Source organism: Megalobrama amblycephala, linkage group LG14 (genome assembly GCF_018812025.1).
Source record: "Megalobrama amblycephala isolate DHTTF-2021 linkage group LG14, ASM1881202v1, whole genome shotgun sequence".
Lineage (NCBI taxonomy): Eukaryota > Metazoa > Chordata > Actinopteri > Cypriniformes > Xenocyprididae > Megalobrama > Megalobrama amblycephala.
The window spans coordinates 35,263,485-35,335,573 of NC_063057.1; the positions used below are offsets into that span (position 1 = coordinate 35,263,485).

General features: G+C 37.8%; 2 protein-coding genes across 6 annotated transcripts; both read right to left on the reverse strand.

Moving 5' to 3' along the window:
• Positions 1-3,000: 3,000 nt before the first annotated feature.
• On the reverse strand, positions 3,001-22,007 carry LOC125245000. 5 transcript variants are annotated; one of them, XM_048155417.1, is made up of 9 exons: positions 21,839-22,007; positions 19,635-21,731; positions 19,379-19,534; positions 16,399-16,598; positions 13,323-14,317; positions 12,839-12,908; positions 11,814-11,991; positions 8,610-8,775; positions 3,001-3,575 (listed from the first exon to the last, which is right to left on the reverse strand). In XM_048155417.1, exons 5-8 carry the CDS (start codon positions 14,094-14,096, stop codon positions 8,616-8,618), a joined length of 1,182 nt encoding a protein of 393 aa, XP_048011374.1. In that variant the 5' UTR covers positions 14,097-14,317; positions 16,399-16,598; positions 19,379-19,534; positions 19,635-21,731; positions 21,839-22,007; the 3' UTR covers positions 3,001-3,575; positions 8,610-8,615. The 5 variants fall into 5 exon arrangements, with proteins under 5 accessions (XP_048011374.1, XP_048011373.1, XP_048011375.1 ...); XM_048155416.1 differs by having other exon boundaries at positions 19,635-22,007; XM_048155420.1 differs by lacking the exon at positions 3,001-3,575 and adding an exon at positions 13,208-13,241 and having other exon boundaries at positions 8,750-8,775; positions 19,635-22,007.
• A 17,943-nt stretch (positions 22,008-39,950) lies between these two features.
• Positions 39,951-45,314, reverse strand: LOC125245028 (biogenesis of lysosome-related organelles complex 1 subunit 5-like). The gene is given in 6 exon segments (XM_048155457.1): positions 39,951-40,171; positions 40,173-40,268; positions 42,283-42,341; positions 43,715-43,844; positions 43,993-44,075; positions 45,082-45,314. Coding segments are annotated over 6 exon segments (465 nt in total). The 5' UTR covers positions 45,101-45,314; the 3' UTR covers positions 39,951-40,093.
• Positions 45,315-72,089: the final 26,775 nt, after the last annotated feature.

Sequence of the window (72,089 nt, forward strand, 5' to 3'; positions counted from 1 at the left end):
CAACATTAATATTTCAGCTACACTTCAATGGTACATCAACAAATATCTGACCATTTCAAAATTTTGGGAAAACCTTTTAAAACATAAATGACACCTTTCCACTTTGTGTTAAACTGTCAAATAAAAGAAACTGTCAATCAATGACAAAGAGATAGAAAATTTTATTATTTAAGAGTGGGGCAAAAAGGACAAAAGCATTACAACATTTAAAAATAACATTACTTTCAGAAGTCTTGTGTCATAAATACAAGTAGTCCAATGGCTCAAGTTTTCAAACTCTAGCTTGCATCAGACTACTGCCTCTTGGGTTCTCTGAAATCTGAAAAAGAAAGCATGATGTTACTTAAGAGCAAGTCAATTCAGTTGTCAAACATACAGTCACATTCAAGAATGTTAATATGCTAAACACAATATAATTCACATTTTATAAATTGATAAACACAGAATATTCTAACTATATTTATGATACTGTTAAATTATGTATATTTAATCTATTTATCAACACTTCAATAACACTATGGAAAGGTATCCAATTTTTCCACCCAAGTTTATCTCTAGCCCTAATTAAACACACCTGAAGCAGCTAATCAAGGTCATTAGGATCAATGAAAACTTCCAGGCAGGGGTGCGTTTCCCAAAGCCAACCATCATCGCAAGTTCTGTCATTACCAATAGAATTCAATGGAACTTGCGACCAGAGTTGGCTAATGATGCTTTTGGGAAACGCACCCCAGGTGTGTTGGATCTAAACTCCTCATGAAGAGGAATAAACACCTCTGAACTATGGCCATTACATAAATCTCAGTTCATGAAAAACTACAAACCATTCAAGTTTATCTTGTAGAATAAAAGAGCTTAGGCATTTTTTTATGGAAATTTCTTTAAAGCTGCAGATTCACCTTATGTAGACCTCGTTCTGTTTAACCCTTTCGAGCGTGAGTTTAAAAAATTCTAACTGTCCCCCAGAGTGAGTTTTTTTAAGGTGACCGTTATTTTAGAACGTTTGCCTTTAATGTTTCCATGGCGACGCGTCTTGCGTGTCACGAGCGCTGAACGCAGCAACAATAAAGGCCCTTTCACACAGGACGCGGCATGCGCTGCGCCGCTGGGTTCAGCGCAGCCCTTCAGATACAAAGCGATTTGCGCTGCGCTGGCCAGAGCACAGTAGGCGGAATTTTCCAAACATGTAGCGGGAGTTTTATCTTTTGATCCATCTTCTATTTATTAGGCATATTAAAACAAATACACAAAATGCAAAACAGTGGATCTTTTCTTTTTATTTTGATAATTTTTGCACAAGTACTCAAAGTTTATATAAAACACTTAAGTGTCTACTTGCCATTAAAGTGTTAGTTCACCCCAAAATAAAACATTCTGTCATTATTTACACTCTCATTTTGTTCTGCAACCGTAAGACTTTCATTCATCTTCGGGACACAAAGATCTTTCTGATGAAATACGGGAGCTTTCTGTTCCTCTGTTGACAGCTATGCAACTACCACTCTGATGCTTAAAAAGTTCATAAAGAGATTGTAAAACTAATCCATATAAATCGAGCACTTTAGTCCAAAATTTTCTGAGGAGACATGAGTGCTTTATTTGATGAATGGATTGAATTTAGGATTTTATTCACATATAAGCATTAATAAACTGACTCAGTTGTGGTAAAGGGAAGCTCAACCATGTTCACTGACGTGCGAGAACCAATAAGATTCATTCTCGTGTTACGCAGTACGCTTGTTCATCAGCAATTCGAGACAATTTGGATTAAACCACTCAACTGATATTGGTGAACTCTTTATGAACTTTGTAGTTGAAGTTCATAGAAGTGTAGAAGAGTTAGCTGTGTAGCTGTCAACACAGAGACAGAAATCTTTCAGATTTCATCAAAAAGATCTTCATTTGAGTTCCAAAGATGAAAGAAAGTCTTACGAGTTTGGAACAAAATGAGATGAGTAATTAATGTCAGAATTTTCATTTTTGGGTGAACTAATCCTTTAAAGGATTAGTTCACTTTCAATGAAAATTACCCCAAGCTTTACTCACCCTCAAGCCATTCTAGGTGTATATGACTTTCTGATGAACACAATCGGAGATATATTAAAGTATTAGACTTGAGGGTGAGTAAAGCTTGGGGTAATTTTCATTTGAAAGTGAACTATCATTTAACTCTCTAGTTACATCATATTCACTAAGCTTAAAGGGATCATTCACCCAAAAATGAAAATTTGCTGTTAATTTACTATCAGTAAAGAAGATTTTTAGCTGAAAATGTGGTCCTTGGTGATTTGTACACTGTAAAAAATTTACCGTAAAATTTACAGTAACTTACTGGCAACAATTAGCCAGTAAGTTACTGTGAATATGTTTTACAGTAAGGGTACTGTACTTCCATTTACAGTATTTTATGTATACACTGTGAAATCAAAAACAATTAAATACTGTGATTTTAGTTGTATTTACAGTAACTTACTGGCTAATTGTTGCCAGTAAGTTACTGTGAATATGTTTTACAGTAAGTGTACTGTACTTCCATTTACAGTATTTTATGTATACACTGTGAAATCAAAAACAATTAAATACTGTGATTTTAGTTGTATTTACAGTAACTTACTGGCTAATTGTTGCCAGTAAGTTACTGTGAATATGTTTTACAGTAAGTGTACTGTACTTCCATTTACAGTATTTTATGTATACACTGTGAAATCAAAAACAATTAAATACTGTGATTTTAGTTGTATTTACAGTATTGATTGTTTTACTGTAGAAGAAAAAAAATACTGTGATTTCAATTGCATTTACATACAAAAAACAGTTAAGCACTGTTTTTTATGCATTGTATGCAATACAGTACTATAAACAGTAGATAACAGTTAATCACTGTAAATTCAGTTTCTCGCTGTACAATTTAAATACTGTATCACTGTGATTTAATATTAGCCATCATTAAAAGAATCACCCATATTCTAAAACATTGCAATCAACTGCAGACAATAAGAAAATTGTTAACAGTTATTTATTTAAAAACATTTGGTCAACAGGAAAGACAAAACAGGTACAACATAAAGGGATAATGGACATTGGACAACATGCCATTATACCATCCAAAGTTAACGAACATTCTGTGTTTGTAATTTTTAATGGCGTGAAATCTATTATCCGCGTATTCTACTGTTGCTAAATTTAATTACAGACTGAAGAAAATTTTACAAAACGAGGCTATTTCATTACAAGTTTTATAATGTTACAGAGCAAACTGTTACTAGTTCATTCACTAGTTCCGCATGACTGGTTGCTATGGCAGAACAATAATGCAAATTGATACAACACGGTCAAAAAATGTAACTACTTTGAAGCTGTGCAAATAACTGATTATTACCACATTCTAAAGAGTAATAAGTAACACCATGGCAATACTGAAATAAAATAAACCATTGAACATAAAAAAATAAAATATTTAACATTTGCATGAACATTTAAAACAGAAAGGAAAATAAACTTCCCCTGTCACTTGACAAAGGTCTATGGCCTCTTGCATGCCCTGACCTTGGAGACCTAGAATCCTAGTTGGAGCCCTGAAATTAAAGAAGAAAACACATTAGATCGGCTGAATGGTTTCGAAAATGGTAAAACTCAACAGTTTAACTCTGGGGGAGTTGTAAAACGAGCCTATTTCCAAAAAAAGTGGACTGTTCTTTTAACAAATACAACTTTTTATTTTAATAATGTAGGCTACTAGTAAATAATGATATTAACATTTAGAAAGATTAATAAATGCTGTAGAAGTGTAACTAATGTAGTTAACCAGAGTTTAATAAATGGAACCATATAGTGAAGTGTTACCAATTTGGGTAGTCATTTATAAGTCATTTATAAATGATTGATAAGTGATATACTAGTATTTTATGAATGTTTTATTAATTCAGTTATGAGACACTTATAAGTTATTAGTTAATGATGAACAAGTCATTCACAAAACATGAAAATATACGTTCATAAATGATTGACAAGTGTTATGCTAACAATTTACAGATGTGTTCTAAGTTATCTTAATCAAATAAATCAAACAGATCATTAGTAGATGGGTTATAAGTTATTAGTTGACAAATTATTATAAATGATAAATGATGTATGCATTTATGACAACATTGTTTTAGTATCATTATCTTAATAAACAATTGTTATTCATGAACAAATGATGAACAAACCATTAGTAAATGATCAGTATATGATTTATTGATGAAGTTGTAAGCTGGTCTGTGTTCAAAAGCACAAACAGGCAGGTATGCTAAAGCACTATTTTTAAGAGGAGTAATTTATTTGTTTTGAAGTGGATAAACATTTATAAATGCCTTACAGTCAGGTGATTCCAGTGGATTATATTAAATCATTTCACTCATCAGCACAGATTTGTGTTCTATGTGGAGTGTGTGGGATCTAGTGATAAAGTGAACCTCTGAACCGGTTTTACCTTCCACTGAAGCTCACATCAGGTGCACAGAGTTAAACACTCCATGTGTCAGAGAAGACAGCCGTCTATACCCTCACCAGTCAGCACTCACACTGCAGTACACACTACAAAGTGTTCAACACCTGTTATAGATGATGTGTAAACGCATGAATAAATAATTTACAAAGCTTTCTGCATCCCCTATTCTAAAGTGTAAACTATTCTTCACTTGTAAATGTGTTACGTATCATTTGTAGATCTTTCTTTCCTGTTACAAATTATTTGTATATGTATACAAGTCATTTATAACATTTTCTGCATCCCTTATTCTAAAGTGTAAACTATTCATCACTTATAAATGTGTTACTCATCATTTGCAGACACATGGAGTGTTTAACTGTGCACCTGATGTGAGTTTCAGTGGAAAGTAAAACCGGTTCAGAGGTTCACTTCATCACTAGATCCCACACACTCCACACAGAACACAAGTCTGTGCTGATCAGTGATGCGCGGGTTGATCCAAAATGAGCGGGTGCCTGCGGTCACCCGCGGTTACGAGTCATCCAAAAATATTTTTAATGATATTCGGGCCGCGGTCGGTCGGGTCGTTTGAAATAAAGATGCCAATTAAACCTTTGTAATTTTCAGTTTTACTTTCATGGGTATTTGTGAACATTTATTTATGGATATTGTAGCCTCGGTCTTTGGCTTAGCCTACCTGTTTTTGTTAGTCTAAAATGCGTTAATAAATACTTTATTAACATATTCTATCCCTGCATTTTGTGCTTGTGAGAGCTTCAATTGGGCATTCACGTGGCGAAATAGCCTAAGCCTACTAATACAAGCGGGAAATCCTTATTTACCTTTTGAATGTTGAGCATTATTAACTTTTGAATAAATGCAGACGAAGGCCCGATTTCCCAACACGTACCATTTTAATAGGCTACTTTTAAACGCATATAGGTCAGTAATGTCAGTTTTATGCATTTTCTGAGAGGGGGCGGGATTTTTGTTGGGAAAGTCGGGGGAGAGATGTACACTTCGACTAGACTGGATAAACACATGCAGCATCTTAATTGTTAAGAAAATGAAACGAAATAAATGAATAAATCAAGCCTTTATTACATAACACTAGGCTATATAATACAACATTCAGAAAAAGAACAGTTTGCGCTCCTAAGAGCATTTACTACTTTTAAAAAATGCGGGTCAGGAAGTGGGTCGGGTACAATATTTTCCTTTTTTTTTTTTTTTTTGCGGTCCGAGTTGCCGGCGGGTTAGTTAAAAACGTCGGTCGGTTGCGGGTTGTTTATACACTGACCCCGCACATCACTGCTGCTGATGAGTGAAAGGATTTAATATAACCCACTGGAATCACTTGACTGCAAGGCATTTATAAATGTTTATCCACTTCAAAACAAATTACTCTTCTTAAAAATAGTGCTTTAGCATACCTGAATGTTTGGGCTTTTGAACACAGACCACAACTTCATCAATAAATCATATTAACATTAAATAATAAATTATAAATGACTTATAGCCAAATTAATAAAACATTCATAAAATGTTAGTATATCACTTATTAATCATTTATGAACATATAATCATGTTTTGTAAATGATTAGTTCATCATTAACTAATAATTTACAAGTGACTTATAACTGAACGTTATTATAAAGTGTTACCGAAATGTTTCATCACTGGATAGTTGTTTGTTTGTTTATTGAAAGTGTTTTTATTTCAGCTGATGCGGAACAATTTTCAGAGTACATAAGGCAACTTTTTTTTTTTTAGCACAATTCACACCAAGCGGTAATTCAGTGGAAACAAAATCTCTGAATGCTCGACATGAACTTCGATCTTCCGATCTTTTACCATCATGTCAATTCTCAATTGATTTTGATTAATATTTACATTTATGCATTTAGCAGACGCTTTTATTCAAAGCTTTATTTTTTTATTATTCGACCTGAATGCACTATTCAGGCTAACATTTATTACCTAACATGTGAACACACAACCTTTTGCGCTGCTAACGCAATGCTCTACCACTGAGCCACAGGACTGCACGCGACTTGTGGAAGAACATTGTAGCCGGAGCTACTTTTCTCTGAGTATGTCTATGGCGAGTCACGCAGTTACTGTGATACTCTGCGGCGCGTCCTACCAGTTCGGTCTGAAATAGTCCGAATATAAACACGTATTATAAGTGTACCATAATGAATCAGGGTAAGACAAAAACACGGTTTGGAAAATGGATTCATGTTGTATATTCTCATTATATAATTTTTGTAAATTTTGAACACAAAAAAAAGTTGCGGACTGCAGCTTTAAAATCAACAAAAAAAAAAATATATAACAGAAATTCAGGCCCTGATATTTATTTATCACCCAAAAGCCAGTATTAGTTTTCCTACACTGTTCATAGGCTTGCAGCCTCCGTGTTACAGCTAATGCTGTGAGATTTTATGTATGTTTAATCTTAAACATAAAATAACCTGATCATGTTTGATGTTAAGTTAAGCGACTGTTCTGACTTGCATAAAAATCCTGTCTATTCATTTGAAATATAGAGTTGGGTTCTGTTTTAATGTACCCAAGTGTACCGAAAATAAAAAGAGTTTAATATACAGGTTTGTGGCTCTTAATTTATTTTAAGAGCTGTGAGTGATTTCCTCTTTGCCTTTTTTTTTGTCGTTTAGACGCGCACATGAAACCGAAAGTATAATTTGCTCATCTCGTTGCATGCGCCTCCTTGGGAACAGCACCTCATGAGCATATTTTTGTGTTATTAATAGTTATTTTTATTATTAAACACGTCCTGCAATTTAGCAACAGTAGCTAGACTGCATTTTACAACAATCACTGAATGCTGAATCTGATTCTGTTGTTACGTTTAAGTTTTAGGGAAAAATGAGAGCGTAGCCTACTGCTGCAAAGGGAATTAAGTTGCACTATACAGAATGCAGCTATAGTTTTTAATGGTTTTACCTCAAATATATTATCATTATAATCTTTGGAAGCCAAAATCTAAAATAAAATCAGAGTAATCACAAATATGAAGTGTAACCAGGCTATGTTTGAATGTTTAGTTCTGTCCTCCGTCGTCACACATTAGGGCTGTCATGTTGTGCACGCTGTGGAGATCTCTCTCTCTCTGGGACTGCGAATAGCAAAAATGCATCACAGACAAATGGTTTAATATTATGGTATATAGAAATGGCTGGCGAAATAAAACGTCTTTATAGCAATAATAACATTACGTGTATTTTTCCAAGTACCGACAGCAGAACCGATAACGTCCGAGCTTATCGATACAGCGGTCTTTCAAAATTCAGCCCCGGGGCCCATTTAATACCGGCTTTCGGTACCCACCCCTACCCAGCCCTATATGTTAATGGAATATTTTTATGAATGAATGGCGTGTATCACTGATATTAGTAATATAGCTACTGATGTCTCAATGAAAATGTTTAAGAATCAATATCAGTTTTGCAAAAATGAGAATCGATTAAAATAAAATAAAAAATCTATATTTTTTTACCCAGCCCTAATAAATAAGGTAACAGTTTATGTTTTACTTACATATATGATTTAGTCAATCAAGAACAATCAAAAAGTCTCTCTCTCTCTCTCTCTCGTCAGTTAACGTTGATAAGCTACATTGTCTTGTTTGACTTTCTTTGCCATTTACATCTGACTGAACTACAAACTTTCCAATGACGTCTGGTTAAACGGATGCGCTCGACTAGCTCACGCGTCTGTCCCGCTGCACACTCAAGCCACAGCACGTTTTTCTCTTATCAGCTCTCGCACCAAAGCAATGTTGTGTTACTATATTTCGTTTAATATTCCACTAGTAAGATAGATTTACTTCATAGACTGCCTTTTTTATCCCCATTATACCCTCTGTTGTTGTCAGTGTTTCTTTTTCTAAACACAAACACTGTTTACAGGCCTGGTATCATTTGTTGGTATCGGAGTAAAAAAAGTTTTACGAGTACACTGAGCTCAGTATCGGCCCAATATCGATACCGGTATTGGTGCATCCCTAATAATTATTATTATTATCAAATTATGATTAATTATAATATACCCACATATGCCTATATTATTAATTATATTATAATTATTATTAAAGCTATTATCAGAACCTCACCTGTATCTAGTCAGCTAGCAAATAGAACTCCGTGAAGTCCCTGATGAAGGAGATTACATGGGGGTTCATGTATGAAGTCTTCCGCTTCACCACTCTCCCAGTCGTCTTGCTCATCTGCTCCTTGGCAGTGCACTTGTTGGAGTCAGGATTAATCCTAACTAAAAACCTATGAACATGAGTATAGGAGTTAGGGGATGGGACAATATGTACACATTAATGAATAACTGTAAGTGCAGTGAGCAATGTAGAGTCATACATAAGGCCAGCTGACAGAGGCATTTCAAATCTCAACAGGAGTTAGTCAAGGCTGTCTACTTTCTCAATTACCATTCCTCTTTGAAGGTCGACTAGATCATGCGGCAAGCCACTGACAACAGGCGCAATGGGATCCAATGGACCCCATTTACTCAACTGGACGACCTAGACTTTGCAGATTATATCACATTACTGTCCCAAAAACACCAACAAATGCAAGAGAAATTGAGAGAGGTAGAACAGAAGTCAGCTGAGACAGGTCTCCACATTAGCACAACGACCAAAGTGCAAACACAAAGACACTGGCCAGCTTGATGGTTAACCACAAGAATAGGCAAGGCAAGAGCTGCATTTGGCATGATGGGGCCCAAATGAAGAGTACGTAACATCACATTCAAGACCAAACTACGGCTATTCAACTCAAGCATTAACACCATACTCCTTTAAAGATCTGAGATGTGGAAAACAACAAAGAACCTCCTGAACAAGCTACAATTCTTCAACCACTGCCTAAGATATATTCTTAACATCAGATGCCCTGAAAAAAATGAAGAATTAAGAGCTTAATTACTCCCAAAAGGTTTTATGTACGGAATATAGTGTGTACATGCCCAACAGTCCTCCTAAAGCATTCAAGTTGTTAGGAGGCTTCAACCTACACTATTAAGATACTCAATATACTTTACATAATAGGGCTGGGCGATAAAACATTAACAATATATATCGCGATAGACATGTAATCAATATCAATAAAAAATGCGTTCGATATTTAATTTTTTTTCTTTGTCGGAAGAAACCAGAGGTTGCAAAGCAAGTTTGGTTACATGAACAAAGGCACTCACTCTCTGGTAACCTAGCAACGTAGGGAGTAACACGTTACCAGCCAATCATGTAACAGTTTAGTTGCACCATATCGTTGTCTTGTGATGGATTCTTCAGTAACAGAACCGGCGTGGAGTGATAAGTGGAAAGCCTTATTTGATCGGTGAGTGATGTAGAGTAGATGACTGACTGCTGCGCCAATTCTGACAGGTGCCCGCACATGTTACTGAGAGAACGAGCAGAGAGAGAGAGAGCGCCTCCTCCGGCCTCGCGCTCACACTCTCACAGTCTTCAAACTGTCTTGCTCTCCCTCCCTTCTTCGCGCATATTAATTAAAATTGATATTACCATCAAAATCAATTGAGAATTGACATGATGATAGGTCGAAGACTGAAGTTTCACGTGAAGCATTCGGAGATTTTTTTCCCTGAATTACCGCTGGGTGTGAATTGTACTAAAATAACGTTGCCTTATCTTCTCTGAAAAGCGTTCCGCACATTTAGCTGACATAAACCACACTTTAAATAAACGAACAAACACTATCCAGTGATGAAATGTTTTCTGTGTTGACACAAATCTTGTGCGATGTCCTAACTACCGGGATAATCACACGTGCTGTGGCCACGTCATGATAGGTGCGCATTATATTTTCCTGCTTTTTTATCTTTTGCCAATCACACCTATGAATCAGAGGAAGGTTAAAGGATTAGTTCACCCCAAAATGAAAATTTTCTAATCATTTACTCACCCCAAATGCCATCCAAAATATCCAAGTCTTTCTTTCTTCAGTGGAAAATAAGTTTGAGGAAAACATTTCAGGATTTTTTCTTCATATAATGGACTTCAATGGCAACTAACTCAGTTGGTTGCTATTGTTTCCTCAAAAAACTTAATTTCTTTTCCACTGAAGAAAGAAAGACATGGATATCTTGGATGGCATTGGGGTGAGTAAATTATTAGGACATTTTCATTTTGAGGTGAACTAATCCTTTAAGTTTAAAATAAAAATGTTTAAATGTAATATATTTTTCTCCTGGTCATTATTTTAAATAGGTCATAAAAATATCAATAATTATCGATATGGACCAATATGAAACACTTATATCGTGATACAGTTTTCAGCCATATCGCCCAGCCCAATTACATAACATTTTAAATAGGGGTGTCAAAATTTATCGTTTCTACGATGCAGATGAGGACGATACGGTATCGGTTCAGTAATAGACCATAACCGATTATAATGTACTGACACTTTTCTGACGTCATTTGTCGCATATGTGCTTTGTCGCGGTAGCATACAATGGCAGAGGGAGGCGAGACGCAAGTGCGAGTAATTAAAGATGCTCCAACTACTTTTAAAGCCTACATCTGGGCACATTTTGGCTTTTATGAACAACCTGGTAAGCACGGCCTGCAGAAGACCCACTGTGTGCGCTCACGTCACGCACAAATAGAATATGCAGGAGGTAATACCACTAACTTGATAAACCATGTTAGCCGTTTTCACCCTGAGCTGTTAACACCTGGCAGAGCCTGACTGCTTTTAGAGATGCACGGATGAGCTCCAACACCGAATCCACAGCCACAAATAAATCATCCACCCGCCCCAATAATTTTCTCTGACTTAAGTATCCGCACCCGATGGTCAAATTACTATTATTCTGTGTTGTTATGCGTGATTATAAATGGATGATCGCAACCTTCAACAGTGGATCTGCTGATTCGACGGTTGATGCGTGCATCTTTAATGGTAACATAATACACTGATTAATAAACGCTGCTTTTAAATGAACATTTCTTTAAAACAATTTATATGACAGATTTTCCTTTTCTAAATGGCATAAACAAGCTTTACTCCCAACTGGAATGTCACTGTTTGAACAGGCACACACATGCGCACACACATCACTTTTGAAGAAAAATGTAAAATTGAGAATGCGGTGCATCGCGATGCATCGTGATATCGAATTGAACTAAATCGATGACATGATAATCATAATCAAACCGAACCGTGAGACCAGTGTCAGTTCACACCCCTAATTTTAAAGGGAGAAGATGATTTTGAACAGCTTTTCAATTGTCAATTTGCTTTTACACTGCAATCAAACTATTTAAGATAAAAAATACCTCTGAACAAACTCCAGTGTTGTGCTGGCTTCCACCTGATACTCTAGGTTGAATACATAGTAACAGGCGAAGAGAGCGGCCAAGGCAGTGGTGAAGTCCGCCATGTGAGCACCAGGTGGGATTACGACCCTCCCCTCGATCGACAGCATCCATTTTTTTGCAGTCAGGATTGTCTCTCCTTAGTAAAGACAAGAGTCATCACAAAAATTATATTTCATAGCAATACATTCTATAAAAGCATATTCTATTTTCTCCACATAAACTATTGTAAAAACAGCGCAGGGAGCATACATATCTTCGAAGCAGTGCATTAAAGGATTAGTTCACCTCAAAATGAATTACATCGAAAGGTCGCGCTCCATGTCGCCAGCCATCTTTGGGTATTTCCCGGCGATATCGAGCGCAACCTTTCGACGTGATGATGTAGTTCCCAGCTCAATCCTAACATTGTAGTTAAAAAGTATATAAATTATATTTTTTTTTAGAAAATGACCAATCATTTTACTAGAAAAGACCCTAATCCTCAGCTGGGATCCTGCACAGCCTGTTGAAGCACTTCAAAGATCTTTGAAACTGCATTGATTTGGACTTCAAAATGTTGGTTACAATTGAAGTCCATTGTTTGAAGAAAAATCCAGAAATGTTTTCCTCAGACTTAATTTCTCTTCCACTGAGGAAAGAAAGACATGGATATCTTGGATGGCATTGGGGTGAGTAAATTATTAGGACATTTTCATTTTGAGGTGAACTAATCCTTTAAGCAGCAATAACTGGTTTGGTGATAGAAAAACAATGAGTGATACAGGCATAGCAAGCAATCTGAAATAGCAATCACGGCATTATAGGTGGCTACTAAAGATGAGAGATTACTACACATAACTTTGTTTTGGAGTGACTGTGCTGTTACTGACTGGTGCAGAGGCAGAGAATGACACAACACACATTCACTAGTATTTTCCAGAAACTTTGCTTTGCTTGTGCGCTATACATTCAAAGGATTCGTTAACATTGAATGTGAAACTTACCAAGCATGATGATCCTTGGAGTGATTGGGAGAGACAGCTGGGCCTCTGCGTCTGCAAGAGTGGTAGTCTCCTATGCCAGCAAAGATAAGAGTTACTTGAAACAAGGTAGACTGTATATTATCTCTAGGATAGAAAAAGCTTTTTGAAATTTGTTAGGTTTACACAAAAAATTAACTAAGTACCACAATAACTTTATCAATTACAACACTACATCAATTTTCTCTTAATTAAAATATTGTCCTCAAGTGACTTTACCCAGTATTTACCCAAGAATTGAGATAGAAGCTTGCACCATGTGGGTTATATTGTGAGGTGAGGTCTATCAAGGAAAAAGTGCACAACCACCAATAACATAAACCTGACACAAACCTGTATTTACTTGAAAAATTGGAGGTTCATCAACCTGCTTTAACAAAATGTGCAATAAATGTGACAATTAATTGTTGAAAACTCCAAAAAAGATTTAAATTATTAAGGTACTTACATCAGCAATGAGAAAAAGTGACTCCTCTTGCTCTTTGAAGTGTGCCAACATCACAAGCATCGCTGCTAGGCCATCAGATCCTTCTCGGTCCTTCTTTATGGCTTCCTTCAGAACAGCTCTTACTTCTTTCCTCCACTTTGTAATCTGACTACTGAAGAAATCCAGGAGTCTTTTACCCTTTTTGTCCAGATCTTCATTCAGTCTTGTGTATAGTTCAACATTGGTGAGAGTGGTGAAGTGTGACAATAAAAACTTTTGTGAAAAGAGAAATGGCCACTCTTTACCCACATCCAGAATGCTTGGGGAAGGCTTTGCATTGATGTATTCCCGCTGTTTGGCATAAGTGATTGCCATTAGGTCTTCTACCCTTCCTCTCTCAGTGCCCTTTAGTCCCTCTCGGCTGAATATATCCATCATCTCAAGCTTCTTTTCCACTAATGATGCTGATGTTTCCCCATCTGGATAGTCCTCTGGCTGCCAACGAACACACCCATAACTGTCGATTCTTGCACATGTAGCTACTGCTGGCTGGTCATCATCACCATCCTCATCATCTCTCTGGGTGCGTTTGTGCTTCCTCAGACGGGAAAGAGAGTTGCCTCGATTCAAATATTCTACTCTGGTTTTGAGCTGATTTATAACGCTGAAATACCCACATCCAATTAGCTCCCCCTCTTCATTTTTGTCTAAAAAGCTATTTGGATATTTTTGAGTTATAGCTTTAGCTACTACCACACACTCTCTGCGAGTAGGGTTCAAGGAATGCTCTCTCATCGCATCAACAGTGACTTTTATCAAGTGTCTGCGGTCATCCGGAGCTGGCCTCTCACCAGCATCTACTGCTCTTCTAAGAGTCAGCCTCACTTTGTTCCATGGCACCTCAAAACTGTTCACCCATGCAGAGATGGGACTGATAGATGATATGGGGCATGTGCTGGAAGAGGCAGCTGACAGTGGCTCAGACGATGAAGGGCTCAGCTGGGGATTGGAAGGACCTGCATTACACACGTATGAGTGAAAGCACAGAATAGTCAGGTGAAAATAAGGTTTGACCCTTAAAAAAAAAATCTAACAAAAGGTTTCTTAGTGGTTTACAATAGTATCAGATGTACTTAAAGGTCCCCTAGAACATGTTTTTAAAAGATGTAATATAAGTCTAAGGTGTCTCCTGAATGTGTCTGTGAAGTTTCAGCTCAAAATACCCCATAGTTTTTTTTTTAATAAATTTTTGTAACTGCCTATTTTGGGGCATCGTTAACTATGCACTGATTTTTTTCAGCGTACTGCCCCCTTAAATCGCGTCTTCCCTGCCACACGAGCTCTCGACTATATTACAGCGCATTTACAAAGTTCACACAACTAATATAACCCTCAAATGGATCTTTACAAGATGTTCATCATGCATGCTGTATGCATGCTTCAAATTATGCGAGTAAATTATGTATTTGGATGTTAACGTTTGATTCTGCATGAGTTTGAGGCTGTGCTCCGTGGCTAACGGCTAATGCTACACTGTTGGAGAGATTTATAAAGAATGAAGTTGTTTATGAATTATACAGACTGCAAGTGTTTAAAAATGAAAATAACGACGGCTCTTGTCTCCGTGAATACAGTAAGAAACGATGGTAACTTTAACCTCATTTAACAGTACATTAGCAACATGCTAACGAAACATTTAGAAAGACTATTTACAAATATCACTAAAAATATCATGATATCATGGATCATGTCAGTTATTATTGCTCCATCTGCCATTTTTCGCTATTGTCCTCGCTTGCTTACCTAGTCTGTTGATTCTGTTGTGCACATCCAAACGTTCTGCCCTTTCTAATGGCTTGAATATGAGCTGGCAATGGCATATGCAAATATTGGGGGCGGAGCCCCCGACTGTTACGTAACAGTCGGTGTTATGTTGAGATTCGCCTGTACTTCTGAGGTCTTTTAAACAAATGAGATTTATATAAGAAGGGGGAAACAATGGAGTTTGAGACTCACTGCATGTCATTTCCATGTACTGAACTCTTGTTATTTAACTATGCCGAGATAAATTACATTTTTCATTCAAGGGCACCTTTAAACTAAAACTTTAAAAAAAAAAAAAATTCAAAATGGTGGCCATCAAGTCCTTATAGGTGGGTCAATATAGGGTTAAACCAACAAAATGTATATAAAATGTTTTTGTTTTTGTTTTTTTTAATGGATTCTGGTACAGTTAAAATATACTAACTATAAAAAATACTAAATAACAGACTAAAATCTATTTAAATCTGACCTTGGGAAAAAGGTCATTTCAAAAATGGTTGCCATGGCTTTATCTCAATTACTAATCAGCCCAGATGGATGATTTGAGGTCAACTGATGGTCAGAACAAACAAGAAAATTATTTTACATGTTAACATTGAAATAGTTTTGATGTGCTTTTTTCAGCCGCATTGCAAGTGTATATTAAAATCAATGCGTTTAAAAAAAGAGCAAATGCAATGCATGACTATGTGATCTGCATGGATGGGGGAATATGGGCAATATCTTAAATGCTGTTTTCAATTGCAATGCGACCACTATCCTTCTACACTGTATTGCAGTTACATGTATGTACTTATTCTTACATACTTGGGCCTATAATCAAGTGATTGGGCTCTTTGGAAAGCTGTGGGTCTGTAGTTTTGCGTGGAATAACTATCTATTGCAGAGACAGCATAGCAGAGGCATGAATATTTTTTTTTATTTTTCCCGGATATACCATCTTTTTTTTTTCTTCTTTTTTTTTTAAAGCAAATTTGGCTTTATATGCTGCCATTAGCAAACAGCAAACTGCACACCCAGAAGGGCATTTATTGCCACGGGGGATTTCAGTAATTCCAACCTCAATCTGTACTCCTCAAGTTCTATCAACATGTCACCTGCCAGACCAAAGGGGACAGAATCTTGGACAAGGTATATACTAACATCCACATATAACCACTTTTTTTTTTTTTTTTTTTTTTTTACAAAATTATGATTGAATGATTGTTGATTTATTTAGTTTTTAATTGTAGCGGATCAACTAATATATGTTAATTAAAACAACTAATCTCACCTTTCAAGAATGAATAATTTTTCTGCACTGAATGGATGTGAGCAGATGTTTGATGTCATCTTCTTGAATAAACTGCAGATCATCTGGTCCTTCAACACCTACTTTCACCAACTCATTGACTAAAGTTTCAAGCTTTGCTTCATCTAGCTGTGGTAACACGGCCTGTATTGCCTTCTCAATGGAGTCCATTACTCATTCTTCTGAAACACAGAATGATGCAGAGCAACAAGATTAAGACCAAACTGATTATATACAGAAAGAGGGTAATAATCTGCAAGCTTCTCTACAGTCAAACACTGATACTGTGCTTCTGAGTTGCTTTGTAAGCAATAAACACCAAGATCCACAACAGGCACAGACTGATACTGCTGGACAACAAAATGCACGTTTGCCTCGTTTACCAGTATCAACAGTATTTTCCCCAGTAGATACCCTGTGTCATTTCGGTCCACTACAACAGTCATGCCTCTTTTGTACAGAGTGCCTTTAAAAGTGACAGAGGGTGTTTCAGTAGTGTCTTCTGGGCGGAGACCCTTGAGACTGATAGCTCTCTGAATGCCGATCTGGTACAGTTGGTCATCGAATTTACTTGGTTGGTCCATTTGCAGAGTTGGAGGAAATAAGTTACCAGCATGTAAATATGCTTGTAGCAACTGGTGTCTTTCTGCTAAGGTACTGCAGAGATTTTTAAAGTTATGCAGTTTCCTTGCACACTGCTTAAAATATGAGTGTTTGCTTTCAAAGCGCAATGTCCACAACCTAATGAGGGGACCAAACTGAAGAATGAGCTCCGGGTAATGGACAAGATAGTGGTGTTTGGGTTTAAGTGTCTTTTCTGGGAATGTGGAAGTTCTTAGCTGGATGTATTCCTCAATGAGAATCTTAAGGTATGCAACTTGGTTGGTATGGATCTTGGGTGCACATATCAAATCCACAATTTCTCTGAGCTTTAAGCACAACTGCCACACCTCATCATCAAGTGGATTTTTGATTCGGTCTCCAACCAGAAGAGGAAAGAGACGCAAGAGGCACCAGTTTTGAGCAGCATGCCCTCCCAGCTTCTCCGCATTAGTTTTAACCTCACATGGCTTGTTATTTGCATCACTGCCTAGGTATGTGAACTGTGATATAGTCCGATTCAGTTGACCATAGGTGAAGTGTTTGCCCACTGTCACTAAGTGCTTAATGTACATAGCAAGATCAAATGAAACAACCCCTTCAAACAGGTCATGACCCAGGCATGGAGGGAGCCCTGGCTGGCAAACATGAAAATATTTCAACTGATTAAAAATCGAGTCAAATTTTACTCCACTGTTCATTTCCTGGTCTACCAGGTCTGCCACACTGTTTTTGTAACTCTCTATGGTTCTTTTAGGACCAGATTTGCAGGGATCTGTTTGAAAAGACACTCTGTCGATGACACAGTACCGGCAAAAATGTGTGCTTTTACTGAAGTTTTCAGTAAACCCGCCAATACTGTGTGACCCCAGATTATCTCCAGTAATGGCAATCACAGAGCCTTTTATTTTCTCCTCAGCACCATATTCAATTCCATTTTCCTCCATTTCTTTTAAGTCACTGACTAAAGTGGAGAACACTTTTTCTTGACCAAAAAATTGGAAATCCTCCTCTCTGCACAACATAACAAGTTGCATTGGATCAATGGAAGACCTGTTGTGTGGTGCAATCTCTGCAAGTGTCATGTACATGGCCAGTATTTTGTGTTTTTTTCTGCCTGAGCCCAGTGGGTTCGCAACTTCGAAAGAATCCTGATACAAGATGAGAGACAATGAAGATGGTGACTCTCGTAAAAGTATATTCTCTTTAAAGTTTCTACCATCTCTCACATCTTCCAGAACATCAGGATTTGTTTCTGTGTCAGCTTTAGCTTGGGCATACTGCTCTTTAACAGAGTTCTGAGAGAGGAGTGATTTTATTGTGTCCTTGATGGGCACGTACTGGTAGAACCTCTCTTTGCCTTTAGCATCAATGCCCAAATAAGTCTTGACTGGCTCAACATAGCTAAATCTGCTCTTAAAGAAGGTTTTACGGGTTTGATCTGTTCTAAACACTCCTTCATTGCACATTTTCAGAAGGTTATCTTTTGAGAGATTATCAAGGAGCCTCTTAATATCACTTTCAGGCACATTCAGATTTGTTAACTCTTCATGCATCCTAGACAATAGATGAGTCAAACCAGTGTTGTGTACCTCTTGTATTTCCTCTATTAAGGTCTGAATTGTACTGGCTGGTAACAGCATTTTAGCCTGCATTCGGAGATAAAACATGGCCAGATTGTTCATAAAATCATCTGTGTCCACTTCATCATTTGTGTTGTCATTTTCATCGTCAAAAGTGGTCTCAAAAGTGTGATCTAGTTCACTGTCTGATGACATGGAGGCACAGGTGATGTTAGTACTAGCAGCACTGGTAGAACTTTGGCTAATACGTGGAGAACTAGATATACTCTTGTGTTTTCGATTCAAGTGCGAGGCAAAGGTTGAACGGACACGGAAATGTTTTAAACAATTAATATAAGGGCATGACACTTTTGTGCCACCTTTAATATGCCAGTGAAGATGTTCATGTAAGCTTGGAAAATTTGCTGACACATAGTTACAACCTTCAACAGAGCAAGCCAAATCAACTCCATCAATTTTCCTTTTAAGTACTGGTTTAGCTGTCTTCTTGTGAAAGCGGTACATGTGGCTCTGAACGGCACCACGCGTCACAAAAGAGGCAAAGCATTTTGCTACGCCACATGGAAATCTAAAGTTAGCTAGATTTCTGTGTATGCTCAAATGACGAACAAATGCAGTAATTGAAGCTGTGGTGAAATTACAGTGCTTGCACGAGTAATTCATTTTGATGGAAAGCTAACTGTATACATGTGGCTTTCCACAGTCTGACAAGGGTGTGGCACTGAACTGTTTTTTGTTTTGTTTTTTTTGCTCCTAGTAGTGATTGTAAAGTTACTTACTGATTTTCTGGAAGTCCCGATAAGCAGTGGGTGAAGGATCCGCGATTCCAAGATGGAAACTCCAGCAGAGGCCACGGGTGGGAAAAATACATAAACGTTAAGGCTGTGAAAACGTCTCCGTCGGAGCGCTCACGGAAACGTTTTCGCTGAATTCCTCTAAGGGCAAAAAGTGAAAGATATAACGTTAAACACAAAGACGAAAACAAAATAAATACAACCAAAAGACAAAGCCGTGTATAAAGAAACGGAGCTTAACCTTAAAGCCTGTGAAGACGTCTCTGTCGGAGCTCTCACGTAAACGTTTTCGCTGAATTCCTCTCAGGCAAAAAATTAAAGAAATCAACACAAAGACGAAAACAAAATAAAACCAACCACAAGACAAAGCCGTGTGTAAAGAAACTTAAATTTGAGAATTAACGGAGCTTGTCAGTCACTGACGACGACGACGACTCAGAAATTCAAGTGCTGCTTCTTTCGCGCTTTTTTCCCACAGATTCTAGATCTTTCTAGACTGGGTACGTTAAACCCCGCCCACTCTGCCGACGCTTTGGTTTCGCCCTGCAGCTCAGAAACAGCAGTGGGAACTTGCACGTTTTTATAAAATACGTATTTTATAAAAATATATAGCACTGATGTTTGTAAAATAAAAATCCCGTTGTACGTATTTATGAGTTAACCAGACAACCCCAATTTTGACAAGTAATGCACATGACATAGCCTACCCAAAATAAAAAGGCTGCTGCTCATAAGTCATTCTGAATTGACACATAACCAACATATATTACAAAGCTTGAGAGTTTTGACTCAAGTTCAAAACTCAAAATTAATCAGATGTTATTAATATTAAGATATATAAGCTCAAAAATAAAAACAAATATTAAGAATATATTTATTAAATGTATAAAAATATTAATATTTAAATATTAATATTCACATAATTATGTGAATATACTATTGCAACTTATAACCAATGGTAATGCTTCAGTTCAAATCTGAGGATGATATCTCAAAAAATTATGCATTTATGAAGCCTATATTGTTAGACCATGTCAGGGGAGACTTTGGAGAAGTTTAAGATAAGTTTAAGAAGTTTAAGATAAGGCTTATCAAATATTGTATTGCCCTGTTAACACCCAAACACCCATTTACAGTCATAAAACAAACAAACAAAAAATATTCTTGGAATCTTATGTGAATTCTTTAAAAAAATCTATATTCCATGGAATAGAAAGCTCCTGTAGCAGGTGCATCAGAGTACAAGTTACATGACACATTTTATTAATATTTATTAATATTACACTTTTACTTAAAGCTCGATCACCATCGAGTATTTACATCATATTCCGTTAATGAATTCTGAACAACAATAATCTGGAGCCGTCCATGTGAAAGGGGTACAAAGAAAGATATGATAAAAAAAGGAAAATTACAGTAGTTTACTTTACTATTTACAGTACTATAGTGGCTAAATTGTGATTTTTTTACAGTAATGCTTTGACTACTGTGATTTCAACTGTAATGTTTGGACTACTGTGATTTTTACAGTCTTTCTGTAAACTTTACAATATTCTACTGTAAAAATCTTATACAGTAATGTTACTGTGAAATCGACAGTAAATAACTGTAGATTTCACAGCCATTTTTTACAGTGTATAATATAGAAGTATAATATAAAAGTCAATGGCTACAGTCAGTTTGAGAGTCAAAAAAAAAAAAATATATATATACAGGCAAAACAAAATGAATACCTGTGGCTCCGGATGATTGATTGTGGTCTTATGAAGCAAAAAGATTGGTCTGTTTCGCTTTATAAGACCTCAATGTAACGTCAGCATCAGTCACAGATATTAACTTTGTTTTGCCTGTAATATGTTTTAATGACTCTCAAAGTGACGGTAGCCATTGACTTGCATTATACGAATCACCAAGGACCACGCTACAAATCTTTACTGTTCAACTGAAGAATAAAATGTCACCTACATCATGGATGGCTCGAGGGTGAGTAAATTAACAGCAAATTCTCATTTTCCGGTGAACTATATCCTTTAAAAAATTGATACACAAACACTTAAACAATCTCACAACTTTTCTTAATGTATAATTAAAGAAGAAAAAAAATAGAAGAAATGGGGGAAAAAAGCATACAAAAAATAATTTCATATAATTAACCATAAACAGTGTGGGCGGCAGAAGGAGAGAGAGAAAAACTAAAAGAAACTCAAACAGGCACTTCTGGCACAAGACAGTGTGGGCCATAATTAACCATAAACACATCAAGAACCACTCGGGACAGGTAGGAAAACCATGGTACTACAAACCACTTCATATGTGCCGTTTAATTCCCATGAGGCATCTGCAGGAAAAAAAGAAGAAGAAAGCTGTTAGATATTCATGTAATTGTCCCACTAAATCAAGAATCTGATGGTTGTGAGGCTTGTCTATATGAGCCACTACTATTACACTGTTCTCTCGCTGCTCCTGCCTGGTTTTTTTCCCGTTCCCCGGATCTGGTTTGCCTCGCTCCAGTCTCTTGTTCTTCGCCCACCAGCGCTCTCTCTCTCTCTCGGACGCTGCGATCTTCAAAGCGGTCCGTTTCTACAGTCTCTCTGAAGACCGCACGGGACCAAGCTGCCAGCGCCCCTGCTGGATTTAATTAATTCTTTTTTTGACTGTTTTGCCCAGTTGTGTGCAAAGAACAATTAATAAATTAAGTTTTGTTGTGCCTGCAACTGAATCCCGTCCTGATTCCTGACAAAAACGTTTTAATCTGTTTAAATGTTTTACAGGTAATCATGCTCATGGAGAGCAGGCACACAAATGTTTACAGCAGACACAGCAGCAGCCAGATTGTCCTGCACATCTTCTCCCACTCTTGCTTCAAGGTTGTGGGGTTCAGGGTTCCATCATCATGGTCTTCCTCATCCTCTGGATCAACGATGTCCCCATTGAGAAGAGCAGCAGTGAGGGACATGATGGACTGCAAAGACAGGCGAAGGTGTTCACGGTGGTCAGCTGCTTCATCAAAATAAAGCTGCAGAATGGGCACAGCTATGTTGGGATGTGGGGATCACCGCCTGTAAATACATGATTGTTAGAACAAAAAGTTTGAATAAAACTTTGTTTCATGTGTTATTTACTTGTATATGCATTTATTTAGTGTCATTGTTACTTTTATTAATTCTTGCATTAATTAATTGATTGACTGTAAATTGAGATGTATTCACATCAGCTGTATTTGTTTAGTTTGTATTCATGCATAGCTCTGTCATATGACAAAACATTAAATTTGGCTTGTTTTAAGTAAAACGAAAAGTAATATAATTAAGTATTGGTCAGCATTTATCATTATTATTGTCCGTAAGTGTTGGGGTGGGCTAGCAAAGCAATTCTTTCTGGGATAATCTTAATTTTTAAGTAGTTTATACTTACATTTTTTGAGTATAAAATCAGTCTTCTGTAAAGGCGAGATTTTCGAGCAGCTGTCCAATGTCGTCTTTGTGCAGACATTGCTAACACTGAAGAAAACTGTATTAGGGTTGTCGAGTTACTGGTGCTGTGAGGTGTTGTGAGTGTGCACCTGTCACTCATATATTTATTTTTATTGCAAGACCTATAATTAAATACAAGATCAGGAAAAATACCATGGTTGTATCTTTAACAATAAACAATAATAATGACAAAAAAACAACAAAAAAACATAAATATGGGTTTGTATACAACATAGTTTGAGATTATATACACAGACATAAAGCATGATGATTATGTTAAATATTTTGAATACACCATAATGCAGTATTTATTTTATGTATTTATCTGTATTTAACTGTCACATTAGCAGTTAAAAATATTAGAATTTTAAATTAACCCCAGATATATTAGTTGTACTACAATTACAAAATTACTGGGCAGCTGTACTCAACAAGACCACAAAAAAAGCAAGTTTAATCAATATCAAGATATTTACAGATGAATTAAACCTGTCGCTCAAATCTTTAAAGTTGTTGCGCTTATGATAACGTCAACATGGCGGATTACGTCCGGATTGCATTCATACTCAACAAGATTGAAGTACTCTTTTAATGCTTGTTAAGTAAGTACTGATGCAAAAACTTGAGAAAATGAGATCCATGCAGTCCAGCAATGATTATATCAGAGATCAAATTTGAATAAGGAATAACAAATTTATTAATTAAAAATGATAAATTATAAAAAATATTGTATTTAATGGATGAAGATGAAGATCAGAATATAGAGAAAGAAGGAACAAAATTAAGACATTTGCAGAATGAAATGAGAGATAGAAGAGAAGAAGCAGAACCAAAAGATGCAGAAGGGATGCGAGAAGCAAAAAGAGCAAATAAGAAGTAAAGAAAAGCAAAGAAAAAGCTAAACTATCAAAGACCCAGTCCGTTTTATACCATAAGCATAGGAAAACTTACATCCCACTCAAACTTATGTTTTGGTCTAATAAGAAAAAGTCAAATGGATTTATCCATTATGTCATAGACTGGTCAAATGTCAAAAACAGATGAAAATAGATACAAAAGGGGTTGTTTTGACACCCTTAAGGGAATTTTGCAGATCTTGCATTATCACATGTCTGAAGAAATGGAAACAGACATATTTTGATATAAAAGGTAATATCTTCTGCAGTAGTAGTCACCTGCACCATCACTTCTGCAGTACTTGGCAGGCGTCCAATATCTAACCACAAATGTGTCAACATGACCGGTCACATTGGAATACTTTGAAGAACAATTGAATATAGCAAGCATACATACTCTTAAATATAAAAGAAGAATAACCATAAAGGAGTACAATAAAAAGTAAATACTTGAAAATATGATGAGGATTAATATATGGAGTAGGAGTACATGAATATATGAAATCAAAAGTAATATTGATAAATCATAAGCCATAAATGATTAACATGAAATATGAATAAAATGCATGAATATGAATATTGACCCTTTTGGATCCACCAGTACTTATTGAAATTAAGTACCTACTCATTGAGTAGGCGGTTTTGGACGCAGCCAATGTATTATCAATGTTACATTTATCAAGAGGGTGCTTCTCATTTTTTAATTGTCCATCCTCGTCTGCCTTCATCCCTATTAAAGGTAAGAAGGCAAGGTGCTCTGCAAGCTTTGAGTAATAGATGCAATACTTGGACTATGTGTAAAGTATGATATTCTTGCTCACGTTCATGTCACTTGCACTTCAAAAAATGTTGTTGGAACTTTAATCATAAAATTAAAGATTACTAAAGCAAGATGCATGCACATTTTAAAAATTTAGAAATGGATGGTTTATTCAAACACTTTAATAACATTTTTAAATAAATATATCTTATTAGATTCAGTAACAATAAATCAAATAACAAAAAAACAAACAACCCAGAAAATCACCATTGTTTGAAACCCAGAGAAGTCAGGTGGTTCAACAAACAACCCTACTGTGTAGGACACACCTGTGTTTTCTCCAGAATGAGGAGGAATTGATTAGACTACTGAGAAGTGCACATGCAAAACCAAAATGGGTGTTTACCAATCAGTGACTAATTTCAAACTACAGTGGATGTTTTTCAACCATTTTTCAACAGACTTGTTAAAATTATGAAGGCCCACCACTAAACTAAGCCCCCAGTGGATTAGAGCAAATCGGGTAAAAGCCCATTGTGGTTTGAAAACACCCCACTGACTGGGAAGCACCCACTAGTGTTTATCTGCAGAGATACATACCTGCATGATCTTGTGGTCATCAACTACAAATCACTGTTAGTTTAATGTCACTGTCTCCACCCATGTGTGCTGTCAGCTTTCATCAAAATTTCAATGCTGATCCAACACACTTTAAACATTGAAATGTCAATCTCAACCAAAATGATGGTTTGGATCAACATTGTATCAATGTCACCATGCTATCTGGGTGAGCAGCTGCATTCCGCAGAATTATAGTGGGCATATACTTTTCATAGGCCTACTACAGGACGAACAGCGATTCATGCTAATATGATACCTTATTGTCAGCTTATTAGTAGCTAGACTACACTGCTGTCAAGTAAAATTTAATCATCATTTCAACTTGCCTATAGTGTGCCAAGACATTTTCCATGTATTTCTCAAATGAAAGCAAGAGCACCACAGTTGATGCTTGTAATGTGTCATGTTGGCGAACGCTCCAAGTCAAGTCAAGTCACCTTTATAGCACTTTTTACAATGCAGATTGTGTCAAAGCAGCTTTACAGTGATAACTGGTATACAGGTGCTGGTCATATAATTAGAATATCATCAAAATGTTGATTTATTTCACAAATTCCATTCAAAAAGTGAAACTTGTATATTATATTCATTCATTACACAGAGACTGATATATTTCAAATGTTTATTTCTTTTAATTTGATTATAACTGACAACTAAGGAAAATCCCAAATTCAGTATCTCAGAAAATTAGAATATTAATTAAGACCAATACAAAGAAAGGATTTTTAGAAATCTTGGCCAGCTGAAAAGTATGAACATGAAAAGTATGAGCAACTTAGTTGGGACTCCTTTTGCCTGAATTACTGCAGCAATGCGGCGTGGCATGGAGTCGATCAGTCTGTGGCACTGCTCAGGTGTTATGAGAGCCCAGGTTGCTCTGATAGTGGCCTTCAGCTCTTCTGCATTGTTGGGTCTGGCATATCACATCTTCCTCTTCACAATACCCCATAGATTTTCTATGGGGTTAAGGTCAGGCGAGTTTGCTGGCCAATTAAGAACAGGGATACCATGGTCCTTAAACCAGGTACTGGTAGCTTTGGCACTGTGTGCAGGTGCCAAGTCCTGTTGGAAAATTAAATCTGCATCTCCATAAAGTTGGTCAGCAGCAGGAAAACTTCCTGATATACGGCTGCGTTAACCTTGGACCTCAGAAAACACAGTGGACCAACACCAGCAGATGACATGGCTCCCCAAACCATCACTGACTGTAGAAACTTTACACTGGACCTCAAGCAACATGGAATGTGTGCCTGTGTGCAAGCAACATGGAATGTGTCCCTCCAGACTCTGGGACCCTGATTTCCAAAGGAAATGCTAAATTTACTTTCATCAGAGAACATAACTTTGGACCACTCAGCAGCAGTCCAGTCCTTTTTGTCTTTAGCCCAGGCGAGACGCTTCTGACGCTGTCTGTTGTTCAAGAGTGGCTTGACACAAGGAATGCGACAGCTGAAACCCATGTCTTGCATACGTCTGTGCGTAGTGGTTCTTGAAGCACTGACTCCAGCTGCAGTCCACTCTTTGTGAATCTCCTCCACATTTTTGAATGGGTTTTGTTTCACAATCCTCTCCAGGGTGCGGTTATTCCTATTGCTTGTACACTTTTTTTTCTACCACATCTTTTCCTTCCCTTCGCCTCTCTATTAATGTGCTTGGACACAGAGCTCTGTGAACAGCCAGCCTCTTTTGCAATGACCTTTTGTGTCTTGCCCTCCTTGTGCAAGGTGTCAATGGTTATCTTTTGGACAACTGTCAAGTCAGCAGTCTTCCCCATGATTGTGAAGCCTACAGAACTAGACCATTTAAAGGCCTTTGCAGGTGTTTTGAGTTAATTAGCTGATTAGAGTGTGGCACCAGGTGTCTTCAATATTGAACCTTTTCACAATATTCTAATTTTCTGAGATACTGAATTTGGGATTTTCCTTAGTTGTCAGTTATAATCATCAAAATTAAAAGAAATAAACATTTGAAATATATCAGTCTGTGTGTAATGAATGAATATAATATACAAGTTTCACTTTTTGAATGGAATTAGTGAAATAAATCAACTTTTTGATAATATTCTAATTATATGACCTGTATAATTGGGCTCCACTGGGTGTCTGTGTGTGCGTGCTCTGGATAATGTCAGTACGGGCAGAGGTTGTAGCTTTCCGGAGGGAAGATGGACATGGCACATTCTCTGCACCCCTTAACGTACCTCCTGACATCCGCTGCCATGTTGGGCCACCGGAAGCGCTGTTTTAGCAACGAGAGGGTTTCATTGACCCCTGGGTGGCCAGTGTCCAGCGACGCGTGAGAGGAGTGTATTAGGGGAATGCGTCGTGTCCGTGGAATGTATAGCAAACCTGGGGGGCAACTCGGCGGAGTGTTGGTGGAGGCATTGGACTCGGATAGCGTTTCTTCGGACCAGGTTATGGGGCTGACAATGAGGCTTTCTGGAAGAATGGACTCAGGATCTTCAGGACCTTCCTCGGGACTGTGGATACGTGATAGAGCATCGGCTTTGACATTCTTGGAACCAGGACGATAGTGAAATGGTGAAGTTGAAACGTGTAAAGAACAATGCCCATCTTGCTTGACATGGATTCAATCTCTTAGCCTCACGCAGATACTCCAGATTCTTATGATCGGTTAACACCAGAAAGGGATGTCGGGCTCCTTCGAGCCAACGCCTCCACTCCTCCAGGGCGAGCTTGATCGTGAGTAGCTCCCGGTTGCCGATGTCATAATTCACCTCCGCCGGGTTGAGTTTGCGGGAGAAGAAGGCACATGGGTGGAGTCTACTTGGTTTCCCCTGCTGCTGGGACAGGACCGCTCCCACTCCTGTGGTGGATGCATCGACCTCGACCACGAAGGGGAGTTCTGGATCAGGATGAACAAGGAGGGGAGCAGCCGTAAAGGCAGTCTTGAGGTCCTCAAAGGCTTTCTTCGCTGCTGGATGCCAGGACAGAGACTTGGGCTTACCACAGAGTAGGTTGGTGAGTGGAGAAGTGATGGTACTATAACTTTTGATGAATCTTCGATAGAAGTTGGTGAATCCAAGGAATCTCTGCAGTTCTTTTACAGTAGTGGGGAGGGGCCAATCCTTTATTGCTGATACCTTCCTCTCGTCCATGCGGACGCCACTGTGGTCGATGTTATACCCCAAGAACTGCACTGAGGGCTGATGGAAACTGCATTTTTCTGCTTTCAGGAATAGGTTGAAGTCCCTCAGGCGTTGGAGGACCTCCGCAACGTGATGGCGATGTTTGGCCAGGCTCCGGGAGTAGATGAGGATATCATCAATGTAAACAATTACAAACTTGTGCAGGAACTCCCGGAGCACCTCATGCATGAAATCCTGAAATATGGAGGGGGTGTTGATGAGTCCATACGGCATGATGCAGTATTCGTAGTGTCCAGTAGGGGTCACAAAGGCTGTCTTCCATTCGTCCCCCTCACGTATTCGGATGAGGTTGTATGCGATGCGGAGGTCCAGCTTGGTGAACACAGTGGCACAGCGGAGATGTTCCAGCGCAGACGGGACGAGAGGAAGTGGATATCTGAACTTGACTGTTATTTTGTTAAGTGCTCTGTAATCAATGTATGGCCGCAAGCCTCCGTCCTTCTTGGCAACGAAGAAAAAACTGGATGCAGCAGGGGAAGTAGATGGACGGATGTAGCCTTGTGATAGCGCCTCAGTGATGTATTCCTCCATGGCCTTCTCCTCCGGAATGGACAAGGAGTAGATTTTTCCTCTGGGCACTGGCTCACCTGGGATAAGATCGATGGCACAGTCCCATGGCCGATGGGGAGGCAGCTTGGAGGCCTTCTTTGGACAGAAAACGTCACTGAAGTGGGAATAACAGTCGATTAAATTATCAATTGCTATCCTAATACTTTCAAATTCAAACACTGTATATAAAATGCTAAGACTTGCGTTTCCAATGGACTCCATTTGCATGTCATGTTAGCTTGTCAGCTACATATTAGGTTGTTTGATTATTTTCAACTAAACAAACAGTAACACAACAACAAGCTGTATACACCATTTCATTAATAAAATATGTTGATTACCTTTGTGTGAACTCCAGGTTAAGTGCCATCTTCAGTATTTTGTAGCTCACTGCCACAATGGGGGTGGAGATTTGGTCACTGATAACTTCTTGAATGACAGCAATCTTGAATGGCCATCACCTTAAACAAATAAAATATTGCAAAATTGAAAACATTAAATGATCTCTTCAGAAGACCACTCCAAACATAGATGTGTAAATCTTCTCTAAACAATTTGTTTTTCTACTGACCATATAAACAAAAATATTTGAAGGGGTATTCAGCAAGGGGTATTTAAAGTTTCCTCAGACTTTAAATTTAAATATGTTTTTTCCAATATTGAAAACTCATAATTATTAATTAAAACTGCTAATAAAATAAATACAAACCCATGAGTATGCAGGGGGTGTTTGCGATGCACACTACAGCAGCAGTTATGTCCTGTCAATAGAAAAGAAAACAACAGAAACAGTATGAATCCGCAAACGAAAGAGGAGAGAACTGGTAAAGAATGACAACAGCAGAAATATAGATAATAGCAGGCATGTTAAAAGTAATGAATCTGTCAAGGTCATTATTTTGGGTTTAAAGTCATACAAGTCATTTGGAAAGTGTATTACATATCCATACAAATTTTTTTCATACATACATACATACATACATATATATATATATATATATATATATATATATATATATACATATATATATATATATATATATATATATACACAGACACACACTATATTAACGTTACATACATATATTAGACACAATAAACAGTCTTAACATACCTCATCTGACAGAAAAGGTGATGGTGTTTTCCTTAAAAAACTTCGCGATGCCAGTCCTGCCAGTCAGATGTACTGGATCTTCACATATCTTCATCCTTTCACGCCCAAGTCTTGAATGGCCTTTCCTTTTCGTGACAGTTCCTCTGGTAGTGAAATAAACCGCATCACTGAGAAATAAAAGTTAATTAACATTTACAAGACACTATAACACATATGCAGTCAGGGAACATCCACGAGTATGAACTAAATCATTTAATCAATGTGTGACGATATGCATAAAATGAGAAATGCGACGGCAAATAAACCAGATGGTAACCAATAACGTTACTTAAACAGCTTATTTAACATGTAACAAAACATAATTCTCATATTTTACCACAGTAGTGTTAGAACTGCTTCCACAAATCCGAAATCCGACTTTAAAAAGAAACTTTGACCGAAAACATCTGCGTGTGTAATGGTGCTCGCGTCTCGAACTTTTCGCGCCGACCAGGCTCTTGTTCCCACAATGCAACGCGTAATTCAAAAAAACGGATAAAGCCCTGTAAAACTCAAATACGGAAAATTCCTTCAGATTAATACAGTACATTGTACCGTATTTTTACTGACTTTTTTTACAGTGTGGCCAAAAGTGGGGGTGACTGGTAAGGGGTTAAAAGAAAGATTAACAAAATGGGTGATGATTGGGCTGACAATGGGAATGAATGACTTGAGCAGAACAGTTGAAATGGGATCTAGGGAGCAGGTGGATAGCTTCATTTTTCTTATGGTTTCCTCAATGTGGCTCTTCTGAACATCAGTGAAGTCTGGGAAAGATGTCAATCTCCCTTGCGAAGGGTTGAAGTCCGGGGGAGACAGGGAGGAAGAGCCAGATAATGAAGAGCGGATGTTGTTAACTTTAGATCTAAAAAGGTCAATGAAGCTATTGCATCGCTCCACTGTAGATTCAATGGATGAGGATGATTGAGGCTTCAGGAGATGGTTTATTGTAGAAAAAAGCTGCTGTTTTCTTAGCACGTCTATGCAAATTTCAATGTGTTAATGTTAAATGAACATGGAGTTAAATATGTTGAAATATTGTTTATTCGCAGATTAATTACTGTAATGATGTATATCTTGAACGGAATGTCTAATTGTATTTTTGGCCTTGTCTTTTTTTTTTTTCTGTCCTTCCTTTCCATATCTTCTGTTTTCCCTCATCCCTTAAGTCAGGTGCAGCATATTTATTGGAACCGGACAATTGTTGAAGAAGACTTTGAACTTGAGCTGTCCCTGCATTGCACTAGAAAGAGATTGTGAGCAGGAACTGGCGAGCCATGCCTATATAAGGATCGAGCTACAAGAATCAAGAAAGTGGTAGGATTGTGCACGCACTTTTTCTTCATTTTTCTAACTGAACTGTGTTGCTCAGAACTCAATTGCAGAAGAAGGATCTCATGTAAGCAGCACTGAACTGGAGCTAAAGTTTGGTGAAACCCTAATCCACATTGGTACTGTTATTGTGAGCAGTAAGGTTGATCTATTGTAATTTCTTTTATTTTCTTCTGATTTTCTACTCTCAAATTCCACTGTTCTTTTGTTTCATTTAAAGGGGTGGTTCAGTGGTTTTTTTCTAAGCTTGATTGTGTTTTGGGGGCACAGTTTAACATGTCTTAATGCTTCGTTTTTTTGAAAACGCTGTATTTTTCATATATTTTACATTTATTCTACACCTCTGTTTCCACTGTCATATGAACGGCAACTTGTGAGGAGAAAGGACAGATTTCTGGCCAAGGTCTTTCTCAATCTAAAGCAGGTGCACAGATGGCCTTAAACACATTCAGACACATTTAATGCAGGAGATTTTATACAAACACATATAGAGGAAAGAAAACTGTCATATGAGAGGGTTCTTACAGTTCCTGACTGATGTGAAAATGCCTATGATTAGATGTAAACTTAAAGGATTTGAGAGGCACATGTGTGCCATGATGGACATTTTTATATGGACTGAATGATCTCATGGATGTAAGACTCATACTGAAAGACTCAAATTTGTAGTTTAATTTGAACCTGAATAAGATTTTACAAGCTTGAATGCAAAAATATATTAAATATAAGTCAAAGTCAAAATCTTTATTGTCAATTCCGCCATATGTTCAGCACATACAGATAATTGAAATTGTGTTACTCTCATACAGATAACACACACACACACACAAAACACAGTGAATGTAAGATACAAATAAATACATATAAATGAGTAAATATAATATTAGATGAAAACCGTCTGTAAAATCAACAAGGCTGTAGAAGACTAATTCAGCTCAAAAGGAATCTTATGAAATGATACTTATGTCATTCCAAGCCAATTCGATTTTCTTTTTTCCATTGAATACAAGTATAAATATAGCTGCGAGCAGCAATTATCGGGGTTCAAGTGCTTTAAGGCCTTTAAGCACATTTTAATTAGCAAGCCTGTAATCATCTCGATCATAGATGGAAAATACCATTTACAGCCAATACAAGCAATCTACCATATTAAATGTATGTTTTATAAAGCTTTTTAACAGTAATCGAGATACTAGGACTAGTTTTGAAGTAATCTCCAATATTTAATGAACGATTTGGTGGACAGCGGCGATCCTAGAGGCAAAGTTGCTCAGAATGAGGAGTTCATATGATATGAATTTCGTGGGCACGCGTGAAAAATCACGCAATACATGATCCTTTATGCAAGTGAAAAACTCAAAGGTGGCCGATTTCTTTCTAATTTCTCACAGGCCTCTAGGGCGGCGAGTCAAACAGGCTTAGCAAGTTTCGTTCCGATCGGCCTCCGTCAGCCTTGTCTGATAGCTGCTGAAATTTCAGTGGCCGATGGAGGACATGTTTTTTCAGATGCGTCAATGTCCTCATAGATAGTCATGGCACCTTGGACGAAGACACTGCATGCCTGTTTTCAAGTCGATCATACTAACGGTGAAGTAGTTACAGTTGTTTTCAGTTTTTTTTTTCCCCTTTATAGTGTCACCAAGTAGTGCACCAATAGTGCATCTTGTCCGTCTTGAGCCAAGGATTCCAACGATTTCAGACACTTGAGCCAATGCTTAATGGTTTAGGAGTTATGAGCCATTTCGTACTTTTGACCGCTGTAGCGCTCCCGTCAGGCCGATCAGGGCGAGCCTTGGTGACGTTGTAGACGGTGTGAGTACTACCAGCCCTCAAAGTTTAAAGTCTCTATGACTTACATTTGGTCTGCCCGATCACTTTTAGTGGAGAATGCTGATCCTTGGAAAACTTAAAAATTACAATAAGGTTTCAGTGCTATGTGCTTGAACCCCTAATAAGTAAATATACAGTGTTATGTGAACGTTTGGGAACCCCTGAACTCTGTTCTTCAGAAAAATCCTCCAGGTCCTGCAAATTCTTCAGTTTTCCAGCATCTTTTGCATATTTGAACCCTTTCCAGCAGTGACTGTATGATTTTGAGATCCATCTTTTCACGCTGAGGACAATTGAGGGACTCAAACACAACTATTAAAAAAGCTGCAAACATTCACTGATGCTCCAGAAGGAAACACAATGCATTAAGAGCCAGGGGGCTCTTAAATTGTACTTAATTTTCCTTCTGGGAAACATGCAAGTATCTTCTGTTGCTTCCGATGGGCAGTGCTAAATGAAAAAAATTATTCAAAAAACATTTTTCAACAAAAAAAGAAAAATGTGGACATCTTCATCCTGTTCAAAAGTTTTCACCGCCCAGACATTATTGCATCGTGTTTCCTTCTGGAGTACCAGTGAACGTTTAAACCTTTTTTAACAGTTGTGTTTGAGCCCCTCAATTGTCTTCAGCGTGAAAAGATGGATCTCAAAATCATACAGTCATTGCTGGAAAGGGTTCAAATATGCAAAAATGCTGGAAAACTGATGAATCTGCAGGAGCTGGAGGAATTTTCTGAAGAGCAGAGCTCAGTTTAACTGCTCAGAACAAACAAGAGACTCATGAACAACCATCACAAAACATAAAAACAGTCATGGATCATCAGGTAACCACACACAGTATTAAGAACCAAGGGTTCCCAAACTTTTGAACAGGGTTATTTTAATAAATTCGGCTATTTTTTTTGTCTTGTGGACTATATGTAAACATCTTTTATGTAAAATATTTTACTCAGGACAGTACTAAACAAAAAATAACATGCATTTTGTATGATCTCTCTTATTTTGTTAAAAATTTTCACATTTTCACAGATTCTGAAAGCGGTTCCCAAACTTTCTCATAAAACTGTACTATTAGATGAAAACCTTCTGTAAAATCAACAAGGCCCTAGAGGAATAATTCAGCCCAAAAGGAATGTTATGAAATTATACACTTACTGTTATGTCATTCCAAGCCAATTTGATTTCCTTTTTCCATTTGAATTCAAGGAGAATTTTAAGTTATTTTTCAGTAAAAACCTTCCCCTACCCAGCAACTTAAAGTTGCATTATATAAGAATTTTGCAGTAAAATATCCAAAAACTACTAGGCCAGTGTTATATATTTTGTTCACTTGAGTACTTACAATATCGAAAATTGATGAAAATAATGAGAAAATTGCAATTTTAACCAAGGCTCCAGTACATGTGAAGAGTCACCTGTCAATTGCGTCATACCCGCGTTACCCTCGGTTTCCGGTTTTATTTTGTAGAAACCATGGAAACACCGAAGACGCTTTAATATTTACATATTTTATGGACAATTAAGGGAACAACTGTTTTGATATATTTGTAGACAAAAAAAAAACTAATTATTGTTATATACCTCAACATGTTTAGTCTTACTGTTTAAATCTAATTTTCTTGATTTTTTGAAAATACCATACTTTTATGCCTCACAGAAAAAAAAAAATATATATATATATATTTTGTCAAGTAGCTAACATAGCATAATCAGATGCAGCTTTATTTTTGATACTGCATTTTCTCCATCATACAATATGTTTTAAAATTAATTGCATGCTATTTATCATCACAAGCCATCCAGCAATTATTATGATCTTCTAAAATCTAAAAATTTCTAGCTTACTGCAGTGTGCAACAAGTGTCTCAGAACAGCCACCGAGCGAACGCACAGAGTAACGTTATAACATCATTTTTAATACTCAAATCTATCTAATATGATAAACAGAGCTGTTGTTACCTCATTCGCTTGACCAGGAAAAACGGAAGCGGCGCCGGTGACTGTGGCATAATAAAAGTTCCGCTGAGGCGTGTGTTGCGCAATCGCTTCAGGCGGCCTCGTTCAGCTCCCACAACACTCTGTCCTGCTCTGCTTCATACTACAGTAACGTTAATAATCACATCCATGAACATTCTTCCGAGTCCTATAGACCTCTTTAGAGCAGACGTCACAATTACGTCACTTGCAGCTGCGCGCGCATAGTGGTTGCAGAAAAATAGCGGTAGCAATTGGAGGAAAATGTGCAAAATCCACAGAATAAGAGAAAAACGTTTTGTTTTGTTGTGCCTCTGGATGTTGGAATCGGAATGCAAAAAAATATAGTCTTCATTTTTAAAGAAAACCATCGTTGAAAACGTCCTTTGAAGCTAAACGGAGACGTTTCACAGACTGCACTGATGACACCTGCAAGGATTAGTCTACTATTAAAGCAGGAATTTGATGTAAACAGTAAGTCTACATATTATTACAATGTTCACATATGCAGTTCAGAGGACATACATACATAGCAGTTACAGCATGGAATAATATTTAAACCTATAACATTTTACACAGATAACTTTAAACATAGTCTATAAAATTTTTATTTCACAATTCTGTCTTTCTTTTCTTGCATTTGCGTGTTTATGACTCCCAGTTCGGCCATTATAACTCGCAATTGTGAGTTTATTTCACAATTCTGAGGGGAAAAAAGTCAGAATTGCGGGATAAATTGCAATTCAGAAAACGAGTATAACGAGTTACAGGATAACGAGCATATCTCACAATTCTGTTTTTCTTTGTAAGAAATGTGAGATATAAACTCAGGTTTGCGAGAAATAAAAGTCAGAATTGTGAGATATAAACTCGAAATTAACTTTTTTTTATTCTTTTATTTCGTGGCTTCCATAGACTGCTACTGCTCAACTGTCATTTTCTGCAACCAGGTAGGCTCCGCCCATAAAAAACGTCATCGCTGTTTGCAAACACCAAATTGGTCTATACCGACTGTTTTCCACCGGCTGTAATGTGAAGACCACATGTCCCAAGATTCCGCGTCCAAACCAAGTGGCAACCTCCCCCTTTCTCTCGTGAAGCCAATACGGAAGTAACTTAAACTGCGATTCATCGACTGGCCGCTAGGGACAGGCTCCAAAAGAGAGCATAATCTCATAGAGTCCCATGTTAAATTGGCCAAGTTTATAGCAGAAAAAAACATGTTTACAAGTTGGTTCAAATTGTGGTTTTGGTCTATACTGCTATTTTTGCCCTTCATGACAACTCTGAGGGGGGTGAATTTTTTTTATAACTTATCCGTTTAAATTATATTAAGCCTTAAAGTTCTGCATAATTAAGGGCGTGGTCACTTGAGTGACAGGTAGATTGCGCTGCTGTCTGTGAGCCGTCATGTTACCTCAGCTGCCGCTGAATTTGGCATCTCAGCCGTATTTGTGCTCGATTATTTTATACAATTATAAAATATGGCTTGCTGCATAATATTCGAGACTGTTGTGTGTCTGTGTAGATGTGCATGCATGGGGAAGAGACACAGAACACACGTTGTTGGATCGTGGCATTGGCTGAAAGTTTTGGTTGTGAGATTTACTACAATGACAATGGCGGGAGGATATCAAAATCCGACAGCACTGCTTGGATATTATAACTAAAACTGCTGCACTATTTTGAAAAAAAATATACTTTGGACACAGGCTCATTTGTTTGTTACGATCGTATACAGTTTTACAACATAAACGCTGCTCAGATTGCATCCTTTCTTGAAGAACGATGACAGAGAGCAGATCATTCAGAAGAAATGTGACAAGTTTTTTTGTTTTGCAATGGACACTCATATTTTACCCAAGTGCCACAGATTGGATTCATCTCGCGATCTCTATTTCATTATAAAGGTATGAAGTCCCATTTGATTTTCCATGTTGTTATTTGCACAACCAACACTACTGGTGTTGGAGGATCTATATCTTAAAAAACACCGTAGATTGACAGTAAACCTTTAGAACGTTCTGATGATAAAACTTGTCTTCATTAATATTTTAGATCGTATCTAAGATAGATAGATAGCTCCTTTGCTGCTAACATGGTCACGTCGAGCTAGGCGGGCGTGGTTTCAGCAACCAGTCATATCAGCTCAAACCACCTCCCCGCCTCTTTGCCCATTTTCAGTTATCCGGGAGTGACGTGCGGTGACGCGCAGCTAAGATGGCCACGGCCTCATTTTCGCTTCAAAACTGCTGTTCAGAACTCTATGGGTGACGTCACGGACGCTACGTCCATATTTTTTTACAGTCTATGGTCCAAACTCAAGTACAGGTCTCTGCGGAACAAAAGAGGGGCGTCTCCCAATTTTGGGGTGTTTTCTAACTGGGAGAGATGTTTTTAACGATCCAACCAAAAAAGTACGGAAGCCGGGATAGGCGTTTTTCCTTTTTTTAAGTACGGAAGCCTGAAAGGCCATTCATTATTTTATTTTATTTATTTTTTTTTTTCTTCTTGTTTTCTCATGATCACAACACAACTATTTTTTTAATGTTTAGATCATGAGAAACATGTTGAGATAATGAGAAATAAATAAAATATTGCTGCATGCTTGACTTCCGTAACAGGGAAACATGCGTTTTTCCTGAGTGCCTGCCTAGATATATGGAAACATTTTACTATATTCATATATTTTGAAGAGTATGAACTATTTTACAGGACCTGTTGCTTATAGCTCTAGAGGGCGAAATGATTAGTGCAAGTTTTATGATTAGCCTACTCCGTTTTTTTTTATTGCTTAGTTATTTATTTATTTTATTATTATTTTGCATAAACTACAAATTATAATGACACGGGATGTAATTTTGTCACAATATGGCTACTGTAGTCTATTTTACATAGGCTACACATTTCGTCATTTGTCTGGACTTATCCAATCGGCATCATTTCAGGTTGGACATGGCCCAGGTGAAAAAAAAAAAAAAAAACTATAGTAATTGATAGTAAATAATGTTTTTGAACCATACTATAGTAAATTGTAGTATACTGTATATATAGTATTTACAACACTTTGTTAATGAATACAGCATAGGCTGTATATACTTTAGTTTTTACTACAGTAAACTGCGTGTATTGTAGTATAATATAGTTTAAAGAAAACTTAGTACAGTATTGGGTAACGTAATTTGTTTATATTACTGTAATTGTTATATTACCACAGCAATAGCCGAATTATCGCAACAAATTAATTCAAGTAGTCCACGTTAGTATGGTTAAAAAACACTACAGTATTTTTTCACCCGGAGGGCTACAAGAATTATCATTAGTCAAATAGTTATGGCTAGATATTTCGCCTTCTTGTGCTACAAGTCTTGTATAATAATTGATGCTCTTTAATATGAATAACGCAGAAGAACACAACCAATGGAACGCGATCATTAGCCTATTTTATTAAAATCTCTCGCATGCCAGATTTCACGTGATAGTGTAAACCTTCCTCATTAAAGCTATTAAAGTTACATTAACTACTGCACTATAGCCAGCAGATGAGCAGAGAGAATACGTAGGCTTGACAGTGCTTGTGATTTATATTAACTTTAATTTTAAGTGTAATTGTTTTTATAGGCTATCAACCACAAAGATACACATGACTGCCTCCGCATATATCGTATAAGTATGCTTTATATGCATTAACGAGACTATTTACTGACCTCTTGTAAGCATTAAAATAAAGAAAATGTGTTAACCTGAAATGATGACTCTGAAGAGTTTAATCTTTTCATTTTATTGACCAGACACTGTAGCCACAACCTGAAAACAAATCAAGTGACCAACAGATTCATCAAATAGAATAGCGAATGTTAGCTAATAGTTATTGCTAGAAGTGAAGTGGAAGTAGATTGCTTGGAGCTTTTTACAACGGGCAGCAGCATATTCACGCAAAAGAAACGTTAAACAACTTAAACAATACACTTATGCTGCGTTCCAGTAAGGTTTTTGAGCCCGTAAGTCACGACTTCAATTCACGACTCACGACTTTGTAGCGTTCCAAGAAAGTCACGCCAAACTGCATAAAAGTGAAAACAAACCAGCATGGCGGACTGTACGGGCTTATGCTCATTAATAATTATTTGTATTGCCAAAGTGCTTACTCCTTGCTTATTTGAGGATAACAGAGGAGGAAAATGGCGCATAAGGCAAGAGAAGCTGTTACTTTTGTTTTACGTTATTTTACCGTGCACTTGCATAAATACCGCATCCGCTGCCATTGTTGTTTCGCGGCCTATGTGACGTCAAAACCCGTAACTGGGAGTACATCGATCTAGTACGAGTTCACGGGTGGGAAGTCACGGGTTTGACTGCTGTTCCAGTGCACTTTCACGGGTAGAAGGTTAGAAAAACACGGTTTACGGGTTGCCTGGAACGCGGCATTACATTCATATACAAGACATATCTCTTATTGTTTTTCCGGAAATCTCCCACTCGATTTGAGCAAATCAGGTAAAGAGGTTGAAAAACACCTATTCCAGTGTGACAACACCCCAACATTGGGAACCGCCCCTTTTTGTTCCGCAGAGACCCCCTTCTCTCCAAACTTGGCGTCATCAAGGTACGCCTTTGTTTTGAATAGGCCTCTAGCGGACAGAAAATATTACATATTGCACCTTTAAGTTTGCACTGAAGTATATTCTTTTAAAGTCTATTACTTCTGTGATAAGAACTCTTTTCTTTTAAAGTAAGTTGAAGTGTACTTCTTTTTCACAAGGGTTGCAACGACATGTGAGTGAGTAGATGATGACAGAATTTTTTATTTTTGTATAAAATATTTATTTAATGTCATCATCAACAGCATCAACAAAATGGAAAAAGGAAATAATTGGACTACACTGACATGTCAGCAGTAAAAACACATTGAGTACATTAACAGTCACACACAGGTTGAAGGTTCAGAAGCTGCTGTGCTTGGCCAGGTCTTTCTTCATTTCATCGTACTGAGCGCTGAGTCGGCCCACAGCTTTAGCGTGCTTCCTCATCCACCTCCTCCTTCAGACGAGACTGCTCCTTCAGGAACTCCTCCCAGTCCTGCTTCCGCCTCTCCACACACAACTGCAGATGTGTGCTCTAATCACACACACATCAGTACACAATGTGTCAGTTACAATCATCAACAGTCACAAGAATTTGTCTGCAATTTTACCATTACAAATATAGTCACTATGTTTACAATAGACTACTAGCTACTGCATACTACATAATGCCTTCCATTTTTAAAAATAGTTAGTGAAATAGTATGCTTCAGATAAAGATAAATATAGTCTGCTACACTGCAATGGTATCTGTCAGGTTTATGTTCTGTTTTATGGACTTTTAGCTGTGTTTCTGTTCCTGTGCCATTTGTTCCCACTTCTCATTTGATCTCATAGTTACTAGGGATGCATGATATATCGGCCACCATATTGATATCGGCGGATATATGTTTATTTTTAATGTTATGGTTATCGGCCAGATAAGAAAATTAGGCCAACATATTAAAGCCGATAAATAATGGATTATTTCCTCCAGCTTAGACACTTCAGATGCGTTTTTATCCTTTTTGTTTTTAATTTGCGATCTACGAAATTGTGTTTCTTTCCTTATCTTATTTAATGTAATTCTCTAAAATGTGCAATCTACACTATATATATATATATATATATATATATATATATATATATATATATATATATATATTATATATACAGTACAGTCCAAAAGTTTGAACCACTAAGATTTTTAATGTTTTTAAAAGAAGTTTCGTCTGCTCACCAAGGCTACATTTATTTAATTAAAAATACAGTAAAAACAGTATATTGTGAAATATTATTACAATTTAAAATAACTGTTTTCTATTTGAATTATTTCAAAAGTAATTTATTCCTGTGATGGCAAAGCTGAATTTTCAGCATCATTACTCCATTTTAGTGTCACATGATCCTTCAGAAATTATATTAATATGTGATCTGCTGCTCAAGAAACATTATTGTAATTGTAAAAATATTTGTGTACAATATTTTTTTTCAGGATTATTGATGAATAGAAAGTTCAAAAGAACAGTTTTATCTGAAATCAATCTTTTGTAACATTATAAATGTCTTTACTGCCACTTTTGATTGATTTAATGCATCCTTGCTGATAAAAGTATTCATTTCTTTAATTTCTTTTCAAAAAAATAAAAAAAAAATTCTTACTGACCCCAAACTTTTGAACGGTAGTGTATAATGCTACAGAAGCTTGTATTTCAGATAAATGCTGTTCTTTTGAACTTTCTATTCATCAAGGAATCCTGAAAAAAAAAGTACACAACTGTTTTCAACATTGAAAATAATAAAACGTTTATTGAGCAGCAAATAGCAAAGAATGATTTCGAAGGATCATGTGAACTGAAGACTGGAGTAACGATGCTGAAAATTCAACTTTGCATCACAGGAATAAATTACTTTGTCAAATATATTTAAATAGTACACAGTTATTTTAAATTGTAATAATATTTCACAATATTACTGTTTTTTACTGTATTTTTAATTAAATAAATGTAGCCTTGGTGAGCAGATGAAACTTCTTTTAAAAACATTAAAAATCTTAGTGGTTCCAAACTTTTGGACTGTACTATACATATATACTTATCAACTTAAAAATATATATATTCTAGTTTGTTACAATAAAATTTAAAATGTATTAATTTTACTCAAACTATATTAGTATATTATTAATAATAATCAAAAATATTTTCCAAAGACAAAAACATTCATACAAAGTAAAAGATTGTATATTATAAAAAACACATAGATTAAGAGAGTAAAATGTTGAATTGTTTATCTTTTTTCTTTTTGAGATGAGAAGCAGGAGACTTGATAGTGTTTAATGTTCAGTTAGGTTGTTGGATTTTAGAACAGTTTCAATTACACTGGGTTACCATTGTGGCGAAGAGTGGCGCTTTTTCTTATGCTGAGGATGGATACATAAAGAGGATGTTTATGCTACTTTACTTGAGGAATAATTTATATTAATGCTAATTTTTAGATCTAACTTTCTGCAAAGTTCAGGTTGTGTGCTATAATCATAGCTATAATGATGCAGTACTATTTTCCTCAAGTACCTGTTCAGCCTCTAGCTCCCTCTGCTGGATCCTCTGCGCCATATGATTTGCTGCTTCAACTGCAAATAGAAAACCAAATGTCAACACAATGTCAATTATTCCCATCAATACACCAATTATTTCAACAAAAACACATTCTTAATGAATTTCCCGACCATATCAATAAATAATACAGATCTAAAAAAATTGTAAAAACCTGTTTAAAAGCAGACAGAGATAGAGACAAATACAGGGGTTGGACAATGAAACTGAAACACTGGCCACCAGTGCTGGAGAAAGTTAACTTTTAAAAGTAATGCATTGCAATATTGCATTATTCCCTAAAAAAGTAACTAATTGAGGTACTTTGTTACTTTTGCGTTACTTTTTCTCACCTTGAAAGCCATAGTGTCCAGGGTAATGTCGGCATACTACCATGAAAGACGAACCACATCCAACAGGAATAACTGTCGACGTAAAATGAAGCTGTCTGAAAGGAATAGTATGGTACTATCCAAGTACTAACCCGGATTGTATCCAAAAAATCAAAACCACAGCTGTCAAACTTACTGCAAATTAAATGCACACCTCAAATCTCCTGTTTCAACCAAAACTGTTTGTTAGCAGCTCTACAGAGTCAATGTTCATGGTCAGGCAGCTATAGCCAAATGTTGGTTTCATTGGTGCCAACAGTGCAAATCATCTTGGGCTGTGGACAATAAGAAACATGCATTGTTCTCTGAAGAGTCCACCTTCACTCTTTCCCACATCTGTGGGAGTTACGATGTGGAGAAGACCCAAGAGGCTTGAGGGTGACTGTTGCGGTCAAGAGTGAAGCATGGGGGTGGATCAGTGATGGTTTGGGCTCAATGTCATGGCATTCCCTACTGTGCTTGATGGGCGCATCACTGCCAAGGACTACCGAACCATTCTGGAGGACCATGTGCACCTAATGGTTCAAACATTGATTGTACCCTGAAGGTGTGGCCATGTATCAGGATAAAGCACCAATACACACAGCAAGACTGGAGACAGGATGGTTTGATGAACATGAAGGTGAAGATGAACATCTCCCATGGCCTCCACAGTCACCAGATCTAAATATTTTTGAGTCACTTTGGGGTATTTTGGAGGAGCAAATCAGAAATTGTTTTCCTCCACCAGCATCACATAGTAACCTGGCCACTGTTCTGGAAGAGGAATGGCTCAATTTCACTCTGACCATGGTGCAGGACTTGTATCTGTCATTCCCAAGACAAATTGAGGCTGTATTGGCAGCAAAAGTAGGCCCTATACCAAACTAATAAAGTATTGTGGTCTAAAACCAGGTGTTTCAGTTTCATTGTACAACCCCTGTAGATTATTACACAAACACACTGTTTCAGTGTCCCTTTTCTCTTCCAGTTCTGTCTGACACTTCATCTCACTCTTTATTATAAATAACAAAACTTACGTCGTGTGAGAGCGTCACACAGTTTCTCATGCATACTCTCAGTGCACTTAGGCAGATCATGCTCATTTGTGTCAGACGTCATCTTATTCAGCTTTTCAAGCAGACGGCATTCTCTGAAAGCACGCTTCTCCTGAGGGAACACAAACATTTGTAGTGTGAATTTGGTTGTCAGTATGCCACAGGTCATTTGGAAGCAACCATATGTTTTATTAATTCATTTTAAAAGCAAGTATCAGAATAAAATGTAATACAATGCAATATAATAAAACCAGGCCTGCCTCAAACTCCCTGATGAAGTATCTGATTTCACCTTGCAGGACCGGCCTGTGATCAATGAGTCTGGACTGAATATCACCAACATCTGTAAAGAAACAAATGCTGTGACATTAAATACATTTCACAATTAAAAAATAAATAAATTAATTAATTAATTAAACAGATTAATCAAGACATCTAATGTGTTTTAAACTACCTTCATTTAAAGAAATATTTTATGTCATATCTAAAAGTTTTTACTATGATGTGTCTTTAATGTTTTAAAAGATGACAATAATTATAGTTAATAGCATTCATAAACATGACTGGATTTCATAATGATTACACATGTATGTGATCATTATAATTATACTTATTAACCATTAATATTCAATATGGATTAATATATGAATTGTATTATAGCTAAACTACACATTTATAATTATAATTAAGGATAAATATTATTAATATAATAAATAAATCTAGGAAAAAATGTTCTTACATGATTTTTGTGCATTTTGATGTGCAGTTAGTAGCATTATATCTATATAAATGTATACATTTCTGTCATTATTCAGTTAATTTCAGTTCATTTGTTCAGCAACTTTTCATTCCAGTGTCAAGACTTGGGTAAAGTTGGTTTTATATTCGCACATTCGGACATCCATATTCAATAGCCTTGTTAATCACACTACACTGGACATTAAGTGGACATTCACAAATAAATATGCCATTAAAACAATACTTGCCTATTTTGATCGACTGTGAAAAATGTTGTAAGTTGACAATCGTTGGTTGTCAATATCATGTCGCTGCTTAAAATTCGCAAACATTAATTTTTTGCACATTTATTGGAAAGTCTGAATTTATCAGAAGTCCGAATGTGCGAATATAAAATCAACTTTACCCAAGTAATGTCAAGTACAGTCGATATACTGTCTGTCTGTGTATGTAGGAAGCTCACTATGCTTTGAGTCAGAGCCATGGACAAAAACTGACATATTCTAGTCTAAATATCAATACACATTCGATTCTCGAATCTTTTTATCTGTATTTACTGCAAAGAACGATGTTTAAAATGCATTATAATGCACATAATCAACATAACTCACCCTTAACTATCTTCTCCATAATCGCGAGATGCTGGTTACTCTGACAGCCTTACACGGCGATATTTAATATTCTGTCAAATGTTTCCTATTCACAAAGTCTGATGTTTGAGGAATGTAAATGAGTAAAGTGAAATGTTTCTTTGCAGAATGATACAAACAAAAGTGGGTTTCACATACTTCCAAGAGTCACGTGCAAACAATAACAGAAAATAACTGCAAAATAAAAGTCCCAAAGTGAACTTCAAAATAAAAGTTGCTATATAAAACAAAAGTCCTCACAGGACAAAGTTACAGAACAACTTCACGGGCAGAAACAGCCCTCTTTGAAGTCACCTGAAAGTTAGACTTCTGCAAAACGAGGACAAACAACACTGAACCTTACTGACTTTATTGTATGGAAAACAGCAACAGGAACCACGTAAGGGTGAGTAAATTATTTACCTCCCTTGTATATTGTATATTTCTTTAAAATACATTTCTAGTATAAAACATTTCTAATATGAATAATTAATTAATTAATACCAGTATTACTAGTAGTAGCTGTATATTTGAATTTGACTATATGCACCGAGGTTCCCAATATTATCAAGATCCAGCCTCTCTGCTGCCCCCTGGAGATGGAAGCGCGTCTGCAGTGATGGCTGTTTATTATTAATAACTTTGCAAATTTCATTAAGCTAGCTTATTTATTATGCTAACTATTCTCAAAAAAAAAAAAAAAAAAGTCTAAAAATGTATACAACATTCGACGTCCGGTTATTTGTAACTGTATAATTTCATTCACTTAGCTTTTTGTGTTATAGAACAATACCTTTTGGTTTGAAGAGATACAATTTGACCTGACAGATTTTAAACACCTGAGACTGAATGTCTTTTAAAGATTTGTTGATGTAGGCCTATAACACTTGCCAACAGACATTATGGTTTGGCAGAAGGCACAAAAGTTGAGAAGTTCACTGAATTCAATACATACTCGGGAAGTATGGGGATTCTGACGCAGCCATAAACTTTATAACAGCATTTTATTTATTCATTTTAATAGCAAGTGTCAGAATAAAGGGTTATATAATAAAACCAGGCCTCCCTCCAATTCCCTGATGAAGTATCTGATTTCTCCCTGCAGTACTGGCCTGTGATCAATCAGTCTGGACTGCTTTCTGTTTTACAAAAGAGGGTGTGGGATAATTCATCAGAACATATTACTTTTTCCAGGTTAGTGCCTTACACCATGTCTCTCTGTGCTACTGCTTTGGATACAAGTGATTTTGCAGTGGCAGCCCAGCCATAAATTCCAGCCTGGTCAAGCACAGTATCATTTTTATGGATCACTAGGGTACTGGTGTTATTCAGTTGTTTTAGAGACTGTAGTTTGTGAAATTTAGCAGCTGTGTGTCCATGAAAGTGATCGCTGAATACACTTACTGTTATTCATTCAATCTGCACATCAAATGTTCAATGTGATCTACAGTTCTTTGAGACTGTATAGTGTGCTTACAGAGTTAACTCAGAAAAAGTATATAAAGAATAGTATCACTGCAACCTATTTATTTGATTATTTTATTTTGTCTTGTTTTAATTTACCTAAATACCTGCATTAATATTGCTTACAAATTGTAGTCTATTACTGAATGCAAATTACATTATTAAAATTGTTACACTGTAAAAAAAAAAAAAAAAAAAAAAAAAATCATGATTTGTTATTGCAACATTTTTTCTTTTGTCAAAAATCAGCTTCAGTAATTAATGTGGTTCAGATGAAATAATATTTTGAGTTTCTGCTGATTAAACCAATCGCCTTCATTGTATTAACTTAAAAGGTTTAATGCCGCAGTCGCCGCTTTCGCTTCTTCCGGTCAAGCGTATGAGGTAACACAGTTTATCATATTTGATACATTTGACTGTGCTGAAAATGATGTTATAACGTCACTCTGTGTGTTCGTTCGGTGGCTGCTGTGAGACACTTATTGCACACTGCAGTAAGCTAGATCGATTTTAGAATATCATATTAATAAATGCTGGGTGGCTTGTGTTGATAAATGGTATGTAAGTAATTTTAAAACGTATTGTATGATGGAGAAAATGCTTAGCTACTTGACAAAATGTTTTTGTCTCTGAGGCATGGTAAAAGCATGGTACTCTCAGAAAATCAAGAAAACTAGATTTAAACAATATTAAATGTGTTAAATATAACAATAATAAAACATGTAATATATTAAAGTGTCTTTGGTGTTTCCATGGTTTACAAAATAAAACCAACCAAGGGTAAGGCGATTATTATGCCATTGATAGGCGACTATCCTTGGTTAAAATCGTGATTTTCTCACAATTTACATATAGTTGGAAACATTTGGGATATTGCAAGTAGTCTACTGAACTGAACAAAATATATAACACTGGCCTAGTAGTTTTTGGATATTTTACTACAAAAATCTTACATACTGTGTAAGTTCCTGTATTAACAGCCTCACATCCCATGCAACCTTTTATCTACCTCCTTTAAAAAAAAACTTTTGGCACATATTTGTTTCTTTATATTGGCACTTATATATCCTTTTTTTTTAAATCACAAATTACATTGGCACTAGATGGAGACAAAGTATTACTTTAGCTATGTTTTTCTGGCATACTTTAGTTGTGATCTGAGAGATAAATGACTGAACAGTGATGACAATGAGGAAAATAAATGTACACTCCAAATAAAACACATATTTAAGTTCATATGAACATAGATTATTATAGAATGGTATTAAACATTTATTAGGTACCTCTGAATATTAAAATGAAATGATGAAGCCACATGATTGGGCATATTTAAGAATGATCTCTACATTAAAAGTGTATTTAAGTATCTAAATATTCACACAAATGAAAAAAAAACGTGTATTTCATGTGTTCAAATGCAGCATTACTGATTCAGTTCCTGATATACAATACACTCTCATTACACTCCTTACTGCCTTTTATTTAAAACTCTTTCAGTACGTTGACATAATCATAATACGATTTCCTTTTAGTAAAGCATTAACTTATTTTATTGTGTTTCCTTAAAAAAAGAAGAAGAAGAAGAAGAACATTTAGATATTTAGAAGCAAAAAGAGAAGAGTTGACAGAAACAAGATCATTGGGCATCTGCTGTTCTCTTTTTTATGAGACTAATAGTAGCTATATTTAGCGTTCAGTATGTTGAGAGTGAGAGTGGTCTGCAGACAGAACTGTTATTGCTGTAATGAGAATGTGTCTCTCAGCATAATCTCTATTGCAGCTAATGCTGAGCTTCATGAAACTAGCATCTGCGCACATACATGATCTGTACATTTACAATTGCAGAGACTGACATGTTTTGGGTCCCATAGACCCTATTGTTAACATTATTCATTGGTAGATGTTAGACGGATAAACACATTTAAAAATCTTGTTTATAATCAATTCTGATTAGGAATAGGAAAAGTCATCACAATTAAATTTAATCATCAATGTTTAGTTGAGTGTCTCACTACAAATAAAACATAAGGTTTAATAATAAGCTTTTACAGGAAAAAGATACGCTCAAAACTGGCATAACTTTATTAGTAACTAATGAAACATATGTTGTTTGCTTGAAAACAGTTGTGCTGCTTAATATTTTTCTCCAAACAATATTTTTTTTCAGGGTTCTTTGATAAATGGGAAGTTTAAAAAACAGCATTTACAGTATTTGATATAGAAACCTTTTATAATTTTAAATGTCTTAAAGTGCTAAATAAAATAATTAATAATAATATAAAAAAAATGACCCCAAACTTTTGAACGGTATGCAGTGGCCCTGGGGCTAGTTGTCACAAGGCTACAGTGATGTGGATTTGACTCACAAGTCCAATTACACAAATGTACTTGTTTTCTCTAGCAGTGGTTTTGTATGTTGGTTTCAAACATACAAAAACCATTCCTGTAGCTCAAACAGTAGCATGGTAATAGCAATGTCATAGGTTTAATTCCCATTGTTAGAGTAAGTCACTTTAGATAGAAGCATCTGCCAAATGTAAATGTAACTCTATATACTTTTTGAATTTTTCTATGATATAGGCTGTTTAATGGCAAGTTTCCATTGTGACAACTTGCTTTTGGGGTCAACATGTGTTCTTGATTACTTAATTTTTATCCAAATGATGGTCTTAACTTAAGTGTATTCTTTTCAGGTAGCACATAATAAAAGCATGTGCCTCATTGCAGGTCTTTTCCATTGCTTGTATAACAGTTACTTTGTAATAGTAGTTTGGATGTGGTAAAAATAGGCATCTCACTAAATGGCCCTGTCAGCACATTGCAGCAAAGATGTGATGATATTGGGTCTTCATCAACCAGTGTCTTTGACTGTACTAGCATGCAGTACTGGGTAGATTACTTACACATTGTAGTCCATTACTGAAAACAAATTACGTGATGAAACTGTAGCTAGTATCGTAATACATTTTAGGTAATCTGATACTTTTTGATCACTTTTTAAATTACTTTTGACCTTTTAGCTTTATTTGTTTATCACATAGATTTGAACAGGATAATCTTGTACTATAGCAATAAAAATTAAAAGCAAAAATAAAATTCTGTTGAAATTTTGTCACAATAAATAAGTGCATTAAAACATTACATTATGTCGGGGGGGGGGGGGGGGGTCAAAGTAGATGAATTAATTAATTAATTAAAAATGCAAATTCTAAAATAAAATAAAACTAAAAAATATATATATATTTTATTTGTTATGCTGTGTTGCCTCTGGAAACTAGAAGACTTACATAAGCAATAGGCTGATTTAGAAAGGACAATTTGAAAGTAATTGTCCTTTCTAAAATTTTAAAATAAAAATAATTAGTGAGAATCAATACATTCTGAATGATTCTCAACTGCCATTTTGTGAATATAAGTTGTCATGTAATCAATCATTTTTAAAATATTCATAGTCTGATTATGAATATTTGAAAAAGTAATATATGATTACAAATAAATAATTTTTGGAATCTGACACATATAATGTACTGTAATTCTGCTCACATTAAATAGCTAGATACTCACTGTCTATGCGTCTTTTAGCAAGATATCGTGATAAATAACATGGTCAATTTGAGTGGATCTCATCTCATATGATGTTCTATTCTCCTCCTCCTCCTCTCTGCTTTCCCCTTCTTACATCATCTCCTCTTGATCTTTCCTCAACCCCTTCTCCAGGGTCCTCATTATTTGTTTGCTCTGGGTTTTTTACTGAGAACCCTTTTTACACATAGCAAGTCATGATAGTTGTATGAACAATGTAAATTGCATTTCCTATTCTGTGTGTATTACAAACCCAGCAGAACTCAATATGATGACATCTGACAACATGCCATGAGCTTTTGAGAACACAGCTTTACTTTAGATGTTTTGAAAGCTTGAACCTTAAATTGGAGAAATTATTGTATAGTGTTATGACAAAATGATGTATGTAATTTGTATTAAATTATTAAAATTGTGGAATAAACCAAATGTTATGGCTGTGTTAATGGTTTTTGACAACACTGACTCTGAGAAAGACTGCAAATTAAATGTATCCTTTTCCCCCTTTTTGGAAATGCTTTTTATTGTAGCCAAGTCTTTAAGGCAAGACATACTTTTCTCAACTGATTAATCACAGTACATCAGGATTATTGTTTTGTTTTACAAGTTTTCTGAAATGTTATGTTTAAATATGCAAATGATGCATTTTCTAATTGCATTAATTTGCATAAATGTCCAGAAATCTGAACAAAGGATTAAGCCAGGTTCAAAATTCCTGTTTCATTTTGTAGACATAGAGTTAAAGGTTTTTACAGAGTTTTTTTTTTTTTTTTTTATCACTCCATAAATCAGGAAATAATGTCAACCAAAATATATATGTATTAGGTGAAAGATATATCAACAAACCCTCTGTAAAAACCTTCAGAATATAGATAGGAATAAAACGGGAAAGTTTGGTGTATGCAAGTATTACTGAAGTGGCGATTTCTGACTCTGGGCAGGAGAAGAAGAAGAAAGAAAGAAAAAAACGGTTTTGAGAAAAATAGCCTTAAAAGACATGCTGTAATTGAAATTTTCAGACTCAAATAGATGTCTCAAAGTGTAAAAGTGTAACAAACACACTATAAACCTGAATAAGTTGGAAAAAAATTTGAGGTAATCAGTTACATAAAATTTTTAAAGATAAGAAATCCAAAGGTTAAGTAAGGAGAATGCGCAGAATTCAATTTTGTACTCATTTTTTTAAATTGCTCTTAACTTGAAATATTTGAGTAAGTTAATTCATACATTAAACACACATGCACAGGAAGTGAAATGGGAGAGAGAGGGGGACGGGATTGGGAAAGGCCCGGAAGCCAGGACTCGAACTCAGGTTGCCCGAAGCGCAATGGCGCCATATGTCGGTGCTGCCCACGAGGCTATCAGTGTCAACATCTTAAATTATATTTTTTTAAAGGCAGGAACACACCAAGTCGACGCCAGCGAATTAGTGGTGATGAAAGCAGACTGCGGGGTTGGGTCCAGGGTCCAGAGCGTCTGGGTCCAGAGTTCGCCTGACACACCAAACCGACGCTTGACAGCTGACGGCCAAGTAGCACATCCATTCTGCGCCTGCGCAAAATGAAATGCCTTTCTGTACCAGCAGGTGGCAGTAGATGAACAGCCAATCAGAATAATCAGATGCACTGACGAGCTCTGACGCTGATTCAACGTCGAATCGGCTGAAAAAAAGCCAACGAGGTCCAACTTCAGCCAACGGTGTGGAACACACTGAGAAACAAAAACTGCCCAACAGCTGACTGTCAGCTAGGTGTGTTCCTGCCTTAATAGTGGAAATGTAGCTAGCTATATCTAGCTAATTCAGCAAATTCTAATTGGTAACACAATGCTTTGATAACATTAGCATAGCATAGCAATAAGTTTAAAAAACAGCATTTACAGTATTTGATATAGAAACCTTTTATAATTTTAAATGTCTTAAAGTGCTAAATAAAATAATTAATAATAAAAAAAATGACCCCAAACTTTTGAACGGTATGCAGTGGCCCTGGGGCTAGTTGTCACAAGGCTACAGTGATGTGGATTTGACTCACAAGTCCAATTATACAAATGTACTTGTTTTCTCTAGCAGTGGTTTTGTATGTTGGTTTCAAACATACAAAAACCATTCCTGTAGCTCAAACAGTAGCATGGTAATAGCAATGTCATAGGTTTAATTCCCATTGTTAGAGTAAGTCACTTTAGATAGAAGCATCTGCCAAATGTAAATGTAACTCTATATACTTTTTGAATTTTTCTATGATATAGGCTGTTTAATGGCAAGTTTCCATTGTGACAGCTTGCTTTTGGGGTCAACGTGTTCTTGATGACTTAATTTTTATCCAAATGATGGTCTTAACTTAAGTGTATTCTTTTCAGGTAGCACATAATAAAAGCATGTGCCTCATTGCAGGTCTTTTCCATTGCTTGTATAACAGTTACTTTGTAATAGTAGTTTGGATGTGGTAAAAATAGGCATCTCTCTAAATGGCCCTGTCAGCACATTGCAGCAAAGATGTGATGATATTGGGTCTTCATCGACCTGTGTCTTTGACTGTACTAGCATGCAGTACTGGGCAGATTACTTACACATTGTAGTCCATTACTGAAAACAAATTACGTGATGAAACTGTAGCTAGTATCGTAATACATTTTAGGTAATCTGACTACTTTTTGATCACTTTTTAAATTACTTTTGACCTTTTAGCTTTAATTTGTTTATCACATAGATTTGAACAGGATAATCTTGTACTATAGCAATATAAAATTACAAAGCAAAAATAAAATTCTGTTGAAATTTTGTCATCAACTAAATTAAGTGCATTATAAACATTACATTATGTCGGGGGGGGGGGGGGGGGTCATAAGTAGATGAATTAATTAATTAATTAAAAATGCACAATTCTAGAAATCAAAATAAAACTAAAAAATATATATATATTTTATTTGTTATGCTGTGTTGCCACTGGAAACTAGAAGACTTACATAAGCAATAGGCTGATTTAGAAAGGACAATTTGAAAGTAATTGTCCTTTCTAAAATTTTAAAATAAAAATAATTAGTGAGAATCAATACATTCTGAATGATTCTCAACTGCCATTTTGTGAATATAAGTTGTCATGTAATCAATCATTTTTAAAATATTCATAGTCTGATTATGAATATTTGAAAAAGTAATATATGATTACAAATAAATAATTTTTGGAATCTGACACATATAATGTACTGTAATTCTGCTCAAATTAAATAGCTAGATACTCACTGTCTATGCGTCTTTTAGCAAGATATCGTGATAAATAACATGGTCAATTTGAGTGGATCTCATCTCATATGATGTTCTATTCTCCTCCTCCTCCTCTCTGCTTTCCCCTTCTTACATCATCTCCTCTTGATCTTTCCTCAACCCCTTCTCCAGGGTCCTCATTATTTGTTTGCTCTGGGTTTTTTACTGAGAACCCTTTTTACACATAGCAAGTCATGATAGTTGTATGAACAATGTAAATTGCATTTCCTATTCTGTGTGTATTACAAACCCAGCAGAACTCAATATGATGACATCTGACAACATGCCATGAGCTTTTGAGAACACAGCTTTACTTTAGATGTTTTGAAAGCTTGAACCTTAAATTGGAGAAATTATTGTATAGTGTTATGACAAAATGATGTATGTAATTTGTATTAAATTATTAAAATTGTGGAATAAACCAAATGTGATGGCTGTGTTAATGGTTTTTGACAACACTGACTCTGAGAAAGACTGCAAATTAAATGTATCCTTTTCCCCCTTTTTGGAAATGCTTTTTATTGTAGCCAAGTCTTTAAGGCAAGACATACTTTTCTCAACTGATTAATCACAGTACATCAGGATTATTGTTTTGTTTTACAAGTTTTCTGAAATGTTATGTTTAAATATGCAAATGATGCATTTTCTAATTGCATTAATTTGCATAAATGTCCAGAAATCTGAACAAAGGATTAAGCCAGGTTCAAAATTCCTGTTTCATTTTGTAGACATAGAGTTAAAGGTTTTTACAGAGTTTTTTTTTTTTTTTTTATCACTCCATAAATCAGGAAATAATGTCAACCAAAATATATATGTATTAGGTGAAAGATATATCAACAAACCCCTCTGTAAAAACCTTCAGAATATAGATAGGAATAAAACGGGAAAGTTTGGTGTATGCAAGTATTACTGAAGTGGCGATTTCTGACTCTGGGCAGGAGAAGAAGAAGAAAGAAAGAAAAAAACGGTTTTGAGAAAAATAGCCTTAAAAGACATGCTGTAATTGAAATTTTCAGACTCAAATAGATGTCTCAAAGTGTAAAAGTGTAACAAACACACTATAAACCTGAATAAGTTGGAAAAAAATTTGAGGTAATCAGTTACATAAAATTTTTAAAGATAAGAAATCCAAAGGTTAAGTAAGGAGAATGCGCAGAATTCAATTTTGTACTCATTTTTTTAAATTGCTCTTAACTTGAAATATTTGAGTAAGTTAATTCATACATTAAACACACATGCACAGGAAGTGAAATGGGAGAGAGAGGGGGACGGGATTGGGAAAGGCCCGGAAGCCAGGACTCGAACTCAGGTTGCCCGAAGCGCAATGGCGCCATATGTCGGTGCTGCCCACGAGGCTATCAGTGTCAACATCTTAAATTATATTTTTTAAAGGCAGGAACACACCAAGTCGACGCCAGCGAATTAGTAGTGATGAAAGCAGACTGCGGGGTTGGGTCCAGGGTCCAGAGCGTCTGGGTCCAGAGTTCGCCTGACACACCAAACCGACGCTTGACAGCTGACGGCCAAGTAGCACATCCATTCTGCGCCTGCGCAAAATGAAATGCCTTTCTGTACCAGCAGGTGGCAGTAGATGAACAGCCAATCAGAATAATCAGATGCACTGACGAGCTCTGACGCTGATTCAACGTCGAATCGGCTGAAAAAAAGCCAACGAGGTCCAACTTCAGCCGACGGTGTGGAACACACTGAGAAACAAAAACTGCCCAACAGCTGACTGTCAGCTAGGTGTGTTCCTGCCTTAATAGTGGAAATGTAGCTAGCTATATCTAGCTAATTCAGCAAATTCTAATTGGTAACACAATGCTTTGATAACATTAGCATAGCATAGCAATTGCTGAAAGAGTATGGCAGTATATATATCATATACCTGTTCTCAAACATAAGCTCACACTCCACTCGTCACCATGATGGTAACCCCCCAAAAACCACACATAACAAAAACTCTTCTAAATTGGGATAGCAAAGCATTAAACATGACTAAATCCGCTATTTAACATTAATCTTGCGCAAAAAACAAACAAACAAACAAAAAACATTAGATAACACTTAAAGGGTTAGTTCACCCAAAAATGAAAATTCTGTCATTTATTACTCACCCTCATGCCGTTCCACACCCATAAGACCTTTGTTAATCTTCAGACCACAAATTAAGATATTTTTGTTGAAATCTGATGGCTCCGTGAGGCCTGCATAGGGAGCAATGACATTTCCTCTCTCAAGATCCATTAATGTACTAAAAATGCATTTAAATCAGTTCATGTAAGTACAGTGGTTCAATATTAATATTATAAATTGATGAGAATAATTTTGGTGCCCCAAAAAAACAAAATAACGACTTATTTAGTGATGGCCGATTTCAAAACTCTGCTTCACAGTCATCTACATTGTAAAAAGCGCTATATAAATAAAGGTGACTTGACTTCAGGAAGCTTCGGAGCATAATGAATCAGCATGGCGAATCAGCTGTTTGGAGTGCCAAAGTCATGTGATTTTAGCAGTTTGGCGGTTTGACATGCGATCCGAATCATGATTGGATACGCTGATTCATTATGCTCGAAGCTGATCCTCACTGAGTCATCGGATTTCAACAAAAATATCTTAATTTGTGTTCCGAAGATTAACGAAGGTCTTACTGGTAAGGAACGGCATGAGGGTGAGTAATAAATGACAGAATTTTCATTTTTGGGTGAACTAACCCTTTAATTTTAGCATTTATTCTCCCTTTCAAGTGTCATGACAAAATCATGCTGGGAAATAGAAATCCTAGACCAGTTTCAGGTAAATTTAAGTTTGTCTAAATTAAAAGAAACAAGTTTATAAAACTCAAAATGGTGAAGCAATTCAGGTTACTTAAAATGTGTCATTTTCGTGAACTCAAAAGAAAAAATATAGTATTCTAAATACTCATAAAAGTTGAATTAAATTAAATTGTCTTAGTTCAATTTGATTGAACTAAGACGTTAAGGAAGACGTTATGGAATCTCAAAATTTAACAGGTCCTGAAAGAACAATGGTCTTGCCTTAAGTTTTGTGTTTATCCAGAAATTGACCCTCAGGTTTAATTAACTCAGACATTAATATTATATAACTTGAAAACATGACAAATATTTTAAAATGATATGATAAAAATCTAATTTAATAGTGTGCAGATCTTGTGTGTTGAGCTGACTGTAGAGCTTCTGACTCCTGGAGCGGTTAGTGAACAGAAAGTGTTTAGTAGGAGGTCTGAGACAAGCTTTACAAAACATACCCACCAGGGCTGACTCGAACATACACACACACTCACACACACACACACATGCACACGTTTTCCCCCTCCTCGCCATCTCTGGCCACGGAGCTCACATTACCCAATGGGTATCATTATTTTACAGTGAATGGCTTTCTCTCTCTCTCGTTCTCTTGTTTACTCGCTCTCACTATCTTTTATCTTCCTTTTCTTGCCTCAGAGGCGGCCGCGGGGACTCGGCAGGCCGGTGGTGGCGTGGAACAGGTGGAAGACCTCTCGTGACCTGCGGCCTTGATGAGAGCTCTCATCCTGGGGCTGACCAACCTGCCCTACTCTCTTGCTCTGCATCTCTCTCCATCAGTCAGATCCAACCCTGGGCAAAAGAGCAGGTCACCAATCCTGGTACCGTTTTACCCCCTGAGAGTCCAGCAGCACAGAGAGGAAAACAGCCCGTCACGGCCGGTGTCGGAGTTAGTCTGCGCGTTCTCTCGGGGGCTGAACGGAGTCCACTGGACCCCTCCTGTAGTCTGAGAATCAACATATGCACTTATCATCATGTGCTTTTCTGGAAGCCCCAGCAACCCTGTCAGGCCCGTCTGGCGATGCTAAACTGTAAAGCTCTTTGGGTGAAATCGCCGTGTCTTTCACAATTAATGTTCACGGCATATTTGAGGGCCAGGGAATACGGATGTGCGCGCGAGTGTGCGTGGACTTGTCACTGTCACTTCCCCCTGCGGATTTGCGTCGGTGTCCGAGTCAAACTGCCGGCAACAGGCGGAGAGATGCCCAAACCTGTGGAAGCGCGGATCCCGTGAGGAGCGCACAATCAAAGTGACAGGCCGGCGGTGGAAGTGGGGACATTCTCCGTGTGTGAGCAAAACAAGTCCGCTGGCAGCGGCTCCCCCCGCCACCTCTCTCTTCCCCTCCGCGGCCGCGTGTAGGAGTGCAGCGATCTCCTCTGACGCTTGTGGAAGTTTTAGCGGCCTGCGGTTCCCCGTACTGGATGCTGGGTGTGCCCAGGGGTGCCCGCGTTGGGAGCGGTGCCTTGCCGGATTAGGACCTCGCTGGCTGAGTTTGATGGCAGACCTGGAAAGACAAACCCTGCCAGGCACAAACTGCTCAGCCACATGATGTCAGGAGGACGAAAAAAATCTAGCCATGCAGCGGCAGAGCGCGCAGACAGATGACACCCAGCAGGAAGCTGCAGCCAAATCTGTAAGCATCCACAATCCAGCTGGCTCGCCCTAGGGTACCTGTCTCACAGAGGAGACTCCACAACACCCCGTGAGCTGTCAAATTAACTCACAGATCTGGAAGGACGGAAGCGATGTGTCCCCACATACTCAACAGGGGCCACTATAAAGTGCTTTAATTCGCCGTTGCCTCCTCTGCTTATAAATTAAAAACATAGAACATAATGAAACAGTAAAAAACACAACATACACATGTTCAGTAGACGGAAAAGGCAAACGTTCACACCAGCATGAGCGAGCGCACACAGACACGCACACGCTGCTGAAATGTAAAGCCTGTGGTGGTTTACAACCATTGCCCATTGCTCTGCAGTCACCTGGGAAATGTGTTTATAGAAAAACACACTTTTCTCTTCCTGCTCAATACACATAAGTGACCTCATTTCCGTACCGCATGTCTGAAAAGACTTCAAAGTCACCATGAAATCAAAATTAACAATTATTTTGTATGGAATTTTGCAGTGTTTATTATAAATCATTTATCTGTGCACATCATTTTTTTTTTTTTAATTCATGTGCCCTTGTAATCTTATCCTCCCTCTTGCAACAACATCCCTTCTCTGATGTTGTGTTGACCGGTGCAAGGGTGGGGCAACCTGTCACTCACATGAGATCACAGCAATAGCAAACCAATCAATTTATCTAATCACTTCCTGATGGACAAAATTAAGTCCCAAACAATTTTTTCTTGTTCGAGAAGCTGTTTTAGTTGGCTATACCTCACTATGGGGAACAACAGACTATCACAACTTCCGTTTCATGCCGACTTTAAACAGAATGATAAAAAATAATAAGACACCTGAGGCCTTGTGATGCAGTCATATTACCACTTGTGAGAATTCTTCTTAGGTGTAGCATTTTTAAATGATAAAAAAAAAAAAACCATTGCTTTGGTTGTCATTCTTGACCATACATAAAAATAAATAAATAAAAACATAAATGTTTTTTTTTTTTTTTTAATAATAAATATTTAATAGTTATATTGTCAAAACCTGTATTTCAAGTAAATACTTCTGAAATCACTCTGCAAGGAGTAGAAACAGGCTGAAAGGTGTTGGTTTGGTGAATTATTATGGATAAAATCTAGTAATTTCAATAGGAATTCAAATAATCAGGAATTTATTGTGATTATTGTGAGATTTTCCCTTGCAGATTTTACAACAGGTGTTGACCACCAGAAAGCTGCTTGTTTTTAATGTGGCTTCTCTGTGAGCTGTGCTTCATACATCACTATTGATAGTAAATTTAGCTAATGTGACTGCATTCTACACATTTTAATATGTTATTGATATAACTGAAAATAATATAATATGATTGTATGGTGTGAACAGTGAGACAGTAAAAGGTGTTTAGGAGCTGATGTGAATTTATTAGCACTTTACATGTAGCATATTATACGTAGGCCTATATCACTCCAAAGAGAGAGAGATATAGCAAGATGAAATGTTACACAAATAGAAACACACAAAAAGTGAAAAGAGAAAACACATTTATTAACCTCATGCCCTCATTCCACATAAAACAGGGACACTTGCTTTTACTACTTCACAAACCACAAAGATTTCAAACAAAAGTAAATACGAACTCCCACACCTTCAGGATATGCCATTAATGGTTTGGCAAAAATCCTTTCTTCATGCCAATAAAACTTTAATCTTGAATCTCATGAGAGAAATCTAGAGGGAAATGAATCACAGAATTCATGCAAACACAAACACCCAGCAGAAAATGGAGATCTTGGTCAGATAGATTTGTGCTGTGTCATTCTCCAGAGCCTTGCAACGTACCAGTAGCAATTTATTGCTTCAAACTGATGTCAGGAGGACGAATCAGAATTGCAGTCAATAGATATATATATACACAGATCAGGCGTAACATTATGACCACTTTCCTAATATTGCGTTGGTCCCCCTTTTGCTGCCAAAACAGTCCTGACCCGTCAAGGCATGGACTCCACTAGACCCCTGAAGGTGTCCTGTGGTATCTGCACCAATATGTTAGCAGCAGATCCTTTAAGTCCTGTAAGTTGCGAGGTGGGGCCTCCATGGATCGGACTTGGTTGTTCAGCATAGGGCTGGGCAATATATCGCATGCGATTGTCACGCGCATTTCGTCAGTAAAGCCAGTTCCCTGATTACCGCTAAATCGCCATCACCTGCTTTCAAATGGAGCGGCATTTAATAGACAGAGCCGTAGTTCACTGTCAAGCTACGCAATATTGCGTTCATTATCGAAGGCGATTCATCTGTGATAATGAACGCGATATTGCGTAGCTTGACAGTGAACTACGGCTCTGTCTATTAAATGCCGCTCCATTTGAAAGCAGGTGATGGCGATTTAGCGGTAATCAGGGAACCGGCTTTACTGACAAAATGCGCGTGGCAATCTCATGCGATATATCGCCCAGCCCTAGTTCAGCACATCCCACAGATGCTCGATTGGATTGAGATCTGGGGAATTTGGAGGCCAAGTCAACACCTCAAACTCGTTGTGCTCCTCCATTCCTGAACCATTTTTGCTTTGTGGCAGGTTACATTATCCTGCTGAAAGAGGCCACAGCCACCAGGGAATACCGTTTCCATGAAAGGGTGTACATGGTCTGCAACAATGCTTAGGTAGGTTGTACATGTCAAAGTCACATCCACATAGATGGCAGGACCCAAGGTTTCCCAGCAGAACATTGCCCAAAGCATCACACTACCTCCACCGGCTTGCCTTCTTCTCATCCTGGTGCCATATGTTCCCCAGGTAAGCGGCGCACATGCACCCGGCCATCCACGTGATGTAAAAGAAAACGTGATTATCAGACCAGGCCACCTTCTTCCATTGCTCCGTGGTCCAGTTCTGATGCTCACGTGCCCATTGTTGGTGCATTCGGTGGTGGACAGGGGTCAGCATGGGCACCCTGACTGGTCTGCGGCTATTTAGCCCCATACATTGAATGACTAATGACTAATATAACCAAAGAATGACTCTTCTCTTTTTAAATGTTTTGCAGCTATTACATTTAAAATGTTTTGAGGTTGAAGATCAACGAGCATATTATCATATATCATTGCACCATATTATTTTGTTTGTTTCTCTGTTTTGGTCTTGTCTTACCATATAACCCAGTCCTGTTTAAAGATTCAATATTGTTTGGCAAACTGTACACTCGAGTTTTTATTTTTTGATGACAACAATTTTTTTATATTGACAAAGATTTATTTATGTCAACTTTCCCATACAAGATATGGTTATGTAGGTGGCGTCTGATTTTAGATGTAAAGACGTACTGATCCCAAGACCCAACCAGTGTCTGCAGTTCTTTAGCACAGCTGCTCGAACCAATCTACTCAATGTGTGTGAGGCCAATATAAACACATATCCTCTTCCAGTAGCTGTGAACATTTCAAGATGATTTAAACTTAATTATTGCCCTGATAGTGGAAATGGACATTTCACAGTTGTTTTATTATAACCAATTCCTGATTTGTGCAGCTCAACAGCATTTTGTCACACATCATTACTGTATTCTAGGGTATTTCCCATAGTGATGGATGACTATAGGAATTTAAAAAGTCTACAGGAAACAGAAAGTCATGGGTTTCCACTTAAGTGTTCCTAATCACTCATGTGAATTTTAAAATGTATCATATTAATGGAAATATACTGAAATTGTTTGAAGATTAAGAATTTCTAGGAGTGCCAATAATCGTGGGACATGTTTTCGAGAAATTTAAAAGTGACTTTATAAATTTGATCTATTTAAAAATGATTTTACTTCAATTTAAGATTACAAATCATAATTGTGGAGTTCACTGTATATATACATTTTGTATGAATTTCTTTACAAAACTTTTTTTATATATGCATAAATAGATAGTGAGGAAAAAGCCAAGGCTCTTTGCCAAGAAAACTCACAAAAACAAGAATGAAACAGATTACAGCTCTAGTTTGGTTGTTATCACACCTCTCTTTGTCCTTTCATACATCTCAGACCCAAATCATGTTTATTTACAAAGAAACACTCCATGAAATTATATTAAAGACAATAACATACCACATTAAGTCAAGGGCCGTGTTATCAAGCACCAAAGAGAATGTCACATGTTTATCTGTGAGTGTGTGTGGCTATGGCAAAAGAGTCCTGGTAGGTCAGTCACAAGATGAGAGGTAAAGAAATAAAAATCACAAAGTGAAATCAATCAGTAAACAGGAATATTGCAGTTATGTACATCTTGGCTGTGTCTCGAAGCTAGATGTGGGTGACAGTAGCTCCATTGTGCTGGTGTGTCGAGTTAGCGGCATAAAATACAGCTATAACCTTTCCACCCACAGCAAACTCATCCCAAATATCTTTGATTATGGAGCAGTACAGGCCCTCAGGGGCCACAGCGCTTCCAGTTCAAACACTTTGGGCTCAGGAATGGAAGTGTTGAGGAGAGCAGCCCAATAACAACTGTGGCGATGATGAGGGGAGTTAAGGAGAGTAATGAGGAGAACAAGAGATTACGGCACAGCGCAATAACAGCAGCTTTGTCCCACGTCCTCACACCCTGCAGATGGGTGCAAATGTCGATTTCACGCCAGCCTCGAGCGTATGTGTTTTTCAAAGGGCCAAGAATCAGCAGTTTGTCATGTGCGCTTAAATATAGCCTGAAAAATGAAGCTCTACAAGGAGTCTCTAACAAGCGGATGATGGCTCATCGTACAATATGATTCCCTTGAGCCGAATGACTGAAGGGCTGAGCAGGATGAAGCATCCTCAGTCATGGATCCAGACGGCCCACAGGTCTTCCTCTGAGTGGAAAGTGAACACTTCCTCTGCTGAACCCTACAGCGCTGCACATTTCTCAAAGCACTGCTGGGTTTTTTATTAAATCAGATGTAACTAATGTCATAGTATGGCAATTAACAAGGACTAAGTAGTTATCTTTTTAATTTCTCTCACATATTTTTTTCTGTGTTAACAACAAGAGCAACATACAGTAGCCCCAAGAAGCATTTGGACAATCACTGCATTATATAGCAACATACAGTAACAGCAAGCAGCAAAATCAAGTCATATTTAATGTTTTTCATGATACACATTTTAAAGCTGCTTACAGAAAGTTACATTAAAATACAATGTAACATCATACCATAAAGCACACTTTCCGAGCAAAAAAAAAAGTTGCAGATTTGAAATGAATACATCAATAGATCTATTGTTAAAAATGAACTCAAAACAATGCACATTGTACCTTTCGGTAATAATAGTGTACCTATAAAGTATGTACATGTAGGTATAAGGGAACAATATGTAAAGTTTGGTGAATAAAGGGGTAACAACCAGGAAAATTAACAAATTATTTATACTTTAAGGCTCCATGTTCATCAAAGTGTTTTTTTTTTTTCCAGTGGCTAGCGTACTTTTCCAATTGTTTTAAATTGGAGCGCCACATAACGAGGCGCTGAGCGTCTTTTTCACGCTCAATCGCCGAGAGCTCTGCATTTTTTAACGGTCGCCTCGAGTTGAAGAATGTTCAACGCTGCGCTCATCACTGTCACTTTTTAGCCAGCCGTCCAATTGGAGTGAAGGAGGGACAAATACAACACAGACCAACTGTCACAACATTCTTGCTGTACTGTACAATGGCATCAACAAGCAGAGAACGGAACAAAATAGATGAGAAATTAATATTGCTGGTCTCCGAACATATGCCTACATAACTAGCAAGTACTCTACATTGTGTCAACATATTAGTCTGAAACAAATCACCTGCAAAATCATTTATAAGTAATAGTGCCACGGATATTCCATATCATAGCAACAAAGCGTCTCAACTGAAAAAAACAGAGTTTTCTCTCCTCGTTGTGCTCCCCTTGAAAACAATTGGAAAAGTACACTAGCTGCTGGAAAAAACAATTTGGTGGACACAGGGCCTTACAGCAGTGTCTCGAATACTGTCTGTATGAACATGCAACGAGAGTCAAGCCCTTATTCTCTTACTAGTAACCATAGCGACAGTGACCAAAGTCATTTCAAAGATGGCGACGTCCATAAAACTGAAAAGTCTTATCAATTTTCACAGAACAGACTCCAGCTGAGCCGCGAGTTCATCCATCAAATCTTCATTAACTGACAGCAGCTTCAATGTAAACATGCTCTAGCCAGACACCTATAACCATTGACTCTAAAACCTTGAGATGACACACAGCTTATCTCTCCCTCGCTGTAGGTTACCGAAAGTGAAACCACACATGAAACCCCTTAGCATATAGCACTTCAATGGTCTCTCCAAATGGTTGAAGGTCAAAATTACAGTTTCATTGCATCTTCAAGGTGCTTTAAAGGATACCAGACGAGGAATAAGGGTCTAGTGAAACAATCAGTCATTTTCTAAAAAAATACAACTGTATATGCTTTATAAACACAAATGATTGCCTTGCTCGTGCTTACACTGGAATAGGAAAGGGTAGGACATACAGCATAAGCTTTTTGAAGAATACGGAAAGCGGAAGCACGTACAAGGCGATCATTTGTGTTTATAAAGCATATACAGTTGTATTTTTTTAAGAAAATGACCCATTGTTTCGCTAGATAAGACCGTTATTCCTCGTCTGGTATCATTTAAAGCCCTTTGAAGCTGCAATGAAACTGTAATTTTGACCTTCAACCGTTTGGAGAGACCATTGAAGTCCACTATAAGGAGAATAATCCTGGAATGTTTTCTTAAAAAACCTTAATTTCTTTCCGACCGAAGAAAGAAAGACATGAATATCTTGGATGACGTGGAGGTGAATAAATTATCAGGAAAATTTTATTTGAAAGTGGACTAATCCTTTAAACTACGGCAGAGCGTGTACACACCTCACGCGCCGGATGCCGTGCGCAAGGCAGGTGGACATAGTGGTGTATTAGAGGTAAAAAATTATATAAATACTTTTCTGGTTCTCACACAAACCGATTGTTTCATGTCTTAGGACATCAATGTGACTCTTATAGATTGTGTTCCCAATGACATGCATTATACGACTGAGTTAAAAAAAACATCATTTATAGAACACAAATGAACACTGTTGTTCTAAGAAACAAAGTTACCTACATCTTGGATGCCCTAGGGGTTAGCAGATAAACATGGGTCATGTTTATCATGGGTCATGTTAAACACAGTCATTTTTGGTGAACTATCCCTTTAACCCACCCTTACACCTACCCATACCACCAAACCTGTCCCTAACATAACCTGTATCCCACCTCAATAGCAGTAAAAAGTGTTTTGCAATGCAATATGGACACAATAAGTACATTGTACTTATTTTTTGATGTAAGTACATAATAGTTAAGACCACCTAATATAAAGTGGGACCTTAAACGTTTTAAATTGTAGACTATCGCATCTGACCAACTGTCACCTGCGCGTGCATGAAACTTGAAGCGTGATGTAAGCAGCACGGCAAGAAACTCTCGCGAAAAGTTGCATGGATATAAACAATAACAGATAATAACAATGAGAAACAAACAAGACAGGAGAACAGAGATGTCAGTTTGCGCACGTGTTTCACAGCGCTTACGTCACACTTTCACATTGCGCTTCACAAGTTTATGTCAAACGTCAAACGTGAACTCGACTCTCATGCACATGCCGGTCACAGTTTTTCGGAAGCAGAAAGATGAGTAAAATGTTACAGTAGCTGGTGTATAAAGCACACGACGAGGAGATATAGTCAAAACAAGTATTTTACTAGATAATCCACAGGAGAGTACAGGAACAGGCAGGAACTTACACCAACATATACACGAACGATACCGGACAATACTACACAGGAAACACAGGATTTATATACACAGAGACATGAGGGGATGATTGGACACAGCTGAATGTGATTAAGGTGATCAGTAACCAGTAACCAAAAAGGAACAACAACAACAAGTCCAGAATGAGTTCAAAACAGAGTGTACATGTAACATATCGCCCCCCTCCCGGAAAGCCGCGTCCTCGCGCCGTGGAGAGGGGAAGATGAAGAAGAGATGGTGCAGATGGTGTAAGAGGCATTTCGGGAGGCGGACGGCTATCCGGGAGGAGGCGAAGTGCCGGCGTCCAGGGAGGTGCAGCTGGTGGTGAAGACCAGGGAGGTGCCTTGAACAGAGGAGTCCAGAAGTTGCTCCAGGCCACAGCCAGGACGGCGACCCACGGCGGTGTTGCTGGAGGGAGGAGCCGAGGTGGTGAATCGCTCCTAACAACATTGGGGAGGTGTGGAAGCAGCGCAGCCGATGTAGAGGGATCCTTGGGTGAAGACAGAGAGCCGAAGGAGCGGAGTGATGCCGATGACCTCTGAGTCTGCGACAAAGTCGTAGCGACGGCCCCCCAAGGCAGCAGCAGGGTACCGGAGGGCTGAGGTGGAGCTGGAACGACTGAGGGCCGAGGCGGAGTCTGAGGGAAGGCGGAGCCATAGGGGTGGAGGGTCGGAACGACCCATAGGTCCGTGGCGAAGTGATGGCGAAGTATGACCCAGGTGGAGTCGCAGGACCAAGGGAGTCCAGTGGAGCCGAACGCTCGATGGTCACTGCTGTAGACTAGGGTGGCAGTAGCAGAGGCGGAGGAGTCAGGACAATGAGTCGAGGTGTAACAACGTGACCTGAGGCTGGAGGCGGAGCTGCAGGATCCTCATCGCCTGAGGCTGGCTCACAGCAGGCCCCAGGTGTAGCCATGCCACTGAGAGGAGGCTGGTGTAGAGCTGAGGGCGTGATGTGAGACAGCGAAGGCTGGGTAGCAGGCAAGGTTGTGGGCTGGAGAACAGGCAGAAAAGCAGAGGGACTAGAACAAACAAAGTCATTATCAGGGTTTTGGAGAGGAGGTGGGAGAGTGAGGCTGGGCGGTACCATTTCATCCAAAATGGAAATGACAGTTTCAGGAGGAATTAACTGAGGTAAGGAATCCTCTCCAAAGTCATAACAGTCCATAGTGCTTGCCTGGAACTCACACTCAGTGGCAGGAGTGTGGGCGGGGCTCCCTTCCAACCCCTCGTCTTCCACACTGTCTTCCTCAGCGATGGTAACAGCATACTCACACACCTGGTCAGACATGCTGGGCTCCGTCTCCACGGCGATGTTCCGTTCGGTCGTTCCACTGGCCGCTGGCTCCTGCATCGCGGTGGAGGCGGGCTCTCTGTCTTCGGTGGGGTCGCGCTGTCCTTCCACGCCGTCTGATGGTTCCTGGCTGGAGTGGGAGTGGGACTGGCGTCGTTGTTGCAGAAATCCATGGTCATAGACGATCCACATGACGCCAGTACCCACTCCACGTATTCAGAGAAGCTCCCTCGAGGCCCTTCCCCGGACAGCTCTGCCTTGGTGGCGGTGTTCAGGCCGGCAAACAGAAAGTTGCAAAGGCTGCTGTCTGGGAAATGTGTCGATGGTACTAGAAACAAAAAGTCGTTCAAATGTTCCTCAAGGGAGCAGTCCTTCTGCTCAAGGCAGATTAACAGAAATGCGGGTGTGTACATAGTGACGGGAACGAGAAGTGTAACATGAAAAAACACCGATACGGAAAACAAAAAACAAAACACACGCCGCAATCTGTCTAACTGTTTAGGTCCGGTATTCTGTTACAGTAGCTGGTGTATAAAGCACACGACGAGGAGATATAGTCAAAACAAGTCTTTTACTAGATAATCCACAGGAACAGGCAGGAACAGGCACACGAATTATACCGGACAATACTACACAGGAAACACAGTGTTTATATACACAGAGACATGAGGGGATGATTGGACACAGCTGAACGTGATTAAGGTGATCAGTAACCATGGTGAGAGACTAGTGGCGGGAAATGGAACAACAACAACAAGTCCAGAATGAGTTCAAAACAGAGTGTACATGTAACATAAAAACAGCCCACAATATCACACTTACCCTGTAACTTCATAGAACAAGAGGGTAACAAGTACCACTTACCTTGTAACTACATGGAACAAGAGTATATTTCTCCAGTATAAAAAAAAAAAAAAACCTTGCGATAGTGTAACAAAGTTCGTATATACAAGGAAGGAAGACGACAAGGGTCGGCTGTGACTACTGGCTGCTTTTATTAATAGAATGTAAACAAAAGGCGTGCAAACAGGCACAAAAATAATCATAAACAATATCATGAGTTCACTCCGTCAGCTCCAGCAGGATTCCAGGAGTGTGGCAGCCAGTAGTCCTTCTCTCTCTCGCTCGCTCCTGTTTCTCCTGGCGTTAAATACTCTCTCCACGCCAATTACTGTAACAAGAGACAGGTGTTTGTTATTTGCGCTTAACCCGCTCATCCACCACGTGTCTCCTGACGCTCTCCCCGCTGCAGCGTTCGCTGAACCCCGCCCCCCTTGCCACATACCCCCACCGCCCGACTCAGGCCGGGGAGCCATCCGGCCTGCAGCCCCCCCCCCATTTCTGGAGAGGAAATCGGCCACAGCCATCTGAACACCCGGCCTGTGGACCACCTTGAATTTAAAAGGCTGTAAAGCTAGATACCAACGAGTGATCCGCGTGTTGGTATCCTTCATGCGGTGGAGCCACTGCAGAGGGGCGTGGTCCAAACAGAGGGTGAATTCCCGTCCCAGGAGATAATAGCGGAGGGTGAGGACAGCCCACCTGATGGCCAAACACTCCTTCTCCACGGTGCTGTACTTAGTCTCTCTCTTGGAGAGCTTACGACTAATGTACAGCACTGGCTGTTCCTCCCCCTCTATCTCCTGGGACAGGACAGCACCCAGCCCCCGGTCCGACGCGTCAGTCTGCAACAAAAAAGGGAGTGAAAAATCAGGAGAGTGAAGCAACGGCCCGCCACACAGAGCAGCCTTTACTTGGGTAAACGCCTGCTGGCACAGCTCCGTCCACTGGACCGTATCTGGTGCCTCCTTTTTAGTAAGATCAGTAAAGGGGCTGGTGAGGTCCGAATAATTAGGCACAAACCTTCTATAATATCCCGCCAGCCCCAAGAACTGTCTCACCTCCTTTTTGGTCTTAGGGCGCGGACAGGTCGCAACTGCTGCAGTCTTATCAATTTGGGGACGCACCTGTCCATGCCCCAAGTGGAAGCCCAGATACTTTACTTCCACGCGCCCAATTGCACCCTTCTTCGGGTTGGCCGTGAGCCCGGCTCCCCTCGGCGACTTTAAGACCGCCCTCAAATGCTGCATATGCCGCTGCCAGTCATTACTGAATATGATGATATCATCTAGATAGGCACCCGCATATGCAGCATGGGGCCATAAAACCCTGTCTATCAGCCGCTGAAAGGTAGCCGGTGCCCCGAACAGCCCGAACAGAAGTGTAACAAATTGGTGTAATCCAAATGGCGTTGTGAAAGCTGTTTTTTCTCAGGATAACGGAGATAAGGGGATCTGCCAATAACCCTTTGTTAAGTCAAGTGTCGAATAAAAACGAGCCGTACCAAGCCGCTGAACCACGTCCCTCTTGCCACAGATAGTTTTAGTTTTACTTGGCTTGAAACAAGGAAGCCCAAACTAAAACACTTAAAAAATATATATATTAAATATGACTGATATTTATTAACCCTGTAATTAAAAAAAAAAAAAGCCTTTATGTATTGGTACACAATTATAACAAAAAGCTATGCACTGTATGTTCTCGTTAAATTGCTCCTAAAATTATGGAGTATTTGATGGATGGATGCACTTTCTTAAGCTTCATGCTCGTTGGTCCTGTTCACTGCCATTATAAAGCTTAGATGCGTCAGGATGTTTATTAATATAACTCCACTCTATAACTATAACATCCTAGGATGGCTTGAGGATGAGTAAATCTTGGGGAAATTTACTTTTTAAAGTGCCCTAATCAAATCCACAGAGTTAAATCAACTCTGCTCAGATAACATTTGGTCCCTCTCTGAATAGTGTTAAAATAACACTGAAGCAGAGTTAAAGTTAATGGGATAATTAACCTATTAATTAAGGGATGATTGAACATTAATGATGAACACCTGCTGTTAACAAGCAGAATAACTGAAGAAAAGAGAAACACAAGAACTACAAGTGACTACAGCCAAAACCATTTAATTGAAATCAACTGAAGGTAAAAGACATTAGGCTTGTTCGACTTGATGCAGTGATCGGTGGCTGACTTGAAGCAGTGCATGCCGGTAAGAAATTTTGTCTGACTTGAGACAGCGCAGACGCAATGTGACTGTGATGTATGGCTTCAAAGTACCGTGAGAGCGATTCGAGATCAGCCACCTAAGTCAGTCAGCGCAGTTTCTCAAGAGGAGCTGCATGAGCGCTGATGACGACACAGCTGTTTCATGATTGGCCGGATTCACCGCATGACAACGATCATGTGTGTTTCGTGTTTATTGTCACGCCTTTAGTTTCACTAATGCTCACAAATCTGTATTTTTATAAGAGTTAAAAAGCTCTTTTCATGTAGTTGCAATGTTATATTGTGTCATGTTTATCAAAATAAAACTGATAAAAAACTTAGACCCCACTACATTAGTTTTTACATAACTTTATTCTTGTACAAACAGATGCTGTAAGCAGTACATAAAGTATTGAATGAAAATGTCTCTGAAGCATCAGTGTATTAGTCAAATATTTATTTAACTGTGATTAAAAAGTATGCAAACGCAGCACGGGCATCACTACAGGAAGCAGAAAGTGTCCGACTTCACGTCTCCGTTTTCAGCTCCTCCCCGCCTGCACGTGGCTACTCTCGCCGATTGGTTACATCCAGCCGCAGTTGATGTCGATCACACCTATTAAATCTCTATTTCTGTCACATGTCTAAATAATTTCTTATTGAGAATTAACAGAGGTTTAAATGTTGGTGTTTTATTGGTCAATAAATTATGCCACCATCGTGGTGGTCAGGGTTTGTTTTAGTTGGGGTCTTGACCTTTTTATGTTTTTAAAATAATTTGTGTTTGAGCAATTGCAATATTGTTTCACAGCAAACACTTGTGCATTGCCGAATCAAAAGACTAAAGCAGCAAATCCACATAAATATGCTGCTTGAAAGCCATTTCAAATAAGCATCACAAAGAGGTTTCGTTCCCTTTGGTTTCTTGACTGAAATTCAGCTATTAAAAAATTGCAACAAAAACAAAAAAAATCCATTAAACAAATGCCACCATAATACTTCGGTGCTAAAAATGAGCAGCTATTACAGCTCAGGCTTATACAAGAAAATATAGCATACAATCCTCAACAGTGGTGACAATAATTATTCATACTGCAGTGTATGATGGGAGTTTTGTCCTATGGTGATACCCAGCATGCATTGTAGCATGAAGCATCTTATTTGTATCATTCTTGATGTCTGTGTGTGTCTAAGTGATGCAGTAGTTTAATTTTTTTATGCACTGCATGGTTTTAAAATTAAACAGTATATCTGTTTGCTGCAGCACTTTCATCTCATGCTGTAGTTTCACAAGGTTGCTAATGCAAAACCAAAATGTACAAATAACTAAATATATGATCAGTTGCTTTGGATACAATCAGGCCATCTCACAATGACTATATCAGCATATAAGCACTGACTTCACTGCTTTACAACAACATATGCATTGTTGCAGAGAAAAATCTAACATAGAAAGGATCTGCTCCTTTATCCTTTTGATTCGGCAATGCACAAGTGTTTGCTGTGAAACACTATTGCAATTGCTCACAAATTATTTTAAAAACATAAAAAGGTCAAGAGCCCAACTAAAACAAACCCTGACCACCACGATGGTGGCATAATTTATTGACCAATAAAACACCAACATCTAAACCTATGTTAATTCTCAATAAGAAATTATTTAGACATGTGATGGAAAAAAAGTCAATATGGTTAGTAATAAGTGAATCAGATCTTTTAATCAGATCTTGAGAGATTTAATGTCTTTTACCTTCAGTTGATTTCAATTAAATGGTTTTGGCTGAAGTCACTTGTAGTTCTTGTGTTTCTCTTTTCTTCAGTTATTCTGCTTGTTAACAGCAGGTGTTCATCATTAATGTTCAATCATCCCTTAATTAATAGCTTAATTATCCCATTAACTTTAACTCTGCTTCAGTGTTATTTTAACACTATTCAGAGAGGGACCAAATGTTATCTGAGCAGAGTTGATTTAACTCTGTGGATTTTACTGTGAGAGAGCTGCAAATAAATATACTATATATAAGGTGCATTCACTCACAGAGTTTTAAGGCACTGATAACCTAGTCTGGTCTTGAG

Bases quoted from the DNA above. Each gene is read 5' to 3' on its own strand.
- LOC125245000 (XM_048155417.1), bottom strand. From the start codon at position 14,096: ATGAGAGAGCATTCCTTGAACCCTACTCGCAGAGAGTGTGTGGTAGTA. The intron at 11,992-12,838 runs GTAAGTTTCACA...GTCTTTACTAAG, and splicing joins TCCAAGGATCATCATGCTTG to GAGAGACAATCCTGACTGCA. The intron at 8,776-11,813 runs GTATTTTTTATC...TCATGTTCATAG, and splicing joins ACACTGGAGTTTGTTCAGAG to GTTTTTAGTTAGGATTAATC.